At 43.2% G+C, this 72089-nt stretch overlaps 1 protein-coding gene across 2 annotated transcripts; it reads right to left on the bottom strand.

The window, feature by feature from the left end:
- Positions 1-2678: 2678 nt before the first annotated feature.
- CD93 (CD93 molecule) lies at positions 2679-37102 on the bottom strand. Of its 2 annotated transcripts, none has more exons than XM_015086626.3 (2): positions 34826-37102; positions 2679-7787 (listed from the first exon to the last, which is right to left on the bottom strand). In XM_015086626.3, the coding sequence occupies exons 1-2, from the start codon at positions 36745-36747 to the stop codon at positions 7742-7744; spliced, it is 1968 nt and encodes a 655-aa protein (XP_014942112.2). In that variant the 5' UTR covers positions 36748-37102; the 3' UTR covers positions 2679-7741. The 2 variants fall into 2 exon arrangements, with proteins under 2 accessions (XP_014942112.2, XP_014942113.2); XM_015086627.3 differs by lacking the exon at positions 2679-7787 and adding an exon at positions 29908-34576 and having other exon boundaries at positions 34826-37100.
- Positions 37103-72089: the final 34987 nt, after the last annotated feature.

Genomic DNA, 72089 nt, shown 5'->3' on the forward strand with positions numbered 1-72089 from the left:
CACTCCCAGAATGAGAGGGATGAGGTACATGACACTCCCAGCATGAAAGGGATGAGGGTCCTTCCCTACACTGCCGACATTCAAAAGAGCTCGGACAAGCAGTGCCTCCTGAGAGCTGGGTGGGGGAGGAGCACAGCTTGGAGACTGAGGTCTGTAGCTTCCCGGAATGGGCGCCTCTACTCCTCTGGGAAGAAGAAGAAAAGACCAGCAGATTTGAAGAGTTGGGTTGTCTCCCAGTGAGAGCAGGCAGGTGCTGGCCTGATATCCCACCAGCTGTCTGGGCTGAGCCAGGTGTCTGGACTTACCCCCATGGCCTGCCCCCTGCCTGAGCTGGAGTAGGGCTGCCTCAGGGACAGCCTGCCCTGGGAGTGGGGCCTTCACATCTGGGCAGATCCCTTTGGCCTTTCCCAACCACCAGGTCCCAGCTGAAAGATCTCAGGAAGTGGGAGCAACCATCCGGATGCATGAGGCTAGAGAAGAGACAGGACCAGTTACACCCTTTGCTCAAACTTCACTAAGATTTTCAAGTCTGCCAGCCCTCGCCAGAGTTGAGGGGCATGCAAGGATAGGGCCCTGCCGCTCAGCATGCTGGCTCACTTCTTGGATGAGTTCTAGCTGATTCATTCACCATGGCCATCTCTAGTGGGGAGCCCTATTCAGGTCTCCTTGAGCCATCACTTTGAGGCTTTTATGCATGCTTTAAACTTCTGTCCTTCCTCTCTGTACCTCCTGTGCAAAGGGATGGACCACTGCCTATGTCTCCATGGGGATGACACACTCAGTTCCCTCTCCTTGGCTGACCCCTGGCCCTGCCACCCTCACTGAGGACTTACTAGCCCAGGCCCATTTCACTGTTTCATTGGAACAGCTCTCTTTAAGAATACCCATTATCTTCTAAATACTGAAGCCAAAAACTTATTTTCCCTCTTCATTTTTTCTTGATGTCTCTATGTTGTTTGCACTCTTGAGCCCTGGCTGTTTTCAAGTCTCCCCCTCCCACGACTTCTAAGAAACCTGCGCTCCTGCTTCTTCTCTCCTCTGCTTGCCAGAAGAGTGGCTCCTTTGCCTTTCCTGCCCCAGGAGGTTCACCAGTCCTCACAGTTCTGCCCATGGCCTTCACCTATCTCTGTACAACCCACCCTTTTGTCAAATTCAATGGTTCTTGTGGATGCTGAAGGTCTCAGGAAGAGGAGTTCCTGCTGACTGTCAGAGAAATGCCTCATCCTGTATCATCTCCAATCTATGGCTCCTGTCTTTTTATCTACCAGGAATGTTCTCACCTTTGTTTCTTTTCCATCTACTGGGATCTGACCCTTCTGTTAAGGCACAGGTGACATGCTGCCCCCATCACAATTGTTTCTGAGTAACCAAACCAGAACTGATCTCTCTTTGAAGTTCATAGGACTTTCTATTGGCAATTTACCACTTATCACATCTTCCCTGTTTTACAAGTAATCATGTGTTTTTAATCATGCTGTTTGCTAGATTTTTAATCTACTTTCTTGAGAGTGGAACATAGCTTTTACACATCTTTGTATCCTCATCCACCTACAGCATGTTTTGTTTGCAGACAGTGTTCAGGAGTTTTTTGAGCACCTGTTATAGATATTTCTCTGTGCCCTGCCTCCAGTGTGACTTTCTCATGTTAACCTGCAAATGCAAAGGTGGGGGACTTCAGAGCCTCAGGGTAAGGAGTGTGGGCTGTGCGGCCACCATGGCTGGATTTGAGTCCCAGCTCCATCATTTATAAGTTGTGTCATATTTAGCAAGTAGCCCAGCCTCTCTGTGCCTCAGTTTCTTCAACTGTGGGATGAGGAATCCTAATAGTCACCCCTTCAAAGTGTTATTCTGAGGACTGAATGAGTTACGCATGTAAAGCAGTCAGAATGGCTGAACCATGGTAAATTCTCAACAAATTTTAGCTAGAAAAAGGATATACTCGGGTTTCTATAATTTGAATTCAGCACTGATTGTGTTCGACACCCTGCATGGCTCCTGACCATAGCAGAGACTCACTAAATGTCTACTGGGTAAAATGCAATTCAGCTGAGCATTTTTACCAATAATAACAATAAGCAATTGTGAAAATAAAATCAAGGACAAAAATAAGTTCACAGACCAGGAGGAATAAGGAAGGAATTGAAGAGAGCCCGTGCCCCAGTGTACCAAGAGGGCTCTTAGTAAGCCTCAGGCTTACTCCCCATCTGGCTGGAGGCATCCATTATCAATAACTCATTTTACAGATGTGGAAACTGAAGGTCAGGGAGAATAGGTGACTTCCCAAGGCCACACAGCTAGTCAGTGGTGAAAGTAAGATTCTCTAACTCAGTTTAGGATGAAAGAATTAGAATGTGCAGTACATCAGAGCCCTGATTTTGTCACTTACCCATTGTTGGAATTTAAGTTATTTAAATCTCTGGTTTTCTCTCCCCAAACTGGAGGTATAATATCTAATTTACAAGGTTGTCATGGAAATTAGAAAATTTATTAACAGGGGGTGTTACCTTCCTTGTAACATAGCAGCTATTCAACAAATACAGCTGTTACTACCGGTGAATGTTGTTAGAACAGAAGTGGAGAGGAGTCCAGATGCAGGAGGGGGTCCAAGGGCAATGTGTTGCCCCAGACATATGCTAGCCAAAGATCTTTTTCAAGTGTGGGAGGCAGCTTTTTTCTTAAAAGACTTGAAAAGAACTTTGTAGTTCCAACATGATCACTTACTGAAAAACCACCTACTAGAGGGCACAATTCCAGGTGCTAAGAACATCAAGACTGTGGAGATACATGACTGACTACTAATTGTTGCTGGTGATGAAAGTTCCAGGACCTTTGGATGGAAAATGATGTTGGAAAAACTTGGGGACAAGGCAGATAAAAGTTGCATACACTATCCAATATGATAGGCACTAATCACCTGTGGTTAGTTAACTTAAAGTCATTACAATTAAAGTTAAAAGTTTATTTCTCAGTGTCACCAGTCCTATGTCAGGTGCACCATAGGCTAGTGACTACCAGATTGGGCATTACAGAGACAGAATATTTGATCATTAGCAAAATTTCTTTTAGATGGTGCTGCTGTATACAGTCAGATAATGTCACCTGAATGTACCAGCCATTGCTGGAAGCACATTAGTGTCCTTTTCTTAGGTTCAAAGGATGCTGTTTCACAATTGTTTTCAAGGTAATGGTGGTCAAAACTGCAATCAGAATCTATAAGGGGAACATTAATAGAAGTATTAAGGGGTGCCTGATTGGTTCAGTCAGCTCAAGTCATGATCTCACAGTTCATAGGTTGGAGCCCTGGTCAGGATCTGTGATGACAGCTCAGAACCTGGGGCCTGCTGCGGATTCTGTGTCTCCTTCTCTCTCTGCCTCTCCCTCACTAGCTCTGTCTCTGTCTCTCTGTCTCCCTCTCTCTCTCAAAAATGAATAAAATTTAAAAATGGGGCACCTGGGTGTCTCAGTCAGTTGCGCATCTGACTTCAGCTCAGGTCATGATCTCATGGCTTGTGGGTTCGAGCCCCACATTGGACTCTGTGCTGACAGTTCAGAGCCCGGAGCCCACTTCAGATTCTGTGTCCCTGCCCCTCCCCAGAGAGTGCCCTCTCTCTCTCTCTCTCTCTCACTCTCTCTCTCTCAAAATAAAAACATTACTTTTTTTTTAAAAGAGGAGTGCTAAAATTATATAACCATCATTAGTACTTGACTAATAGATACATCAATCTTATTTTTAACCTTGATGTTAATTATAATAAGTTAGAAATTAGGAAGAAAGAAATTACAAAGGTAAAAACATAATATTTATAAGCCATAACAATACTACAATGCAGCCATAAAAATTAAGACTCTGTGGCTAAGCAGCAATATATGGGTCTAAGCTTGGAAAATAAATGTCTGATAAGCAAATGTTATTCAATAGACAATATCATGTCAGTATGGCAGAGCAAATATTTTACTAAATTTTGACTCTTACCCAAGCTTTCTTCAAGAAGCAAGGTAAAAATGGGCAATCTTTTCTTGGCTCATTTTTTTGTTAGTAAAATTATGTTTCATCTACAAAAAACCCACAGCAGACATCATACTTAATCATCAAATACTAAAAACTTTCCTCCGAAGATCAGAAACAGAAAAAGATGTCAGCTCTTGCCACTGCTATCAAGTGTCCTGCAGATTCTCACCAGAGCAGTTAAGGCTGGAAATGAAATAAAAGGCATCCAGATCAGAAAAAAAAAAAGGAATAACATTATATACATTCATTAATGACATTCTCTTGTTTGTACATAGAAAGTCCTAAGGAAAATATTTAAAAACTATAAGCACTAATAAATGGGTTTAGCAGTTGCAGGATACAGTATCAACACACAAAAATCAATTGTATTACTATATAGTAACAAGGCACAAACTGAAAACAAAATCAAGAAATCAATTCCATTTACAATAGCATCAAAAAGAATAAAATACTTAAGAATAAATTTAACAAAAGAAGTGTAAAATGTATACTGTTGGTCCTTGAACAATGCAGGGGTTAGGGCTGTCACTCCCCCATTTCCATGCAGCCAAAACTTTGCATCTAACTTTTGTCTCCCCAAAGGCTTAACTGGTAATTAACTACTGTTGAAAATAAGCCTTACTGATAACAGTTGATTAACTCATGTTTTGTATGTTACCCGTATTATATAGTGTGTTCTTACAATAAAGTAAGCTGGAGAAAAACAATTATTAACAAAATCATAAGGAAAATACATTCACAGTCCTGCACTAAACTCCCATATAGGTGGACCTATATAGCTCAAACCTGAATTGTTGAGGGGTCAATGCTGCTCCAAAAACCACACAATGTTAAAATAAAAAATGTTAAGTTCTAAATAGATGAAAAGTCATCCTTTATTTATGAATCAGATTTACACTTGTGTTTTCTTCTAAGAGTTTTCTAGTTTAGCTCTTACGTTTAGATCTCTTATCCACTTTGAGTTAATTTTTGTATGTGAGATGATACACAGAATTACAAAGAGTACCAATCATATTGAAATATAGTTAGAAGAATATAAAAAAGAAACAAATACATGAAATTAAATACACATACTTCTTTATGGATTTTAAAATCACAAGACCTTTATGGTGTATCACATAAATATCATAATCTCAAAGTGGCGATCAGTGCAAACAAGATGTTGAGAGTTCTAGAATAATAACCATGGTGTGGTGTGAAGTATCTGTGATTTCAGTGCTGATAACTTTTTCTCCCCCAAGAATGGAAGTATACGCTAAGTTTCAGGTAGAGATTAGTGAAAATAAGGACGCAATATTTTTTATTAAATTTATGGAACCCCTGAATTAAGAACAACTGAGGTAAAAAAAAAATGCAGAACTATCTTGGTTAGTCAAATAGAAATTTCCAGAACTATGTTTCGTCAAGGTGTATGTATGCCATTTTAGACTCTCCCTTTATTTTTTTATGTAATATTTATTCACAGCAGATTATGTTTTTATTGAAAACACAATACATATTTGAAAGGAATGCTCTGTCCTTGAAGATACTCTTCACAAGGGAGCCAAGAAATCCAAAAGCGTTATTTGAAAAACGTCAAATATGCTTTGACGTCTGGCAAACATTTCCTGTGGGATACGTTCTTGGCTCAGCTACATGCAGGATGAGAGGCTTAAAAGTGAAGCATGTGTGGAAAACATACCTTACTTATAAAATTAAGAAAAGAGAACTTATATATTTTTAATGCTATGTAACAAAGTTATATTTTAATATGTACTTTAAATGTGTTAAATGTAAGAAATCCAGCAACAAAAACATTCATCTGTCATAAAACTAACTACACATAATCTTTTTCGAAAATTGGAAACCTGAATATTTTGTTAGCATACAAAGAACAGTTAATGAATTATAACAGATATATCCATTGGATGGGAAGCTATGGAAATAGATGATCTGATTTAGAAAAAAAACTACACATAATATATAGTTTATATGTGTATATATTAATAAAGTTATCTGTGTTGAAGCATAACAAATGATTTTCACTTTCCTCTATATTTTTTACAACAAACATGTTCTTCATAAATAATGGGTTCCAATTCTTTTTTTTTCTTAATGTTTATTCTTGAGAGAGGGAGACTACAAGCAAGAAAGGGACAGAGAGAAAGGGAGATACAGAATCTGAAGCAGGCTTCAGGCTCTGAACTGTCAGCACAGAGCCTGATGCGGGGTTCGAACTCATGAACCATGAGATCATGACTGGAGCCAAAGTCGGATGCTTAACTGACTGAGCCACCCAGGCACCCCTCCAATTCTTTATAAAGAAGGCAAAATTACTTTTTGGCAATTGAAAGCTAGTGGCTTTGAAAGTAATTTGTTAATAATATGCCACCTAAGTTTTGAAGTCTTATGCAAAATAGAATGTATTTTGAGTCACTCTTAGCTCACTGCTTTTGAAGCATTTAATGAAAGTGTCTTTAGCAGCATCACAGGAGAGTTGCCCTTGTGGACTTAGGAAAAACTTAGATTTTTGCATCCCAGATCTCAGCACACATGCTTCCCCAAACAATGATTTCACAAGTGAACAGATTTCTATCACAGAGATTCAACCAGGCTATGTAGTAGAGCCCTATCCTAATGCACCCACAACATAACTACCAATTTACTATTTAGTTGCTACATCTTGTGGTTTCTTGCTTTGAGTTGTGGCAGGCAAGGCAATCAGAGCACCAGTTAAGACCCAGGTATGGGAAGAATTTTGTGCAGGGCAAACTTCCTCTGTAAAAGGCCAGGTAGTAAATGTGTCAGGCTTTGCTGGCCCTTTTGTCTCTGTTGTAACTACTCAACACTGGCATTGTAGCATAAGCATAGCACTGTCCAATATAATCAATATGCTATTTACTGCTATGCAATAAATCTTCCTAAAATTTAGTCATGGGAACAATCAAAATTTGACCCCCTCCCATTATCTAGTCAGATTGTTATTGAATAATACAGACCTGAATTCTTTTAGTAACTCCTAGATGCTAGTTAGATAGCTTATTTCCATCAATATCTGGTCAGTCAGGGTTGCAGACTAGCTACTACACACCTTTGGTGGCTGCAGTCCTGCAGGATGGTTTGACAACTTTGGGTGATTTGACTCGGAACATCTTGAACTTGGGAACACAGGCCCTCTGAGGAGTAAAGGAGTCACAGTCCACAGTCCACTGTAAGGAGGCAGCTTTACTCTGGGCTCAAGGTGGCCAACATTTGAGTCTGTTACTCAGAAATTCCACTTCCACCCACAGGCCTGCACGTATTTGAGGCTTCCTCAAGCTTTTGAGGGAGAGGAAAGGGAGTAGATCCCCACTGAGGGAGCTTCAGGTCCTGCTCACCTGCATCCAGAGCCAGCCCACCCATGGGGAGATGGGGAAGCATTCAGTCCACACCCAAGTCCCTGTGAATACTTTCCAGAGTGAGAATAATTCTGAAGCCAGATTCCAGAGAAGCACTGGCAAAGACTCCTCATCAGGGTTTCTTCTTCTTCGGAAGGGGTTTCTGGGACATTTAGTAAGACCCAGCTTTCCAGAGTCCCTCAAAGGGCTCTCCAGAACATGAGGAACCCTTCCTTGTCTTATTCCACAGGAGAATGATTTTCCTTGGAACTGGTTGTTGCTTTTATGGTCACTTCTGGTGACCAGCTGGCTACTGAAGAACCTTGGATCCAATAGATGCAAGGGAAAGTTCTGGCAGCATTATTCATGGTGCAAATTAAAAACTCCAGCTGGTTCTACAGCAAGCAGATAAATGCACACAGCTGAAAATAAAGTAAATGAAGAACTTGAAATATGCCACAGAAACATTCTATAATTCTCTATTTTCTCACAATGTGTGCACTTTCTGTTCTTTTGCCTGTAGTTCTGAGTTTGGACATCATTTTCATATTTTATCTTGTAATCTAAAAGTTCTTATTTTGTTGGGAATAAAGAAATCTCTGAATCTGGGGGAAAATAATAATTGAAAAAAAATATTTGACTTCCTAATTCTGAGAAAGTGGCCCAGCATCTTTCCAAGCAATTGAAAACATCATTCAATATAGATATTCTCCCGGGCTCATTAGAATTGACAAAGATGTGGACACCCTACCCCCAGAATATTTGGGCATTGCTGCCTCCAACAGAGCGGAAGATAGCTTGGGTTGGAAACAGGGTGGCCCTGCTGTGATGCAGGCTGAGGAAGAGGAGGGAGACAGCAGACTCCTGCAGGCTTGTCCCTCAACATGTGATCCCCAGACCAGCATTCTCACCTGGAAGTTTGTTAGAGCAATGTGTCTGACTCCTCCCCATGGCTTCTGAATCAGAATCTGCCTTTGACAAGATCCTGGGTGGTTGGTACACACAAGTCCCCCAGCATGGTTGTGCCTGAGGAGGAACCAGCAGGGCAACTGAATGGCCTCATTGAGATGAGAAGCTCCTTGCCCTGCCCTCCATTAGAGTTTCAATGATCCTCTCTAAGTGTGTGGAAAGGTGCTCCTAAAACCATTAACATCAGAATTATGTCTTCTCGCTGTAAACACCATTCATCATCATGGGACTTGTCAGCAAAGCAGATTCTGGGCCCAGCCCAGTCCTCCTGAATCGGAAACTCCAGGGGTTGAGCCCAATCATCTGGATTTGAGCATGCATTTCTGCGGATTCTGATGTATACCCATGAGAACCACGGGCTCATGGTGTATGAGATATGAATGAAAGTGGCCTCCAAGGCTCTGAGCACATCCTCACCACCCCACCTCATCTTCTGTGCTTTCCACTCTGGGTCCTGGCTTTGCCAACACATCCATAGACCCTGCAACCACAGTTTTTGGCTCCAAGGCCACATCTAACCCAAATCTTATTGTAATTAAATAGTGGAGATAAACTTTTAAGCCAATCAAGTTGGAATTAGAATTTAGCCACAAAGAAGAAGGTACAGCAGGCATCACTATCATGAGGCTGAAAGTCATGCTTTGGGATAAAAGCAGAAAGATTGAAGAAATCCAAGATGCTAAAAGCATTAAGAACTCATAGCCCCACTCATGAACAATCAACCTCTGGAATTCTTGTTAGGGGAGATAAATCAACCTTCTTCTGATTCCACCACTATAATTGGATTTCTGTTACATGCAACCAGTCACATGCCTAGTTGGTACAAATTTGAATAAATTAAAGTATAGCTTCCCGGATTGCCATTTATCTGATCTAATTTCCTTAAATTTCAAGGCCTGACCCTTATTTTTAGTCAAATACATCATTTAATAGTATCTTCTATATGTTCATTAGGTCATATCCCTTAAACCAGGGGTCAACAAAGAAGGATAGATATTCAATATTTTAGGTGTTGCTGGTCATTTGGTCTCTGCCATCATAGATGAAAGCAGCCATAGGCAATATGTAAATGAATGAAAGTGCTGTGTCCCAATAAAACTTTATTTGTAGACCTTGAATTTTTTTACAATGTTCTCATGTCATGAAATATTTTTCTTCTTTTGATTTTTGCCTAACTATTAAAACATGTAAAAACCATTTTTAGCTCATAGGCCTTATGAAAACAGGCAGCAGGCCAGATTGGGCCTACAGGTCATAGTTTGCTGATCCCTGCCTTAAACACATTAAAAAAGAAAAATCCCAGATGACATAGACCTTGCTTATAAGAGTTTTCTCTAGTTCAAAGAAGATATGCAGATAGAAAGGTAAAAACCCAACAACTGAAGTAGCACTTATTCAAATGTAAGGGGCCGTGGCAGAGAGGGGACCCCAGCTCTAAATTTTGCCCCATTATGGATGTATTTATTACTGTTGTACAAATCTGGTGGGTGAAAAAGAGGTTACAGAGTCAGAAGGAAAAAAGGAGAAAGGAGAAGCCAGAGTGTTTAAGAAGTTGGAGTTGGGGAAGGATGAAGTAAAATGACTGGAGGCTTTGAACTGCAAAGAGAGAGAAATACTGTTCCAGTTCTTTCAGTTCAAGGCCACAAAGCTTCCCCATGGCTCCCAGACAGAGTTGGCCTTGCCTTGACTGATCCCCATCAGGTACTTGGTACTTGAGTCATGTAGTTTCCAGTAAGTTGTGAGCCTAGGCTTAACATCGCCCTCCATGTTCTGAACTCACCACATCCAAGGCAGAAATAAGCCCTTTCCATCTTTGGTTACTTAATTAGCTCAATCTGGTTTGCTGCACAGGTGCTTCTGTCCCATGAATTAGTTCATACAAGGTTGGCAAATGGGAGCCAAGGTCACTGTCCTGCAGACATATACTAGTTCAGACACTGCTTATCATGCACTTTTAGAAATCACTTTTTGGTGACTGTCACTACTATATTACAGAACAAAGCTACATTTAAAAAAACTTGGAAATACCTATAATTTAGTTATAATCTTAGTATGCAAGGGAATATGTTAGTTTCCTATTGCTACAGTAGCCAACTACCATGAATTAGTAGTTTAAAACAATACACATTTGTTATCCTAACAGTTCCTTCTGGATGTAAGAAGTTCAAAATCAAGGTATGGTAAGGCCATGTTCCTTCTGGAGATTCTAGGGGAGAACATTCCAGCTTTTGGAGGTTGTCTGCATTTCCTGTCCCATGGTCCACTCAGTCTTCAAAGCCAACAGCTTAGTACCTGCCAATCTCTCTTCAACCTTTGCTTTGGTTGTTGTATCTCTTTCTTTGACTTTTCTATCTCCCTCTTCCATATTTTAAGGAATTTGTGATTACAATTGGGCCCACCAGACTGAGGCTGTAGATCCAAAGATAATAAAGGGTTAATAATAAAACCAAGGAAAAAAATCATTTTGTTGAAATGACATAATAACCCTAACATTTCTGATTTTGACATAGGTCAAATACGTCAAAGATATTATCTGGACCATGTTTCATGAAATCTTCAGGGGCTTATAAATGACATGAGTTAAAAACACCATTCATCTTTTTGACCCTAACTTTATTTCTTAAAAGTATCATTTCAAAAAAAAATTCATTTCTGAATTTCATTCAATTTTTTAAATTTCACACTTAAAATTACAAAATAGTATGCTGATTCCTGGGGCAGATGAATGAGAAGTACAATGTCATAAATCCTCAAAGAGGATTTCTTGGCCAGGTGCAATTGTGGCACCTCACTTACCACAGCAGAGTGTCAGAAATCCACATCCACACATCTTTTGTCTGTCATCTAAATTAGATGTAGCTGGATTTAGCAGCAAATCTGTGTCTCTCAAATTGGTTGGCAAGGCCACCAAACCTGAGTTTAAAAGGTTCAATTTACTTATAATACCACATATTCTTTTTTTTTCTTAATTTAATGATAAGCAGGAGAATTTGAAGTAGGAGAAGAAAGACAAATGGAAATAAAAAGGTTCTCTGAGCTGTTCTCTTCACAGATTTGGTTTGCCCTATGCCTCTCCAGAAGCCAGAGCTGGATTCAAGATCTAAAGCTTCGATGTCTACTCACTCAATGACATCAGTGTGGGTGGTCTGACCCCACATAGTTGTCTGTGGCTTCCACAGTGACCAGCACATTCTTTATTGCTCACTTTCAATTCCCTTCTCTCAGCAATTAATTTTACTTTTAAGATAGTCACCTCCCCTAGCCAAACCATTGAAAGATGGAAATACCATCTTGTCTTCTAAGAAGGCACATACCTTAAACCACTGGAAAACCTGAAACATAGTAAAAGGCTATGTCAGTTTTTCCTCCAGTTTCAGAGTTGGTACAGAGCAATGCTGTTGAACTTGAGCAATGTTTATGGCAAAAATAAGTGATCACAAGCAGGAAAGCACTGCAAAGAATAACAGTCCTTCATTTATGGAGAGATTTTATTTGCTTTAGCAATCTAATAGACGGAAAGAAAATTTCTGTTAACAGGAATGCCACCCAGCAGGGTGCCTGGTAATAAAAATGTCACCATCAACTATGTTGTAAGAAAATGTTTTTTTTTCTATATTTTGCCACTGACATTTTCTAACCCTTTAAAAGGAAGTGCAGTATACCCTTATCCACAGGATGAGTTTGTCTCTGATGTGTCAAGACTCTGGCAAGACAGTCTTGTGAAATGCAGCATCAAATTAGAAACAGTCCAGGTGTTCCTCAGTAGTTAAAAGGATACATGGATACGTGAATTGTGGTATGTCCATTCAATGGAATTCTATTGAGCAATTAGGAGGAATAAACACACAACAGCAAGGATGAATCTAAAAAGCATTGTACTGAATGAAAACAGATTTACAAACAAGAGTAAGCTCTGATTCCATTTTTCACAAAGTTTTCTAAAAAACTAATCAATGGTGGGGAAAAAAATTTAGAGTAGCAGTTGCCTCTAGTGAGAGCCTGGGGCTGGGTGTGTGGTCACAATTGACCGAGAAGCAGGGTGAGGAAACTTTCTGGGGTGATGGTCATGTTCCTTACTTTGATAAGGATGTGAGTTATGAAGGTATCCATATTTGTCAAAAGTCACAGAATGGTATGCCTAAAATGTATACATTTAATTGTATGTAAATTTTACTTCATAAGAAAAACATAACCATAAATAATTATTGGACTCTAGTTAATGGCATGTGCTAAAGTGTTTAGGATGAAGTGTACTGATGTCTGCAATTTACTTTGAAATGCACCCAAAATAAGATTTACCAATGGGTGTATAGATGGGTAGGCATGTGATAAAATAATTACAGTGCAATATAGTGGTAGAATCTGGGTGGGTGTATAGATGCTCACTTACATGTTTGAACATTTTCATAACAAAATGTCAGAAAAATGGCATTGCTAGGGGAGTATACCCTCTTTCCATTAAACATTTTTCACTAACTTGAGGGAGACTCACTTTGCTCCATTGACAAATGACAATCTTGAATATGCAATAAGCATTTACTTTAGGCACTAGGTGGATGTCCATCTGTGTGACACCTGTAATAGCAACCACAGCGGCTGTTCTGTGACTTCATCCTTCTCTAAGTCAGGGAATAGTTTAAGGACAGCCACAGGAAGAGCCTTGTAAAGGCCCCAGTTCATCCACCCAGCAGAACAACACCCATACTGTCATCCTTCTGGGGAGTTGCAGCAGCTCTGAGGTTCCTTCTAATCAGCTCTTATGTGCTCTTCCAAGGCTGTTTCACTCTTCCCCTTCATGAGCCTTCCTTCCATGTAAACTCTTTCTTTAGTATTCCTAAGGAACTTCCTGGAAGCTTTCCCCTCCCATCTTCCATCTCTATACCCTAGCCACTTCCCTCCACTCAGCTCCTGAGCGGTCTGACCCACATTGCCCTGGGCGGCTGTGCCAGCTGCTCCTCATTGTAGCTGTCTTCAATCTCCCACTTTGCATGTCTGTGCCTTTCTTACTCCTTATCAGCACCATGCCCAAGCCACCACTGCTTCACCCTTTTTATTTCCACCACCTGCCATTTCCCTTATCTCATCCATCAAATATATTTATTTTATTCCTCAGTTAATGTTTGTAAGCATGTAAATATACATACATACACATACTTGTGTACACACATGTGCATGCACACACACATAGGTAGTAATCACATATTTATTTTGTTTACTTATCTTCTATCTGCTCCATAGGGTGGGCATCATGTCCATGTGATTTACTTATGCTTAGATGTAGAGCATGATGGCCATCACACATTTTAGGCTTAGAATAGATATCACTTGTTTGAATGAATAATTACTTCTGTTCATCTCAGCCTGTTCTGGCCCTTATGTATTCAAATACTTGAGCTTAAAAGCCTCGCTCAAGCTCCAACATTTAAAAAATAATAAGTCTATTATTTTTATTGCTCTTTTTGGTACATCTGCTTCTCAACTGATTTGTAGGCTCTCTGCAGGCTACAACTAAATCTAATATCCCTATTACAATATTTTATGTATAGTAGGAAGTCTTAACCATCTATCAAGTGATTATTTTCTGTCTAGGAGAAGATATTTTGTCTTTGTTTTTTTATTGAAGAATAGCTGACACACTAAATTACATTAGTTTTAGGTGTATAAAATAGTGATTTGACAATTCTATATGTCACGCTATGCTCACCACAGTGTAGCTACCCCTGTCACCACATAGTGCTATTAAGTACCTTCAATGTACCACTGAGTACATTCCCTGTGCTATACATTTCATCTCTGTGACTTTTTCATTCTATAACTGGAAGCTTGTATCTCCCACCTCCTTCACCCATTTCGCCCATCCAACCAACCAACTCCCTCCCTGCTGGAAACCATCATACAGTTCTCTGTATTTATGGGTCTGTTTCTGCTTTTTATTTGTTTACTTCTTTGTTTTGTTTTTTAGATTTCACATATAAATGAAATCACATAGAATTTATCTGACTTATTTCATTTAGCATAATACCCTCTAGGTCCATTGTGTTGTTAAAAATGGTAAGATCTCATTATTTTTTTATGGCTGAATAAAATTCCATCTGTAAATATCACATCTTCTTTATCCATTCATTTATCAGCAGACACTTGAGTTACTTCCATATCTTGATTATTATTAATAATGCTGCAATAAACATGAGGGTACCTATATCTTTTTGAATTCGTGTTTTCATTCTCTTTGGGTAAATACCAAGTAGTAGAATTATTGGATCATATGGTGATTCTATTTTTAATTTTTAAAGGAACTGCCATACCGTTTCCCACAGTGGCTGCACTAGTTTGCCTTCCCAACAACAGTGCATGAGGGTTAGCTTGCAACTGGTTTTACTAGTCAATGCCTCATGCCACTGAAAAACCTTCTCTGATTTTTTTCAGAAATTAAATACATGATGGTTTTAGTAAACTTCAGAATATAGTGCCCACAGGAGCCACAAACATGCAGGGAGGATTTAAAGAAGTACAGAATCTAGAGCTCTGAGGACTTCTGTTTTATCGAACTCTTAGAATATTTCTGGATCCTCTCACGGCCCTCCCCCAACACTCCTTCATTTCAGTGCAAGCAAATGAGCAGATTAAACAAGCAAATTCTGGAGGTGAGCTGCCTGGTGTCTTCATCGTGGGCAGGGGCAGGGACAGAGCCAGACCTAGGCCTTAGTGAAGTCTGGTGCAGACCCTCTCCAGTCCCTTTCTAGAGCTGACTCTTGGAGCAAGGCCCCTCTCTGTGCCACAGGTTCCTCCTCTGTGCAGTGAGGATGAAAGCCACCTTCAGCAATGTGTCTCAGAACCTGTCTAGGAGAAGATTCTTAATGGCTTTCTCAGCTACATTATACAGTGTTTATAAACTTCTTACCCTTCCATCCTTTGGCACCCACTTACCAATAGTCCAAGTCCTAGGACCCTTCTGGAGATGAGAAGGGCTGCTGAGGTCTTGGATACCAATGGTTACTGGGAGACTCTCACAGGGATCCAGGTGGCAGAAGGAGATGGTGATGGCAAGGCCAAAGCTGAGGAAGGGGATGTGCAAGGAAGAGACAGCATGGGAAGTCCCATTCAACCAGAAAGACAGATAGGCACATTGGCAGAGGGAGACCGGTGAGCTTATTGAGCTCTCGGCACCTGAGTTTGATGCAAGGTTCCATTTCATTTAGCAACTGGCATGAATTTAAAGATCCATTGATTGGTATGTTTCAATCTGTACTTGTTTTGCAGCCAATGTTCTGAGATGTGCGCATGTCTGCACACACACACACACACACACACACCACATGTACCCTCCCCCATTCTTACCTCCACCAGGCCCTTTCCACACAGTTTGGTATCTACTCTGTCCTAAACTAGCTCTTAATAGATTTCAATCAGAGTAAAATAAAACTCCCTGCTTTCCTTTTTATTGATCCAGGGTAAACAAAGTTCTTCTCTTTGAATGATACAATTTATACTGTGCCTAGTAAAATAACCAGAATTGTGTTTCCTTGTAATAGTCTTTCATCAACATCTAGGGAGTGACATGGCTTTAAGAGCAAAGTTATGGGGAATCAGATAGGCTTCAGTTTAAATCTTGGTTCTGATAGCTGTGACAATGGACAAATTGCTTAAATGTCATCAAGCTTTAATTTCTCTACCTATAAATCGAGCATAATTCATAGTGTCTAGTGCATAATGAAGACATTTAGCACAATACCAAGCACATAGGATGGGCCCAAATAATCATTACTACTATTCGCTCTGTTTTCATGATAGCTAGGACCTCTGAGTCTCGGTTTCCCTTCCCGTTCAAAGTAAAGATAAAAACCACATCCTAGGGTTAGATGACACAATACAGGTGACACAATCAAGGTTACTCTGAACTCCTGGGTCTGCCTCATGGACATCCAGGATGGGCAGTGGAACCAGGCAGATGTATGGGAAAGTGTCAGACATTTGTTACAGAGAAAATAGATGTTGCTGCTTATGCTGCTGTCAGCAATTATACTGCTATTAAATTCCTATCCAGACCTTGTTGGCAGGGAATTGCTATGAAGATCCATGGTCCTCAAATCTTAAAGCTTACAAGGATGTATGATCATCTTCAATAATCTATACATCAAGGTCATACAAAACTCCTGGGCAAATCTTCAGTTTTAATCCAAAATTATTGTGTCAAACTTCATTTATTTAGATGGGATATAGGAGGATGTGTTTGTCTTGTTGGGAGAGAAAAAGTGAGTCTGAAAATGTGAAAAAAATTGAATTAGAGAATGTTTTAAATGGCAGTGTGGCAGACACTTTATGACACCCCCCTTTCCCGATCCACAAGCCCTACACTTTAATGTCCCTTCCAGTGCTTGGGCTAGAGAAGGTCATGTTGTCCAATTCTAGCCAACTGAGCATAAAAACACGTGGTGAGTGACTTGGAGGGTTCTTCAAAAATGACAAGCTTAGGATCTGGTTTTGGTAGAACAAAACAAAACACTAGTAATAATACTTCTGGACAAAATATGAAAAATAGCCATTTGAAGGCACTGGGGCATTACCAAAACCAGGCAGAAACTGCAGGGGTTTAACCCTTTGAAGGAGGAAATTACTTTGGATGATATCCATGTTATTCATACTTTCCCTGAACATACCCCCAATTCACAGAACGTGGGGTAACTAAAACACTTGTAGGCAGTCTTGTGTTATTGGTTGGAAGTGTCAAAAGATGGATTTCAGGGTTTACACAGCTGGATATTAAGATGGTAATCTTGGAAAACAGGAAGCCACAGGGAAGAGTCCCAGATCATCTAAATATAAGCTCCACTTAAAGCTTTGACTAACCCCATGAAATACATGCAGGAAGGAGAATCCAAGAAGCCCAGTGGAAATTAACAGACAGATGAATGAAAAGGCTGAGCATATATGTCTTCCACTGACCACCACAGGGGAGGCAGAGTTTAAAGTTTAAGTATCACCAAGTTAGGAGGGCTTGGTAAACACCTGGGCTTTTCACTGAAATCCCCCAAAAAGCCATACTTTAGAAGTAAAGATTATATCCCAGAACTAAGGAATTTACTCTAGGATTAAGGGGAGAAAACACAAAATATACATACCCTAATAAAGCATAAAACCAAGTCTTCACAAGTTCTGTGTAATCAACCAAGAATTTAACAGCCTGGTAGAATAAAAGTCAAATTCACAGAACAGAGGGAAATTATACAAACGAGAGCCTCCAAGGTATGTCAAAGTCTGCCATAAAATTTAAAATACTAGATGTAAAAAGAAACAGGAAAAAATGACTCATAATTTTAAAAAAAGAGAGAGAGAAAGCTATCAACAAAACAGGTGTTAAAATGAATCAAAAAGTGTAATTAACAGATAAAAACTATAAAGAAACTATTATAAGCATATTCAAAGAGTTAAGGAAAAGATAATCATATTGAGTAAACAATAAATCTCAGCAAATAAATGAAAGATAAAAAAGGAAATTCTAGTACTGAAAATTACAATATCTGAAATGAAAACTTTACATTATGATATAGGAAATAGTAAGGAGATAAGTCAGTAAACTTATGAATTTGAATATAACTCAGTAGAAATCAATCAGTATGAAGAATAGAAAGATACATAGATTCAGAAAGAATAAATAAAGCTTCAGTAATAAGAAATTGGAGTCTTAGATGCAGAGAAGACAGAGAAAGAATGTAACAATAAAGTATTTGATGACATATTTCCCAAATTTCCCAAATTTTGTTAACATTTTAGTTCCAAGAATTTTAGTGAGCCCCAAGCAGGCAAGCACAGAGAAAACCATAATTATGTCTCTTATGGCCAAATTGATGAAAAGGAACAATAGGGGGAATATCTTGAAAGTAGCTAGAGAAAAACAAACTGATCTCTTATCAGAAATAATGAAAACCAGAAGACAATGAGACAATATCATTAAAGTAGTTAAACAAACAATAAAGCTACTGTCAACACAAAATATTATGCCCAGATAAAATATTCTTCAAGGATGGAGAAGAAGTAAATACATTTTCAAATAAAAGAAAACTAAGATAATCCAGTGCTGGCAGATGTGCACTGTAATAGCGCTAAAGAAAGCTCTCAGGTGACAGGAAATGACACCTCATGAAAATTGGGATGACATCCAAAATGGTAAATATGTGAATAATTATAAAAGATAACATTTACTCAACTCCCTCAAAAACAACTGACAATTTAAAGCAAAGACTATGACATTGTATTGTAGGATTTATAAGTTCTGTAGATATAAAACACATGACCAAAAAAATACAAAAGACAGGCATAATAGAATTATACTGTTTTAAGTCCTTGTTATTTCATACAAGGTGGTACAGTATTAATTCTAAACAGACTGTGATTAGATATAATTTCTAAAGCAACAATAAAATAATAATATTCAGGAATATCTGTAAATACCCACGGGAAGTCCATCTACAGGCTGAAATTTTCAAGCTTGACTGTAGGTAATTGCAAAGACTTTAGCTAATGGGTGTCATGGGCGAAGCTGCCCTCCCACAGTGGACTTGAGGCATGGCCAGTGCACTGCAGTCTCTGAATGGGGGTGCAGTCAGGACTCAAGACCCCCTGGATGGAGCTGCTCCCTACATATTTGCATTCCTAGCCCTGGATGCCTTCATTCCTAGGTCTGTTTATCTGAGGCCTGGACAGAGGTCTTTTTCCTGTACCTTGGCTGAGGTCTCCTTATGGGCAGGGCTGGGAGCCAAGGAGAATCTTGAAGACTTTTCCCCACTCTGACTCAGTCCACTCCTAGCCTTCCCCTTCTCTGACTCTACCTCCTCATAACCCATAAAACTTCTGGAGCCTTTTGTTCAGGGCTTCCTCCACAGTGAGACCACTCCCATGCTTGTGTTGATTTAGCTGACCCCTTACCCATGCAACTCCATGGGAGAAAATGGAACAGGGGTTCAGCACTTTCTCCCGTTTTAGATACTTGCATATACTGTCTTAGTAAGTGATTAAAGGATTCATTGCTTACTTAGTTTTTTTAATTTTTTTAAATGTTTATTTATTTTGAGAGAGAGAGAGAAAGCTCAGGAAGGAGAGGGGCACAGAGAGAGAAAGAGAGAGAATACCAAGCAGGTTCCACGCTGCCAGCACAGAGCCCCATGTAGTGCTTGAAACCACAAGCAATGAGACCATTACTTGAGCCAAAATCAAGAGTTGACACTTAACCAACTGAACCATCCAGGCACCCCTCTTTCATTTTGCCTTATTGTTGTTTTAATCAGCTACTCCTACACCTGACAGATTCTCTCTCTCTCTTTCCAGCTCAGCTGAACTCCTGACACCCAACAGAAAAATAAAAATGCACTAGTAAAATATACTGAAAATTTAAAACTTCTCTTAATGGATGGAAAGACAAGCCACAGCCTGGGAAATATCATCAAAACAAATATCTGAAAAAGAAATGTTACCCAAAATATACAGAAAACTTTTAAAACTCAACAAGACTACAAATAATCCATTTTTTTAAATGGGCAAAAGACCTGAACTTCATCAGAGAAGATACACAGACAGCAAGTAAGTGTCTGAAAAGATGTTCCACATCATGTCATCAAGGAAATGCAAACTAAAACAACAATAAGATACCACTACACACCTATTAGATTAGCCAAAATCCAGAGCACTAACAATACCATGTGCTGGCAAGGATGTGGAGCAACAGGAGATCTCATTCATTGCTAGTGGAAAGGCAAGATGAAACAGTTTCTTTGAAAAGCAGTTGGGCTGTTTCTTATAAAACTAAACATACTCTTATCATCTGACCCAGTAAGCACACTCCTAGGTTTTTTACCCACCAAATGGTTTGAAAACTTATGTCCACACAAACACCTGCACACAAAAGTTTATGTTTTATTGATAATGTAAAACTTGGAAACAACCAGTATGTCCTAAGGTGAACAGATAAACTGTAGTACATACTGACAATGGAGTATTATTCTATATTAAAAAGAAATGAGCTATCAATCCATGAAAGACATGGAGGAACTTTAAATACTAAGCCATAGTATAGCCATATTGCTAAGCCAATCTTAAAAATCTATGTACTATATGATTATAGCTATATGACTTTCTAGGAAAAGTCAAACTGTTGAGACAGTAAAAGATCAATTTTTGCCAGGGCTTCAGAGGGGAGGAAAGAGGGAGAGGTGAACAGGTGGAGCACAGGGTTTTTTTAGGGCAGTGAATACTCTGCATGACACTGTAATGATGAATACATGTCATCACACATTTTTCAAAGCCCATAGAATATGCAACAGAAAAAGTGAATCCTAATGTTAACTGTGGACTCTGGGTAATAATAATGTGTCAATATTGGCATATCAAGTGTACCAAATGTCCCACATCAATGCAGAATCTTACTAACAGGGAAAGTGTTGGGTTAAGTGTTGAAAGATTATACGGGAACTCTTTATATTTTCAGCTCAATTCTTCCATAACCCTAAAACTGCTCAAAAAAATGTCTAGTAATTAAAAAAAAAGAATACTTGATTAACCCAAAATAAAACAAGAAAAGAAAAAAAAAAACAGGCAAGAGAGGCAGAAAACAAACAACAAAATGATAGGCCTAAACCTAGTAAACTGATTCGATCAATATGATTTTCTTGAAGCAAAAGTAATGCATTGTGATAGAAAGGAGGGTGTTTGTCTCTGGGGTAAGAAACGACTGGAGGGAGCTTGGGATGTGTGCCAGGTAATGGCATGTTCTGTGTCTTGATTGGAGAGATGGTGATAGGGTGTATGCATTCATCAAAACTCATCAGATTGTATAGTCTGGATTGGTACCTTTCTCTGCAGGTAGATCTTACTTCAAAATTTAAAACAAGAAAAGAAAAAGGACTGCCTTGGTGGGCCATGCCATAAACATGAATATGAAAGCCACAGGTTGGTGATGAAGGACCAAAAATATTGGAAGACCCAGAGAGCAGGGGCCCTAGAGTCCCCATCTCTGAACTCTTTATCAAGTGAGAGAAATAAGCATAATGTCAGCCCGGCTTTATTATGTGCAGTCAAATTCACTGCTAAATATTGTGAGTTTGCTTCACATACAAGTGGAACCAGAATAAAATACCCAGAACAGATATTGATTCATTTCCATTCATGTAAGAATTATTTGTAATTCATATCTGTTTTACAAAATAGCATATAAGCATTGAGATAAGTGTCTTAAAAGGTGAATTTTTAGTTAAGCTAAAGAGCTTAGCTGAAAATCTCTCATCAAACTCATTTCCCCAATGAACATTTATTTATTTATTTATTTATGGTTTGTTTTCTTGTTTGTTCAACTAACTCATGAGTTGATTCTAGACCTTCTGACTCCAAATTTTGAAATAACAAGGCCCAAATGAACTATTTTTTTCTGTGCTCAAAAAGGATAAATGCCTCATGGTGAAGACCATTCATCATGTATCTAAAGTTAACAAACAACACTTAATTTCAGCCACAGACCATTAAGCATCAAATCTAGTCTCTGTGAGCATTAAAGAAGTCATTCTGGGCATCTGGTCTCCTCTGTGCAATGCAAAAAAGTATCTTAATGAAAGGCCATGACTTTCCGGCTGACACTGGTTTCACTTCCAACTTGGCATCTGCAGTAACCAAGAGCTTTTCTAAAGTTGTTTTTACTTATGAATTTTAATAACATAAAAGTTGTTTCCGTAGTAAAAAGCCGCTTCCCTAAAAGTACTCGGCTTAAAGCCAAAGGGTAGGGTTTGACTGGCCATCTCAAAGAAGGAAATGTGTAGTTAGATGATTTACAGAAGTGCAGAAGGGGGGTGGTGATAAAAGAAATAACCCAATAATGTGAATTTTAAAACTCCATATTCCTTATACGGGAGAGGAAAGTGGGTGTGGAGCAGACAAGATATTTTCTTCATGGTATTATTGAATGTTTTGATGGAGGTCAGCAAAATGAAGGGGATTAATATTTCTTGTGCTACCTTGGAGAGAGGTAGAGAGAAGATTGGTCACAGAAGAGGTACCTCCCAATCATTAAAGCTGAGTGCAAGATATAGACAAGTAACCAGCATTGGAGACAATTCATACAGTTCAAGGCTAACTTCAGAGTCATTCATTTTTTATTACCTCTGCAATAATGAAGCCCAACTCAATCATGGTTCCCTGTTCCATAAAAAATACAGATCACAACTTATAAACTTTTATTTTTATCTATAACATCACTAACCAAGAGTTTAAAGTCAACTTAATGATGGTTTCCAGAGGGGAGGAGCTGGGGAGATGGATGAAATAGGCGAAGGCGATTAAGAGTACACTTTTCATGATGAGCTCTGACTAATGTCTCGAATTGCTGGATCATTATATTGTGCACCTGAAACTAATATAACGCTGTATGTTAACTATATTGGAGTTAAAAAACTTAAGAAATATAAAAAATAAAATAAACTTAATGAGGTGTAATTTACATACAATAAAATGTACCCATTTTATAGGTATGGTTTGATGAGTTTTGATAAATACAAACACTCATGTAACCACCACCCAATCAAAACAGAATTTTTTTTCCCGTGAAGTACCCTCAAGGTCCTTTGTGATCAGTTCTCATTCCACTCTCATATAACCACTGATCTGCTTTCTAGCATGATAGAATAGTGTTACCCAGTCTAGAATTTCATAGACATGGAATCATGTGAGTTATAGTCTCATGTGTCTGGTTTACTCTGCAAAACATAATACTTTTGAAATTTACCCATGTCATTGTTGTGTATAACAAAAGTCTTCCTCCTCTTATCCTTCTCCTCCACCTCTTCCTCCTTCCCTTCCTTCCTCCTCCTTCTCCTCCTCTTTCTTCCTCTTCCTTTTCGTCTTCTTCAGAATATTTCACTGTATGGTAAAAAGCTCAATCTTTATCCATTCACCTGCTGATGAATTTTTAGGTAGTTTGCAGGTTGAGCCTCCATAAATAAACCTCCTGTGAGTATCTGTGGCCAAGAGTTTGTATAGATGATGGTTCCATTTCCCTTGAGTAAATATCTAAGAGGAGACTGCTACATCATGCATGTATATTCAGGTTTTTAAGAAACTAGTCTATAGTTTTGAAAAGATTGCTGCATTCCCATGGGCTTACATGACAGCCTCAGTGGAGAAGTAGGCTTTGAGGGCAAGGCACAACTACAGGGTGATTCGCACATGCTTTGTTCCCTCCTCCTCCTCTGCCATACACAAACACATCATTTTGATCCAGATAGAAGATGGATGACCACTCTGGGGATCAGTGAAGGTGTGGTCATGGGATCTGCCCTCAGATCATGGTGAGTTGCAGGTGGCACAATCTCTCTGGGGATGGCAGGCAGCTTTGTAGAGATTCCAGTCCCAGTACTTGTGTGTGTGTCAGTGTGTGTCTGTGTGTGTCTCTGTATATGTGTGTCAGGGGAATGCACAAGCTTAAGTATGTTCATTTGGACATAAAATATTATTAAAACTACCCACAATTGCTTCATGCTCCACCTTTCTTATCTTGAATAGGTTGAGAGGACAACCAGTCTAGCTTGTTGCTGGTTGACACTTTTTCAATTATAGCTCCCATTCATGTTAATTGAAGGCAGTGAAACCTAGTGATCAAGACTGACACCACCAGCTTCCATCCCTACTTCATCAGCTGGCATCTGTGTGACCATGGGCAGGTTTCTCACTTCCCTATCTAAAGTGAGAATAGTAATAGGGCCTGTTTCTCAATCAATAAATACTATTTTCACATCCAGTAAGTAGTAAAAGTTAAATGAATGGTTTCCCCTATGTGGTTTTAATAACATGTCACATGAAATAATATATCCAGTTGGTCTTTAATTTAAAGAATATTTATGACTCAACTATGTGTGAAGCACTGTGTGAGGCACAATAAGGATGCAGTCCCTTCCCTCTAGCACCTTATAATCTTTTAGGAGGCCATAGCCACTGAGCCAGCACTTGAGAATTAAGTGATTGAGGACATTAGATAGAACAATCCAGAAAGAGAACCCCTTTCTTAGAGTCCTGATTCCCCCTGAGAAAATAAGTCTATGACTTGTGGAAGAAGGAAGGGGTGTCTCAGCTGGATGTAAGGGACAGGTGAGGATGCTGCCAGTGCTTAACCTGTAGCCCTTAGGCTTTTCACTGAGTGCGGGTCAAGTCCCATCTGCCTGTGCCCCATCCCTGTACCTGATGGCTTCCTCAGCCCTTCTACCCATATGTTTGGTAATCTGGAAGTGCCATCAATTACTCACCACCACCCCTGAGGGCAGCCCCCTCCCCATTACAGACAGGAATCAGTGTATGAATACCCTGGTTCCCTTGTCCTGCAGGTGGAATGACCCCTCTGGGTTTAATACATTTCCTAGAACTTCCATGGTTACATGACTCTACCAATGTTCCTCATACTTCTAAGGAAAGTACTTGCTTTGGAATCCTTGTATCTAGCTCTGCTTTTGGGAGTTGGAGTGAAAGGAGCCTGGAGGCCAGATGGACATTAAGGTGACAGTCCAGGGGAACTGTAGTGAAGGCTTGAGTATGGGCAGCATCCTGAGACAGACAGGGTCAGGCTGAGCAGACTGTGAAGGGGCAGTTGATGGTCTCTGGCTGCTGGTAGGGGAGAGAGAGGTCACAGATGTCAAAGATGCAAACAGGACCACCCAGGGGTGGCATTGGCTCACCCTGCCTGTTATACTGCTCCAATGCCCTGCTTTCTCACCATTCAACACTTATTGAGCACCACTGTATGCAAGGCCCTGGTCTAGATGCCTGGGGTATATCAAAGACCACTGGCCTTCTGGAGCTTGCATATATATAAATATGGATGATAAATAATGCATCGTAATTATGAAAGGAAATTATAAGCTATGTTAGAAGGCATCCAGTGCATTGAAAAAAAGCAGGGCTGAGCAAGCATCCCTGGGAGGCTGGAGAGAAGGAGCATAACCCACTGAGACAGAACAGAAAGGTGGAAAGTATGAAAGAAAAGTCAGGAGACACAGAAAAGAGAACCACCTACAAATTGTTTCCAGAATAAGAGAGTCAAGAGAAAAGACAAGAGGCATGCTCACAATAGTAAGAGAAGAAAATTGCCCTAAACTGAATAAAGCAGAGGTTCTCCAGGAAACAGCAGCAGCTTCACCTGGAAACCTGTTAGAAATGTAAATTCTCGGGCTTCATCCCCAACGTGCTGACTCAGAAACTCTGGGCTGAGGCCAGCTCTGTGGGCTTCAGCACCCCTTGTGGGATTCAGCACCCCTTCAGCACCCCAACACACACATGTTCAAGTTCACAAAGTGCCAGAATAAAGCACCCTCCCGAGATGGGAATGTTCTAGCACAGGCAGGATGAGAAGAAGGACCACATCTGTACACCTGACGTGAAACCTCAGAACACAGAAGGAAGTGAGAAAATAATAAAAGCATTCAGCAGTAGAATAGAAAAGAAAACAAATTGCTTGTGAAGGAAAATAATCATATGACATCAGCCTTCACACCAGGAACAGCCTGCGAGAATGCAAGGGCTCCGTATCTACAGCGTTCCTGAGGATGATAGTTTACAGGCAGTCCCCAACTTACCATCACTCCACCTAGGTTTTAGGCTTTATGACAGTGTGAAAGCAATACATATTCGGTAGAAACCATACTTTGAATTTTACATTTTGATCTTTTCCCAGGCTAGTGATATGAATTACAATCCTCTCTCATGATGCGGGGCAGGGGTAGCTCCCACTCAGCCACACCATCACCAGGGTCAACAAATGGTCCACTGACAACCATTCTGCTTTTCACTTTTAGTGCAGTATTCCATAAATTATATGTGATAGTCAATACTTTATTATAACATAAGCCTTGGGTTAGTTGATTTTGCTCAACTGTAGGCTAATGTAAGTATTCCAAACATGTTTAAGGTAGGCTAGGCTAAGGCATGATGTTGGGGGGCGGCAGGAGGTCAGGCATATTAAATGCACTTTTAACTTACAATATCTTCAACTTACAATGGCTTTACTGGCATGAAACCCATTGTAAATCAAGGAAAATCTGTATATTACAGAAATCATTATCCAGGTAAGCCATCATTCAGTCGGGAAAAGAAGTATTTCCAGTAGCACAAGGTTGCAGCAAATCTAGTCTTCAATTGCCCCCTCAGTAAAAGACAAAAAAACAACCAACCAGAACACTTGGTATTTAGCTCCACTCCTGTGAAATTCAAGAGCACTTGGAATTAGGGGAGGGGGAGTGGAGAAGGAGATCATGTACAATTCGTAGCATCTAAATAGGTGTTGATCATAAAAATGTATAGAAATCAAACAGTAAAATTCAGATGCAGTGAAGGTGGGTGATAGTGTTGGAGGTTAGTGTAGTTTGAGAAGAAGAGAGAAGAAATCACAGATTGCTACGATTGCTACGTATTCTTGTCATTTCTTTTTTCAGGGAGAAGGATATAGCTATTAATTAACATTAGATATCAATGGAGAAATACAGGTTTAAGTATATGAGGCAAAAATTAAGATGAGTCATTTGAAGAATACAATCAGTCCTTACAAATTTCCATACTATTAAGGTAGAAAATAGACAAAGAAATGTCAATCAAGCCAATAATTGATTAAAAAGAGAGAAAGAGAGAAAGAGAATAGAAGCACCAAAAACACATTAAAAATAGAATAAACAAAATAAGCTGCTGCAAATTTACTAGTAATCTCAGTAACTGTGAATAGGTTAAATCTCCCATTAAAAGACAAAGATTTTTGATTGGATAAAATGAGGGGAAAATCCAGCTTTGTTTTTACAAGAGACAAAGGAGACACAAAGAAGCTGAACATTTGTTTTTAATTTTTTAAAAATGAAAAAGTATTCAACAAATGTAACCAATTAATCAGGTATATCAGTTGTGATAGACAAAATATAATTGATATGAACTTGTTAAGAAAGGTATACTTCATATTGGTAAAGCATCTGGCAATACATATCAATCACTTAACCACACAGTTTTAAGTAGAAAGCAAAACTGGTAGAAAGGTCAGCAAAGTCACACCACCATGAGAGAAGATGACAGGGACAAAGTCAATGGAAGAGCCTGATGTGGTCAACATGCAGAACCTGCATGCAGTGCCCACACTGTGACCAGAGAAGGCAGGCCAGGATGCCCAGAGGTCATCTGCTTGGGGTGCCCATGCTGTGACCAGAGGAGGCAGGCTGGTACGTCCAGGGGTCATCAGCTTGGGGTGCCCACACTGTGACCAGAGAAGGCAGACCAGGATGCCCAAGTCATCTGCTTGGGAGGGCAGATGATTGCTTTGACAAGAAAGTGAAACACTTGATTTGTGACATAATGTTTTTGGGAAAGGAAGACCCTGGTGAAACAGGGTAAAAGGCACAATTATTTGCTCTACCTCACAAATTTTATTATTTTCATTTGTTATTTGAACATAGAAGGATTTCTACAGCACACAAGTCATCAATCAGCTTAACATTATGATATGAATTATGTGGACAGGCATAAAACGTGAAGTGGGAGAGATAAGCAGTGCTTCGCAGGAAGAGCTGGCAGGATCATGATACAAAGGGCATTGGTCTTCAGCCAAACTCGGCGAAACAGAGCTATGCCTTCTGTGAGTGTGGTCAAGGAAGTTACAGATGGCAGTGAGGACAAATGGCCCCCAAATATCTCAAACTGAAGTGGAGATGTGTGAATGGTGACCCAATGATCTTGCTGAGTCATCCTTTACCTTGCTATTCTCTCTTTCCCTCTCTCTCTCTCCCTCCCATCTCTCTGCTCTCTCCTTTTTTAAAATCTCTGTTTCTTCTATTCCTTCCTTCCCTTCTTGCATTCCTTCCTTTCTTTCTCCTTCATTCCTTCCCTCCATTCCTCCCTCCTTTCTTCCCTCTCCTTCTATCTGTCTCTCTCTCTCTCCTTCCTTCCTTCCTTCCTTCCTTCCTTCCTTCCTTCCTTTCTTCTTTCCTTCCTTCCTTCCTTCTTTCTTTCTAACCATGCAGTTGAATTCTATGGACCAGTTTCAACCAGAAGAGAAGATCGACATCCAAGTCAATGGTGACAGATTTCAAATAAAAACCCCAAAACTAGAATTTGGGGTTGGGCAGCAGCTCAAGGTGCTGCAGTTGTGGGGACCCAGAGGCTCAGGTGAGGACATGTATGTGCAGCCCCGTGAAGAGCATCCTGTCAATTCAGGCTCCCTGGGAGTGGTTGCTGGCCTCATGGGTTATCCTGGCTCTTTCATTTCTTTGCTCTCCTTTGCTCACTTTTCACCACTTACCTGTCCATCATTTCCTCCACAAAGGATGGCCTGGGGGTATAAGGAAGCTGTGAAGGGCTAATGGAGACTTAGAGTATGTGGGTTTATTTCCTGTGCTCTGTCCCCTCTTACTGAATAAATTTAAAAGTAGGTTGAGAACTTGATATGTTCATCCATCCATGTTAAACTCCCTGGCATGTGCATGATACATATGTGAGTCTTGTATTTTAATCTACATGTCATCTGTTACAAATGGACTTTGTTGTGCAATAAATATAACTCTGTATAAATTGAATTTCCTTGTAAATGATTCATATTTGAAATATTTATCTAATATTTGTTATTTTAGTTAGCAGATAGCAAAAGTCACCAAGAGACGTTAAATTTGGCATTTTTGTTCATGGGCTTTTCCTAAATTAGGAAACACCGGCCTCGGGTTTTTCTGTATGAAAGAGAAGAATGTTGAAATTGTGGTGTGTGTGTGTGTGTGTGTGTGTGTGAGTGTGTGTGTGTGTGTGTGTGTGTGTGTTGGGGAGCAGCGATAGTTGTTTATGTTAAGATATAATTTCCAAATGTATTTTGTCACTCACTGGACTGCTAACAGGATCAGCTTTCTTTAACTCTAAGAAACGAATGGTCATCACATGTGTCCTGTCCATCTGCAGGACAGCAGGATCCTATCCAAGCCCTGTTCTTACCCAGCACCATCCAAGAGGCAGGCAGACTCAGATCTGAACACCTGCTGCCCTGGCATCCAGCCACAGTGAGATTCGTGCAGCCAAGCTGGAGGGGATCAGGTTTGCCTGTCCAATGAGTTAAACAAACTGAAAAGGCTTTGCTGACAAAGTGGTGACAAATGCTCCTATGCTAATTAGGGAATGGTGTGCTCACATCACACCAGTTGTACATGTTTAATCCTGCACCAGGTGTCCCCTGTGCAGTTAAAATGATGTGGGGAATTAAACAGGCAGAGAGGCATGGGGCAGTAGACTCCAGGTCAGAAGAAAATATCTGGAAGCATGGAGTCCGGCCTGGCTGGGTTCAGCAGCTAGGACCCAGGACACACTGTGGCCCCATCCCTCTGAATGTCCCTGTTCCTGTGGATAGGGCCTTGCCCCAACCTAGCTGCTTTGGGGTCAGTATCACAACCAGTAGGTAAAGATGCAGAAGTGGAACAGCCAAAGTACATTTTTTTAGCAGCTCTTTGAGAAGGGAAGCGGATATGCTTAATGGCCATGAATGTAAGTCCTTCAGTGTATCTTGAGTTGTTATGAAATAGATTGAAACAAGGTGACAACAACTGCAGTCCAGAGTTTATTAGGTTAGGCATGTGACATAAAACACAAAGGACGGCAGGCTTGCTGCTTGTCGAGGCGGACTCGATATGGCCCTTGGTTTCTCAGAGTTCCGAGGCCCTGTGCATCAGCCAAGCCTACCCTCCCCCCGCCTGGGAAACAGTCGGGCCCAGGACAGAAAGACGCCCTGCACAGAAATCCCACGATGGCAGAATTAGTGGAACAAATTTCAAATACACAGATTTAAAAATACTAAATTCTTATCTAGCATTTGTGAAGGGATGACTGACATTTACAGTCCCATTGAGTGTCATAGAACAAGGCCTTGCAAACAGCCTAATTCAAGCTTCAGTCAAATGTGCACCAAGAACCCAGTCCAGAAGAATGGTGGGCAAGATTTGTGGAAAGGAAATGCTTGCCCCCTTGCAGATAAAGAGGAACAATGTGAGGAAGATATTCTAGAGTTTTTTCCTAGAGGAGATGCGCATGATCCCCAAGAACAGGTCAAAACACAATTCACTTTTTAAAAAAGCACTTCAGCGTGTATTAGTTTTGGGAATCTGGAACAGAATATGGTATTTGATTACAGAATATGTGGAGAATTCTGATTATCGGCTTTTTTGTTTGTTTGTTTTGGTTGACAAATGCCACAAACCACATGGCTATAAGCAGTAGGTTTTGCAGCCAGACAGGGACAGATGTTTTCAAGGATCATATCTCGGATTCCCATGCTAATCTATTGTTTAAGGTGATGGAAACATGGGGGGACATTACACCATTTTGCAGCTGCTAGAAAGCCATGCTTTCCTGTTTTCCTGATTTAGACAATGGAGAAGCTAAGGAGAAAAATAATAGGAAAAGGCTGTCCTATATTTGCTTTTAAAAATGCATTACTTTGAATGTAGTACATTTTTGGGAATCAAAACTCCTCTGTTCTCGGTTTTCACAGAAACGTTTATGGGAAAGAGGGTTGGAATAAAATCAGCTAATGATCACATCTATATTTTCCAAAGGTAACGTTCAGTGATAAAAGTGCAGGTGCCACCAGAATGAATTCAAACAGGGGCTCCTGACTGAAACATAAGAATAGTAACACACATGTGTGTGTTTCAGGGACAGAGATTCATTTCCAACCTAATTCTTCCTGTACTGTGCACATACAATGCTCACATACATGTTTAACTTTTTATTCCACCTTTTTGTCTAATCATGGACAGGATGTTAGCCTGCATCCCTCCTGTTCTTAAGGCAGAACCCACTTAAGTCACCCACTTGATGCTGAAGGGAAAACATGATGTGGATGTGTGGTGCCAGATGCCACAATTATGATGATCAGGCATGTGGGTGAACCAAAGGGACACCTGCAAGGCCATCTTTTGCCTCAAGGTCACGATGTTGAGCAGGGGTGGGTGCATCCTACAAAAGACCTCACTGGGTCCAACTCTTTCAAAGGCATTTTCAGATAATTGCCCCACCTTTGGTTTTTACACTCCTCAGATTCTGGAGCGAGGCTTGTCCAGCATCACATGTTCAAATGAACAAGAAAAAAGAGCAGTGATTATCTCTAAGTTCGGGAATGAACATAGTGGGCTGCATGTTTTAGGAGTCATTCTCCCTTTCAATTATCTTCCTTGGGAGATGGAGAGAGGGGAGAGAGTGAGTTTCTTCCTAATATAAATTGTCCAAGAACATCCTAGAATTATCGAACTATGGGAAATTCTATTTGGGCAAAAGTATCCATTGTCTTTAAGCCTGTTGCCAAATGGACCTGTCACCCTTTCCCCATCACCCTGGCCGTTCTGCTGCTCTGCAGGTCAGGGACAGAACAGCCCTCAGTCTGCCCCAGCCCAGCCCAGGCACACAGTTGGAGGAGTCTGTGCACAGCAGAGTCTACCTCTCCCATGCTCCAACCCCTCCATTTCCCAGGCTGTGTCATGGCCGAACCACCCAGGGAGCTTCTGTATATATAAATGGACAGTTTGCCAACAACTAGTTTGTCAATGGCCACGTGGCCAGTGGTTCATCCACTGCTGGGTCCCCATCTCCCCAAACAGTAGTTCACATCCCTCATACAAAATGGCAGCAGTATCAAAGGGGAGAACAGTATTTGTTTGAGGCCAGTGGTTTTCATCAGATAAGGTCATCCAATTCAGGGATCTTGGCCACTGGTTGGAGCTTCCGGGAGAGAAGGTAGGGCTCATCTGCTCACGAATGGACTGATTCTGCTAGAGGGGATTTGGGGAATTATTTATCGGTCCATTTCTCCCCTTGTGTGTTTCACAGTGGGTATCTGCGGTCTGCCTGCCATCAGGAATAGGGCTTCACATTCCCACGCACAGAGGGATTTGAACACAAAAGTCAAAAATGGGGCTGGGCAGTAGAAGAAGTCAGACTCCGTAAAAATGAGAGAGCATGTTTGGGGACCTCAGCCAGTACAAGGTCCCACAGGCCCTCAGAGGGACTTAGGGGAAGCCTAAATAGGAATGTCTTCTTTCCCCTAGTGATAAGGGTAGAACTGTAAAAGCCTGGAGGCAAAGCTGTTGAATTTGCAGTTAGTTCAAGTAAGTGCACATATTGTCAGCAATGCCTCTGGCCAGCTCTGAATAGTGGTGTGGTTGGTTCCCACACAACAGACAGCCAAGGGTCCTGGGGCCAGTGGATATAAGCCTTCGTCTCCTGAGTGTTACACACCAGTATTTCAACTGAAACCTAAATAATATTAGATGTCTTTAAAAAGCAAAGTTCCAAACACCTTGCTAAGTCCTCCAAAACCTTCATCTTTCAGTATACTCACTCCTTCAGTTACTCTTTTTCCTAAAAAAAAAAAAATCTAAACTATAGAATTTACATTTCAATATTGGCAAAAGGATATTTACTTAACTCTGAGGGCCAGCCATTCACCTGGCAGCTATTCCTGCCCCAGGTGTCCACCTCTGGAACAGATGTGTTTCTAAGGCAAAGCCAGAAACAACAGGGCACCCTGGTTTTGAGAGGCAGACTTGGGAATCCCCGGAAGGAAACACATTCCTAATCTGTTCTGCGTGGTGACAGCAACAAGCCTGCAGGTGACCTGAGTCCTCCGTGTGCTACTCAAGCGGTTGTGGGCAGAGAGGAGAGCGCTTGTTGGGATGAGCGCTGGGTGTTGTATGGAAACCAATTTGACAATAAATTATATTAAAAAAAATTAAAACTCCTCTAATATAAAGTAAAAAAAAAAAAAAAAAAAAAAAAAAAAAAAAGCTCTGATCATCAGTGAATCCCACGGCTACTTTCCAGTGACCCAGGCAGAACCACATGAGAAGGTAGTGCTCTCCACCACTACCTCAGGAGGGGAAATCTTCACAAGCAAGCATTTAAAAAGGAGGATATAAATTAAAATTGCTTCAAGCAGTTTTTATGGTTGCAAAAGATTTGAATTATTCTTTTTCTCTCTCCTTCTCTTCTCCCCCGCTTTTTTAAGAACAAGAGAAAAATATGACAAATGTTCTTTAAGCAGCACAGGGTCAGCGTCCCTCCTGTCTGGTCCCTGACCTGGTTGCAAGCTATAGCCACAAATCAGGAATCATGCCCTCAGGAAGCAATACCAACTGTGAGCTGTGTTAAAATGCTTTATGATGCCAGCTTTCAAAGCTCAGCATCTCATCTCCCTCATACAGTGTTAACAGTCAGAATGAGAGACTTCTAGGGGCTTCATCCATCTACAATCAGAGCATTTAAATCCAGAGCACAATGCAGGGAAGGCAGGTGGCATAGGAGAGACGACTCTGACTTTTCTCCTTGTGCGTGTTCACCTCATCAATAGTGTGTGTTAACACAAGTGCATTTAGATGGATTGATTCAAGTATTTGTGAAACAAACCTCAGGCCTCTCTCTCCAGCTCTTTGGATTACTGGCTTTCAAAACACTTTCAACTCACTTCATCCTTCTCCCACACTTTCCAGACTTCACTTGCAAAGAAACCCAAAACTATTAGCAATGTTAAGAACTAGGAAATGCAATTTGTAAACTTCCAGCAACCTTGCTACTTGAGCAGTCCAGGGTACTATGGTCATTCTGGAGGATTTCAACAAGGTCAAGCTTATCAGGGCTTGTGATGGGAAAATACATGAATGCAAATGTAAAGAAATGTTTCCAGTCCTCAATATGTTCCTTTTGACAAAAAAAGAAAAGAAAAACTTTTTACATCATTAAACAATGATTTAGTCTCTGTTATACCAAGAGGAACAAATCATTTCAACACTAATTAGCATTAGCAGACAGCCTTTTCTCCTCAGATGTTCAAGCGAGCAGGGAAGCAGTTTAGAAGGAGCCCCATTAGCACCTGATTTGTAACTCCCTCATCTAGAATCAGTGGGAAATGTGAAATTGGTCACATTTGAATTTGCAAAGGGAAAGTGAGTAAGAATTGTTAACATCCACAAAATTCCCGAAATCACATCCCAACCCATTGCTTCTACTTCAGGATTACCACGCACAAGTAGAAAATACCTGTATATTCCAAGGTGCTAGGCTTTTAAGAATGTTTACAACTGTTTGCTAAGATTCCAGTCCAGTCTTTGGGAAGGATGTGGGTCGCCCCTTCCGATGGGGTGTGGAAAGCTCTGAGGATGGTGATGGCCGACTGGCAGTGTCCCTGGGGTGCCTCACCTTTCAGCAGTCCGTCCCTGGCGTTGGACTATGAGAAACAATGATGACAGTATTGGAAGCCGCTTTGACCTGCCTTGCACATCTAGACCCTGGGAGAAACCCGCGTGGTCCACGCACCAGGCAAGGAAAGAGCCTCAGTGAGTGCCTCTGGGCCAAAGTGTTTAGACAGCGCCTGCCCCTTGTGCTCCGCCTGCTTTGTATGGTGGTCCTTGCCCTCCCACCTCCCTGCACCTGCCCACCCTCCTGCCCCCTGTAGGTGATCTGAGGCCTCCTTTACCTGTACTGATTCTCCAAGGCCCTGTTCTCAGCCCGCTCTGGAGCCCAGGAGTAGCTGTCAGCAGCGTTCTGGGGCTTTTTCTCCTTCTCCTCCTCCCTCTTTGCTTTCCGCTTGCGATAGACCAGAAGTCCAAGAGCCAGAGCCAGTAACAGTAAGATGGCTATCACTGTGCCCAGGATATAGAACAAAAGCAGCTTTTGCCCATCGGTGCCGTTGTCACTTTGTTTGGACATGGAATCCTCATCCATATTCTCCCCACGATCTGTGGTAGCCTTGGGGTGATGGGTGCTGGGCTCCATCCATTCGCCAGGGGGCCCACTGTGAGCCAGCATGTCAGGCACAGTCAGGGTGGTGGGGGCCTCAGATGGGAGGGAGGGACTCTTCATGGTGGATGCCTCCTTGGAGGTGCCCTCAGAGTCCCTGGTGGGCCTGGATATTGTGGAAGAATACACAAGATTCCCCTCTCTATCTCCCATATCCTCTCCCTGGGGAGGCCCAGTCTGTGGTGCCAGAGACGTGAACCCTGTGGTACACGAGACCCCATCCGGGCCCAGCTCCCAGCCCGGCAGGCAGCTGCAGCGGAAGGACCCCTGCGTATTGAGGCACAAGCCCTCACAAAGGCCATGCTCCAGGCCCTCACACTCGTCCACATCCAGGCACTGGGTGCCATCCTCCTTAGCCAGGACATAGCCCTTCTTGCAGGAGCAGTAGAACGAGCCATCTGTGTTAGTGCAGCCCTGGGCGCAGGGCGAGTGGCCAGGGGCACACTCGTCCACATCCTGACAGGCCTCCTCCCCAGGGCCACGGGGCTCGTAGCCCACCCAGCACTCACAGTGGAAGCCCCCGGGGGTGTTGACACACTCTTGTGGGCAGGGGGAGTCCAGGCACTCGTCCACATCCACACAGTCCTGCTGATTTGAGTCCAGCTGGTAGCCTTGGGGGCAGAGGCACGTGTAGTTCTTCCTGTGAGGTCCCAGGACACAGGTGGCTGCCCCTTTGCAGGGATTGGAGCTGCAAGGGTTCCGGGAGGCACAGGTCACCAGGTCGTCCAGCAGCCGGAATCCCGGCCGACAGCCACAGCGGAAGGAGCCATCACCACCCTCGAAACAGTCTTGCTGGCAGCCCCCGTTGTTGAAGCTGCAGCCGTACTTGGGGCTAACACAGAGGGGGCCTGAGCTGCCCCAGTCGAACACATCTGAGGCCTTCTCCTTACACAGGAAGTAATGCTCCCGACCCTCGTCCCCATCCCCACAGGCCACGTTAGCCACAGAGGCAAAGGGCACAGTGTCCAGGGAGGAGCTGGTGGCCTGGAACGGGGTCCTGTATTCCACCCGGCCTGGGCCCCCCAGAGCCAGAGGCTGGCACATGCCTTTGAAACTGAACTTGCACACAAAGCCCTCGATGTTGCTTCCAGGAGAGTTTGGGCTCCCACAGGGGCCCTCAGACCATTTGGGGAGGTGGCTGGCATGAGACGGCAGAGACAGATAGAGCAGCAGGGATACACAGCGCCTAGAGATGCAGGAGCTCCTGACCTCCCTGTTCCAGTTGGTGTAAAGTGTGTCTTCCCCGCCGCCCACCCAGCTGAAGCCTTTCAGCGGCAAGCTGGAGTCTAAGCACTTTCCCTTTTCGCGCTGGAGCCCGATCCAGAACTTGCCCATCCGAGCTTCTAGGGCCTCCTCCAACTCCAAGAGCTGGGCCAGGGCTCGCTGGATGTGCCAAGCCTCCTCTTCACTCTTCACGGTGGCCAGGTTGCCCCCATTCTTGCTGCAGTGACTCTGGGCCTCGGCCGCACTCAGCTTGCCCCAGTGGGCTGTGTAGCAGGCATTCCCCGCGCACACCACAGCTTCCCTGGGAGCTCCAGCCCCCGCCCAGGGCTGGCCCAGGAGCAGCAGCGGCAACAGCAGGCCGGCAGAGGTGGCCATTATGGCTCCGTGTCCCCTTCAGCGGGAGGCTGGCAGCCCTGCAGTGACAGCAGTTGAGCTGAGAGAACTGAGGGCTCCGACGCAGACGTTCTGGCACAGGGAAGAACACAAAGACCGAGGGCTTTTCACATCCCCCTGACCCAAGGCGCATCCTGTACTGTTGTACTTCTTATTTCTCACCGGATACTGGGGCTTCCTGCAGTGAATAGTTTTCTGACTCCTGTTGCCTTCATCACGGTTTTGTTGTTCGTAAAAGAGGTCAGGCGGCTGTGTTGGGTCCCTGGCTAATCGCTGGGGAAATGCAGAGGCGTGGGGGCAGACCGTTGCAGCTGGGAGACACCCTTCTGTTTTATTTGGGCTCCCTTGTCTTCCCCATCTGCAGGAGGAACTTAAATGGCATGCTACAGAGTGAGTGGAGACTTTTGGGGACTAAGAACTTGAAAAAGCTCACTTAGTAACCCATAATAAAATTCCACTTTGGTTTGCAAACAGCCAGAAGAGAAAAAAAAATTCTCAGACTTGAGACATGAGGCCACGGATGGTTATAATTTTCAGCCTTTTTTAGAAGCAAACTGGATTTTTCTTCTGCCTATCTCATGTTCCCTTTGGCTTTGGAAGTCTTTTTTCTTTTATCCCCCCCATCATGAACTTTAAATAGATGGGCAGTTTTTAAATAGGAACCGGGCCGTGGGAATCACAGAGTGTCTAACACAATGCCAAGCTCCTAAAGAACATTAAAATAAATAGGGTGAAATTTGGCAGTTTTCAGGGTTTTGTGGTGCATATATTGTGTTGTGAGGTGGCAGTGTCACAAAAAGGTATCAGAAAGAAAAAAAGAAAATGCTTCTGGCCTCATGGCCCTGGACTGGCACTCCTGTCTCCCTGCTCAGAGTTACCAGGAAGGGCCAGAGTTCTGAGAATCCTGGTCACGGCAGGCCCCTTCCGCTCAGCAGCTCATCAAAGGCCCTTGAAGAAAACAAAGGGTGTTCCTCCTGCAGTTCTTCCTGCAGATGTGTTACTCACTGGCGCTGTCTTTGGTTGGGGCACTTCCCCTAGAAGTAGACCCTGACTCAAGGACTGGGGACAAGTCATTCATTTGAGAGGGCAAGTCAGGCAGGGAATGGGGGTACCAACACAGGGTGCCTGAGTGCATAGGTGACACTGGGTCTCCTGCACCGTGGTCTCGGGAACACCTGCATCAGTTTTCTGAGCCAAGGAGAGGGGGCTGTGGCAGCTCTCCTCCAGCCCCTTTCCTCACTGGAGGCAACAAGTTCTTGGCACTCTGGGCTGACAGGAAGAACCTGGCTGACCAGAGGCAACACTGAAGAGAATTGCAGGGAGCTGCCAAGGGGCTTTGCGCATGGCACCAGTGTCTGCTACATCGGCCCTCCACAGAGATCTGAGTTTAGGGTGTTGTGAAGATAATGAACTTGCTGGCTTTCGCCTCCCCAAGGCATGCGACGCCCATCTCAGACTCTTGGAGACTCATCAGAGGTGTTCCTTATGTTCTTATTTTAATAAGATATTTGAGATAGTCCAGAGATTCTCTCCCAGAACCCATAGGATACTCCTGTGTTCTTTGGTGCCATCTATCTACCCACTCACCTATCCATCCATCCATCCATTCACCCATCCATCTAACCACCCACTCATATATCCATCCATCCATCCATCCATCCATCCATCCATCTATACACCCACTCACCTATCCAGCCACCTAGCCAATGTTATTTAAGCCTCCAGCATGCACTGGGCTGGGCACAGGGATTAAAGGAGGGAACTCCTACCTTCATGACCCTTGAAGTCTGTTATATTAGATAGCTATGAACATGTTGAACAGTTGTAGCTATGACACATACACAGGGAGAAGATGAGGGTGTCAGCCAAGGTACTGACTTGGTTGGGAAGTGGGAAGTGGGAAGTGTGACAGTCTCCTCTGATGGAGAATGGCAGTGAAGCTGGAATCAAAAGGAAGAATAGCGAAGAAGGGGAATGATTTCCATCTGGGGTAACAGCACGAACAAAGGCCCTGTGATATGAGGGTTGTACCCTTTACAAGGGAATGAAAGAAGGGCTGTAAGACCAAAGCCTGAAAAATGGAAAGGAGGACCCAGTCAAGGAGAAGCTCTGTGAGTCCAAACAATGAAAATTTGGGGTTTTGTTCTGAAATCCATGGGGAAACACCCAGGGGCCAACTTGTTAAGACCTGCATGTAGAAGATTGGGGAACAGGTTGATGGACCCCAGCAATGTGGGGGAATCACTCAGCAGGCAACTGCCGATTTCCAGGCACAGATGACAGTCACTTGACCTGGGCTGGTTCCCCTGGATTAGGGATAGCAGATTTAGTGATAAGGATCCAGAACACTCTGTTCTTGGCAATGGATGGAGTAGGAATAGAGGACATGGGAGGTACCCAGTAGGACTTCATGGCTCTCTGCTTATGCTACCAAGGGTTGGGGGTTCTAGAAGGCTGTGTCTACTGGAGGCAGAAAAATGGGACCTGGGCCAGAGAACAATTGGAGGGAGGCTGCCTCTTGGGGCTTAGAGTCTCCCTGCCTCCTCAGGACTCTGCATTCACCCCCTTGGGAAGATTGGGAAGTAGCCAGACTACTTACTGTCTGTAGAGCACAGAGCTAGATTCCTCAGCAAACTGTTGTGATCCTGCAGGACTCATCCAACACACTGCTTGGTTGGTGCTTAAGGACGTGGGTTGAATCAGTGACTTAGAACTTATTAACCAGTCAGACCCCCAGATCTTTGTCAGGGTGTTCCTTTGCTGGCAGTTCTTCATCTTTCACATGGGAACTTTCAAATCAACTACTCTTCACTTAGCCAAGTGTTGACATCATAAAGAAGAAAGTGAAGCAAGGCCATGTGCTCAGTTTATCTATTCATTAACCCAGGGAGAATTGTAAAGCATCAACTGTGAGAAAGACCATGTTCAGTGCAGAAAGCTGCCTTCTCTTAGGCTTGTGGATTCTACTTTATTATCTCCAGTAACCTGGTTATCTAAGCCTCACTCTTGATCCCCCTCATCTGCAAATGACATGGGAACAGTGCCTTTGGATATCTTTCTTACTCTAGTGTCAACAACAGTGAACTCATGTAGTTATGTATCATTCCCTCCTCTGGAGCTGGGAAGAAAGCAGACTAGCAAGAGAGCAGGGACGGAGTCCACTGCTGAGCCCTCAATATGTGGCACAAGGAACCAAACCATCTGTCTAAACCACAAGAGTGCATTTGGCCTCATACTGACCCACCGAATGTTGATTGCAGAACAGTTTCTCTGTTATCTCCTCTCCCCCTGTACCTCACATCTTCTGAATTTCCCTCTGATCCTTGATCCTTCAGTCTCTGCCTGCTGAGCTTGGCTGAGTTAACTCTCCTGGCACCCCATGGCCTGATGTTTCTAGCTCCAGGTGTCCTACTGTCCTCTCCCTGCTGTATACTCCACAAGGATGTGTCAGGAGTGTCAGCATGGTGGGGTTGGGAGCACAGTGCTTTTGCCTGTGAGCTCAGCAGAAGAAGGAGATCTTACTTTTACCAGATAGAACTTGGCTAAGTTCACAAAGGATTGAGGATTGTTTGGATACCAACTTGGAGGAAATTCTGAACATCGCATACTGAATTCCTCCATGGATGACAATTTATTACATTTTATTTAAAATGTAGATTTTATCAAATCTCTCTGAAGATTGATAATTAAAAAACAGGAATCAGCAGTTGGAAGACCAGAGAGCTTTCCTTGGCAGATCTTTGAATACAAGCCACTTTACATGTTCTAGAATAAACGTAAACCTAATAGCATGGTGTAAGCACTGAGCCATGACCCCAAACTGTCTACTTTTATTCTGGACTCTTAATGAGTACTCTGCTCTTTCCTTTTAAATTGTCCTAAAATGTACTTCATACAATGTTCGGAATGGATCCATTCCAGTCTCTAATATGGGGATAGTTTAATCTCAATTATTCTGGAGCACAGTGATTGGTTTGTGGGTCATTCAGGCATCTGATGTCTCTTTTTCTTTATTCTCTAAACTAAAAATTGAATGAAGACATGTCCAAAAGATACACTGCATTTTTCCTGACATACACAGCAGGTATCCCCAATATGTTCATTGTCCCCCTTTTGTATCTTCACTCAGGAAATGTATGTCAGCACCTACTATGTGCCAGGCTCTGTTTTCTGCACAGGGAGGAGGAAGGGACATGGGTTTCGGTACTATTTGATTTTGCACCAGACAGGTAAGACAGAGGACAAGAGGACAGTCCTTGGTAGAGAGGGACAGGCTGGCCGGCCACAGGCTCTCAGCAGCAATTCTCTTGCTGAGTGAAGGACACCTTCTAGAGGTGACCCAGGTAAGTGGGGGGCCTGAGGTGGCTGCCAGGGAGCGGTGCACTTCACAGGGTTTGCAGGCAATTTCAAATAGTAAAGTACTAAAACTGATTCAATGATGGTCTTGTTTTTATTGTCTTTTTACTTTTGCCAATTCCCACCAATTCTAAACAAGATCAGTGATAAAATTCTGCTCCCCAAACACACACACACACACACACACACACACACACACACACACCTCTGTTGCTCTACATTCTAAACAATTGTGGTGGTTACTGTTATTTTATTTTTTTAAAGCTTATTTAGTTACTTTGAAAAAGAGAGAGGGGCAGTAGAGTATGAGTTGGGGAGGGGCAGAGATAGAGAGGGAGAGAGACAATTCCAAGCAGGCTCCATGCTGTCATCATGGAGCCCCACACAGGGCTTGAACTCACAAACCACAAGATCATGACCTGAGCCAAAACCAAAAGTCAGACACTTAACCGACTGAGCCTCCCAGAAACCCCTGTTTAATAATATATATGCAAGCTTCAGTGCAGCACCTTGTAATTACATATCTTTTAATAAACATTGTATTTTCTGTGGAAGCTTATTTGGGAAATTCCCAGTGGCAAAGTGGGACTCCACCTCACATGGACCACACCTTCCACAGACCTGTGGAGCAAGTTCACAGTGGCGGGGAATTGTTCAGCCGGCTCAGTCTCCAGCTCCTCTAGCAGATTCCCAGCAAACAGTAACAGCACAGAGTCTGTAGAGAGAAAGACACAGAGCTCAAGCCATTTGTATTCCATCACTGTCTGTGGCCACTTGGGTTATTTGTGATTGAAAGCTTAAACCAGGAGAACAGAGATAGTTAATTGAATCTGAGTATTTTTTTTTTCTTTTCAACTGAAGCTTCACCTTTTAAAATAAATGGTTTAAATTTTTTTTTAATGTTTGCTTATTTTTGAAGAAAGAGAGACAGAGCATGAGTGGGGGAGGGACAGAGAGAGGGAGTCACAGAATCCGAAACAGACTCCAGGCTCCAAGCTGTTAGCACAGAGCCCAATGCGGGGCTTGAACTCACAAACCATGAGATCATCACTTGAGCTGAAGTCGGTTGCTTAACCAACTGAGACACCCAGGTGCCCCTAAAGTACATGATTTTAAAATGAAAAAACAGATAAAGAAAACTCACTAATAGTGATCGTGACATGATCATTTCTGAAAGTTACGGCATTAGACAGAGGAGTGAGCCACTGCACTCACCCACCCAGGGTGTAAGTATGCTCAGGCATCCCAAGGGGCAGCTTGTGGATTTTTTGCATTGAAGGGATAGAACACATCCATCCTTGGTTCAAATCCCACTGGGTCACTTAGTAACTGTGTGACCTTAGGCAAGCTGCTGAACCACTCTGTTATTCATTGTGTAGTAAAACAATCTGTGACCGTTTTCTCAAATGCAATGGGAGACAATGCAGTGTCATTTTCCTAGGTCTTTGTGAGGATTATTAAATGAGCTCATACCTCAAAAGCACTCAGAACAGCGCCTGGCAGGAGGTGAGCTACCATCACACCAGGAGACTGAGGAGCTGAGACAGCCCAGACTCTCCTTTTATAAGAGCTGGAGCCTCAATCTGGCCATTTGCTGGCTTTGGGATTGAACCCAACCTCTTCACGTCCAGAGATGTTGATTTCCTCATCTGAAAAAGGGGAAAATAAGAATCAAGATACCATCATGTTGTGAGCATTAAATTCAAGGAGACAATAGCTGTTAGCACTTCCTGTGGAGGCTGGGGCAGAGCAGATCTTCAGGAGACAAGAGTCACTGTTACTGTGAATGCAAAGAAACAGAGAAGAGGCAGGCTCCACACCTCCGGCCAGTCCCCACTGAAGAAAAAATGAAAGGGACAAAAAGGCCCCATTACATTTGGTGGAGACTTGGAGATTTTCTTTTTCAAAGAATTCCCTGCCTTCAAGTCTTGTTTGGCTCCTTGGCTGGTTAAACATTCTTCCTTAGAGCATTATTGATTTTTCCACATTTTGTAAATAATCTCCTAACGTGATTTATCATGCACAATATTTATAGAAAACTTGACCGGGCTGAATGTTGTTTTTAAGGTTAACTGGTGTTCACCTCCTGACAACTGGCTTTGATAAGAAAAGGCCACTTGTCAGGATTTGGAAAGAGATAAATCACAAAGAGGAATAATGCTTTTCGGCAGGATCTTTTTTCTTTTCATCTCCAGCAACAGCTCTGTGCTTGAAATACAAGGTTGTAAATCATGCTTCCATGGCTAAGCTGGGCAATTTGCAGGATCTCTTTGGCATTTACAATATTCTCAGCGGTTCCAATAAGCTGTCATAACAAGTTAGCCCGATTTAGACAATATAGTTTCATAGAAATACAAATGACCTCTTTGGCCTCACGCGCCAAGTTTTGATTCTCAGTAAATGAGAAGAGTAAGACTGCAGTTGTTTGCAAGGAGGTCTCACAGGTTGAATAGATAGAATTTTACTGCTTTCAGGAAGCTGAGTGGGCAGTCTTGGGGGTTCCTGAGAAGTATAGACTAGATGTAGAGAAGCAGACGTCTCAAGCATCCATCGAGAACAGGCCAGATACCAGGTAGGTCCAGGACATGCTGAGTGGGTGCTAAACCATTTGCAACTGGGAGCCTGGGCTGCAGAGGAGAAGAGTGTCCTGCTCCAGGAGCACACAGAAAAGACAGGCCCCATCTTCCTAGGTCAGGACTGTTGCCTGGCCTCAGTTGGCATCCTCAAACTCACCTCAACTACAAACAGGAATGATAATTCCCACTTTCTGTAGTTGTGATTGCTGGCAAATATGACACTTCCTAGTCATGTGACTTTTGCAAATATCTTTCCTCTCTGGACCTCAGTTTCCTATGTAAATGATGTCACACAGCCGGAAGCATGTGGATTAAATGAGATGACAAAGTAAAGGTTTTGGAAGTCAGTTCTTCACCAACAATTGCCATCATTAGCCCTGTGAATAGAGTCTCACATTCACTACGTGACAATTTTATGATTACGGTTATTTCTGCTCTAGTTGGTTCTGAAACAGCCACCACGAATACCCCAGGGGTAGCACAATGCCCAATAGCCCTGAACGGGACCCAAGGAGGTCCGACTGCCTGCTGTGGGGGCCTGGGAGGATGAATGGGAGAGGAGCCAGCCAGTGCAGACAGACCATGGCCATAGGTGTCTTTAACCCAGGACCCCAGGCAGATGTGTGTAGTGCATGGGGCACTGTGTGTGTATTCAAAGACAGCACCATGACCTGAGATCTCAACATGTGCCCAGCAAATTTTTCCTGCCTGCCGTGGGATTGAATTGTCCAGAAGTTACCACACTGTATTTTCCCTCAGTGGTGCACTGTTATGCCAATCAATCACCCTTGCCACTGGGGTTACAAGTTGCTGTTGGCACCTAGGACCTGCTGACCCCATATGGGTGCTTGGAGGCTGCTTCTCTGCAAGGACACTGATGCTTCAAAGGCCCAGGCCCTGCTGGCCAGGTGGAGACAGAGGAGGCAGCAGGGCCATTCAATTGTAACTGCCGCTCAAACAGCGCCATCAGAAGGCTCATGCGTGGACTCCTGACTTCTGGAGCAGAGCCAGGCTCTCCTGGAAATGAGCGGGGAGCTTGCCTGCTGGCTGTGAAGCATTCAGATCCACAAGTCAAGAACTGCAGCCAGAGTGTACAGGGTTCCCTGAGTGCCCTGAGGGCTCCCTAGAATCTGATCTTCCTGATTGGCCCAGACTATTCCATGGAAATGTAAACTAGACACCCCCCTCTCCTGTCTTCCTGTAGCATGAGAAGTCAGAGTCCCTGGGGTCTAGATAGAGATACACTGTGAATTCTCCTCTGCTGCCTGGTCCAAGCTCTGTGACTTCGGGGGAGTGACTCAGCTCTTCTGTGCCCTTATTTTTCCATCTACAAAAGGCTACTGTGTCACTCTGACCCTTTTCCACACAGTAGGAGGAGGTGAGGGCAGGAGAGGGCAGACCCTGGAGGAGATCAGCCCGCATTCATTGCCTCTGTCACAGCATTTACTGGGCAAATGAAGAAGACTCCTGTTTTCATATCGTAAAAAATGGTGGAGTAATTTAGTTCCATTAAGTTGTTTTGAAAATAAACCAGGTTGCTTTTTTAATATCCTTTTTAAAAAAATAATAAATAGCTGACCTTTTTATGAACTGCTGTGTTTCCCTTAGCATCTTCTTGGGAAGAGGGGTGTAAGGAGAGGAAAGCTGGGCAGTCAGGACAGGGTAGGGATAGAGCTGTCCCACAGCCCCAGTGGCCAGAGTGTCTTCAGCTAACAGGTAGGTGTTGACAGCGAGATATGTGACATGGTGAGAGTGTGGGTGTGGGTGGGTACCCAGGGCACAATGACAAAGAAAAGTCCATATGAGTCAGGCATCCAACCATGACTGGACTGTCCTGGACAAGAAGGCATGACTGACCCCCCAGTACCAGCACCGAATCTTGTTAGAACTGACAAGAGTCAAAGTAGAGATGGTCCATGATACACAGAGGCCCTGTGTCCCAGTTTCTGGAGGTTTCTGCAACTGCAGCTGCCCATAAGGTGGAATTAACTGCCCATGCTTGTGCTCATTTGTCTAATTTTATTCAATGGTGGCTAAGTTTCATCACCCCATTGCTTTTCCCATAAACATTCTGGATTGTGTCTAGTTTCCATCTGAAACTATGAATCACGTGGTCCACACCCTACCTTTCTCCAACACGGCAAGGGAAATATTCCTGTTGGCAGGATGCATTCCGTCTTATTTCCTAAAAGCATCCTGGTTTATGTCATATCCCTTTTCCAGTCCTTTCTAGAAGATAAAAGTTAGAAAGTGGCCTGATCCTCAGTCCTGGGAGAATGTAACAGAGCTCTTGGGCTTCTGCTGTAATATTTGGTGTCTCTCAATCCAGGGGTGTCACCCATGGTCAGTGACAATCAGTAATGGCAAAGCCTCATAACTTCTAGACGTGAGCCTCTTTATCAGTATGAGGAATGCCAGTCCTAGACTAGGTCTAACTCTTGCACATTTTTTATTAGAATCACACAGTGTTCTTAAAAATTTGAGTTAATGATCAATATTTAAGAAGTGTAAGGTTTCACACAAAGATCTGGGTTTCTAGCTTCTTATGACAAATCAGAGTGTGTAGCAACACTGGCCTCAGTCCAACGTGGCCATCAGCAGCCACACCATGCTCATGGGTGCTGCTGTGATGGATCCAGTAGCCCTGGGACCTCAAATCCACTAAATAGCATCTCTGTAGCCCACCTGTCTTCCACCTAAAGCTATGATCATTCTTCAGCTGAAAGTTGCAGGGGGTCTATCCAGAATTCTCTGGGTCCCTCCCTCTATATGAAGTAGGATGTAGGGAATCTTTCTAATCACAACAGCTTATGACTCCTTGATGCCTCTTCAACAGATGCTCCCTCTTAATTTTCCAGAGGGGAACTCAGTTGTGTATCCATTGGCCATAAGCTTCAGGAGATGCTGGGAGATTCCTTTATCCAGCACATGAACCTGGACAAGTCTGAGCCAATGATGACATGTCCATCCCTCTGGCCAACACCTGAGTCTGGGCAGACATGAGACCCAGGCTGACCACGTGGTGTGAGGGAGAGTGCTAGGTGCTTGTCCTCAAACAGGGAAGCGAGCAATAGTCATCCTGTCCTCTTATCCTCTGATGCTGGTGTACAAAGCTGCTGGGGATCAGGAAAAGCAGGCATGCTTGGGACAAGAGAGAACAAGGAACCTGGGACCTCGGAGGCCTCAATGAATTGCTACATTAGCTAAGCCTGAAATCACCCTACCTGAGACTTCTTAAATGAAATTATTAGCATACTTCGTTGTGTGAACAACTTATATGTTGGCTATCACTTGCAGCCAAAAGCATTAATTCCAGACTTTTGAGTCCTAAATACTTTACTTTGTGGGACAAGAGATGACCCAGAAGCTTTTCAAGTTATTCCCAAGTCTGCAGAGCTTTGGTCTGTTTGCCGAATCAAATCCCCCCAAAAAAGTTCGAGGGGTCAAACTATTCCCCCCACCCATATTGGAAGAGAAAAAAAGTCTTCTAGTTGGCTCTTTATGGTGGAAGAGTAGGCATACCTTTCCAGGAGCTGATAGTGAGAGATGTAGCTGCTTATATCTGGAGATATTCCAGATGGAATGCCATGGAACAGCTGGCAAAGTCATGTTTGGAGAGAAGGCTTTTGTCTGTTTGTCCATGCTTCAATAGCCTCCCCTCATCTTGAGGTCTAGTGACATCAGGGAGAGGTAGATGGCACAAAGAGGGCCATGGAACACATGGCTGAGCTGCCCAGAGACCTGGCTTCTACACCTGCCATCACCTCCCTGTTTCACATGGGAATGAAGTGGGTGGCAGAGAGGAAGGCAAGAACCCAGGCTGCTACAGTTTCCAACATTCAGAAGCCGCTTCTGAACTACACCAGAAGCAGGATTAGAGACTGTTTGGGATGAAACATGATGATGTCACATCACACAGAGCAGTGGCAGCTCCCCATGATTCCCTACAAAAAGTAAAGTCAGAATGCCCAGGGTCTGCAGGCACTTCACCTGAGGGATTCAGCAAGTGTGTGTTGTTTCTTTTATCTCTTATGTTGAAAAGGCATAAGTGATTTTGGTGTGTTAGTGATTCATCTCTGTGTCCCTCAAACAAATTATAATTTTAAATGGTGACCAACTTACAAGAGTTAGGTTGTCACATGGTGAAAACAGCTGGTTCCATAGAATTCAGTGAAAGAAATGTGTTTCCATTCAACTCTAATTCAAGTTAGAGGTGGTGGAGGTGCAGAATGACAGTAGATTGCTTTACTAGGACACTGCATCATTCAATAGATCTATGTAGAGTCATAAAGGACATGAGTGACCTGCTCTGAATGAAGTTTACTGTTGATTTCTTCTCCCTGTAACACAGCAAACTGATTCACAAAGACACAGAAGGGCAGTAGACATTTTAGCTCCAGGGGATGCTCTGCTCTGCCTGGAAAGGCTGAGTCAACAAGCGAGGCTGGCTTCACTAGGTCTTTGCACCCGCCTGGAACGCATTACGAGAATGTGCCTGCAGGACAGCGCATCCCTGCCCCGACCAATGTCCTTCTCACCTCCTGCCACTGCCACGCTCCTTATGGTTGTACATGTCACTTCTGCTTTCCTGTCTCTCCTGCTTCTCTCTTTACAGCCTCTTTGATGTCCTGAAGCTGCTCTCACAAAAGTCCCCTCTGGCTTCCGTGGGTGACCATTTGGCTCATGTCAGTCCTCAGTTTCTCAACCTTCTGGCATTCCTTTGATGTCAAGGACATCAGGCAGTCCGCATACCCCCAGGTTTCTTCCCCTGGTGGCTGATCTCCTGGTCCCCTGTCTCCTGATGTCTTGGTCTCCCCTGAATTACCTCACGTATCCAAACATCGCCGTGACTGATCCAACTCCTTACTTCTCACTTGGGCTGCTCCAAATCACCAAAATGAAAGTCATGCTCACTCTTTGCCTGGCCCCATGAAGCATGCAGTTAGTTATACAGGATGTGCATGGAGCATCCTTACCTTCTGTCCCCCCAACCTTTTATGGATAATCTGTCATCAATCCAGAATTGCCCTTCTTCTCTCTGCCCAGTCTCTTCCTGTGCTGCATCTCCATCATCATTCATGGGGACCTCTGTGCAGGACTCCTGGTGGGATGCCTGCTTCAGTTCCAGCCTCTCACACTCACACTGGAAGGTGAAACCACTTTAATATGTAAACGTGGTCTCTTCTTCCCCATCCTCCACCACATACTCCTCAATGAGATGCTGCTGAGGCTTCCCACTGCTTTCAGGAGAAAAACCAAAATCCTAAATGGCCTGGTTAGGTCTGGTACTTTTCCCCTTTCTTTTCCCATCTCTGCTTTCTCCAGTTGTAGCACTAGGGGTTGCCAGCTCCTCCCACAGGGCATCTGCAAGCTATGTACACTGGCCTGATTACACACACATGCCTACACATTTGTACATATATGTACACCAACAAACACCTATCCACACTTACACGCATGCCCCCACATGCTTCCATATACATACATGCATGCGCACCAACTCACACCTATACACCCCTATATACACTTGCAAACTCCTATACATACCCACAAACATGCATGTACACACACACATACACTTACACACATGCCTACACACACTCCTATACATATATCTACACACATCTACACACATACATGCATGCACACCTACACATAGACTCCTATATACACATGTATGTGCACTTAGACACACATACCCACACACTCCTATACACACTTACACATATTCACATACATATACTCTTATACACATGCTTACAAACACATACACATATATCTATACACACGTATATCATGTACTTATACATATATCTATACACACACAAATATGCACTCCTATATACACACTTATACACACAAACACACATTCCTATATGCATACCTACACACACCTACACATATACACGCACTCCTATATATACATAAACACATATTCACACATATCTACACACACACACACACACACACACTCCTATACACACATGCCTACTAACAATACACACATGCCTAGAGACACACATACATATACACACAAATCTATACATATACCTTTCTATACACACACCTACACACACATACATGTACTCCGATACACACATATAGACATGGCCACACACACACAAACTAGTTAACTGGTTAACCCTTTTAACTTCTTTAGGTGTTAGTGAAGCTGTGCCCATCTTCACAGAGTAGATCCAAATTCCATGTTATTTGCTCTCAGAGCAAAGCCTCCCTGCGTTGCACCTCTTCTCCCTAGAACTTCACACATTTGAAACCTCATATAGGCACGTGGGACACAGTGTCCCTCCAGTAACTGTATGGGAGGCGGTGTCTCCCTCCAGTAACTATAAACCTGTCAGAGCTGGAAACCCATCTGTCTTGTCACCGTAGGTCCCTGGTGGCTGCTACAGGAGTAGGAGGTCAGTAACTGTTCAATGACAGTGAGTTGGTTGAATGAAAGAATGAACAATTTGTTGAATGAATGAACCCCCAACGTGAGCATGGAGGGAAGGAGGAGAAGGTCTGGTCAGCTGGGAAATCCAATGGACAATTATGATGTATATTGCCAACTTGTCTGAGGCATTTACATTTCAGAAAGAGGTCTGTTCAAGTTTAAAAGCAATGGAGGAGGGTTTGCTAGGTTGGCCCCTGCCCCCTGCTGCTTGCAGGTCTTCTGTTCCTGTAAGTGAAATAGAATTCATGACTGCCTTACGCTGGCCTTCACCTTTGCTCACCAGACCCCTTCTGCCTGTGTCAAGCTCCGTTTTTCCATCTCCACCATTCTGTCAGCATGGGCACATGCATTCTGGAGGATGCATCAAGGATTCCTGTCCTTCCACATTGTGCTTTCCATTTTTTGTTAACATCAGGGTTCTTAGCTTTCTCAAGCAGGGTTGACACTAAGATATTATTTTCAAGGCCCACCACTCAGTGTTCCTTCTTGACTTTCCTTCTCCTTGTGTGTCTTTTTGTAAAACATTAAATCCCACTGTCCAAAATACACTAGGGAATGCTTTTAAAGGAATAACACCCACACAAAGGTGGTGATTAGAACAAGCACAGAGGAGGGAATGGCAGGAAGAAGGCCATCTGGTCACACCTGTTTTCATTATCCTTTAAAGTGTCTCCATTTTGAGCAAAGTCTCTCAGATGTGAAGCATTCAACTTGAATATTCTTGCCTTATAAAGTAGGAAGGTCAGGGCAGAGACAAAGTGCATCCCTAAGGCTGCCAGGGAATCTGGACCAGGAGGACCAGGGACTGGAAACCACCAAACACCACTTCTCCTGGCTCCTGCAGTGACACTGGGCATGATGCTCATTTTTAGTATCAAGAGAATCATCGTGGGAGTGTGACAAACCACAGTGCCAAGCCCCAGCCTGGACAAAGTAAATCAGACTCACTGTGGGTGAGGCCTGGGCTGGGTGTCCTTGTTCTCTCTCTCTCTCTCTCCTCTCTCCTCTCTCTCTCTCTTTCTCTCTCTCTCTCTCTCTCTCTCTCTCTCTCACACACACACACACACACACACACACACACACACACACACACACACACACACTCACCCAGACCCCCCCCTACACACACACACAGCATTGAGAAACAAAAGGCCTGGAACAGTCCAAATACTCAATATACCCTCACTGAACAGACCTGTCACCTCTCTTTCATAGAATAACATATTGCAGCTCCAGTAGAAACCTCTTTCCTAGCAGCTAGCATTTGCCTGGATATGTGTGTGCACTGTTGTGCACAGGGCCCTTAAGCTGAGCCACAGGACATCTGAGCATCTATGATAACTGGGAGTTCAAAGAGTTTTCTCATACTTTGTCTCATTAATCCTCTTACTCACCAGCAAGGGAGGTTCTCCCAAGAGCACATGCTGAGGTGGGTAATGACAATCCTCTCTAAACTGGAAAGCTGCACCCAAGACCAACTTGGAGGAATGATGGAAGAGCCAGGAATAATGATGGAGGATCCAAGACTAATGAAGGGCATAAGAGTGATGATAGAGCCAGGTGTGATGATGCACCCAGGAATGATAATGGAACCAGGAGTGATTGATGTTAGAACCAGGAATAATTATGAAACCAGGGGCGATGGGAAAGCTATGAAGAACAGAGGGCCCAGAAATGATGATTGAGACTAGAAATGATAATGGGATCAGGGGTAATGCTGGGTCCATAGGTGATGGTGGATCCAGGGGTGATGGAGAAGGCAGAATTCTGACCTACATCTGAGGGTGGAAGAAGGGTGGCAGGCAGGTGAGCATCCATCCGGGTGGTTTATTATCCACTTCAACCTGATGATGCATAGGTCTATGGAGACTATCAGCGAAGGGCATCCATAGCCAGAACACTTCTCCCTGTCTGCGTCCAATCCCTCTGAGACTCTACTGTATTAATTCCATGCTTACACAACAACCTCCACACAGATGTCCATATCAGATTAGTTTGTAGTAGCCCCCATCTAACAGGAGCCCAAAAGTTCTTCCATTAGCTCAGGGTTAAATAAACTGTGGTCCATCAAACACCATGAATACAACTCAGTAACAACAAGGTAAGAACTAGGCACACATGTCAACCTCCAGGTAATAATGCTGAGTGACAAGAGCCAGTCCCAACAATCATACGCTGTATGGTTCCATGTATATAATAACTTTTGAAATGATAAAATTTTAGCAATGAGAGGCAGAATTTTGGTCACTGTTATAAAAGGACAAGGAGGTGTCCTTGTGTGACAGAAATTATCTGTGTCTCGACTGTATCATTGTTGGTATCCCAGGTGTGATAGTGTATTACATAGTTCTGCAAGATGCTACCATTGAGAAAACTGAGTAAAGGGAACATGGCATCTTTCTGTGTTTTTTCTTACAAACTGAATGTTACCACACAATGATCTCAAAATGAAAAGTTAAAAAAAAAAAGGAGAGGGTCTTGGACACATGTTTATTCACACATGCATATAACCTAGGTGGAAATTGCTCCATCACCTGTTAGCTGCAGAAAAGCCAGACCTATTCACGGAGGCCCACCAGCATCTACCTCTGTCTCAACCTCTGTCTCAGGCCAGAGTTAGTCCCAAGGAGTCCCAACGCTTTGTGGTCCTTTGGTAGGACCAAAACTAAGGGCCCTCAGAAGGGAGGATACCAGTCCAATGCATGGGAAGTGTGGGGAGCCATCAAACATGTCTGTGAGGTCCACTGAAGGACCAGTGAGTAACATCGCCTCCACTATTTGGAGAAGATACCTCAACTGTGAGCATAGCAGCCACACCTCTGCAGCTAGTATCTCTAAAATATAAATATAATATGTAATATAATATAAAATGTTAACATAATACCAGGGGTCACCAATGTTTCTCATAAAGGGCCAGATGATGAACATTTTTAGCTTTGCAGGCCATATGGACTCTTACAATTGCTTAGCTCTGTCTTTGTAGCTCAAAAGCAGTTTACAATATGTAAACAAATGGGCACGGCTGTGTTCCAATAAAACTTTATTTATGAAAACAAGCAGTGGGCAGGATTTGGTCCACAGGTCATGGTTTGTTGACCCCCACCATACTCACCTCATATCTATATGACATTTTTGCAGTTCACAGAGCATATCCAGCATCGGTGGGGCCTGGGTAACTCTTAACATGCTCAGGAGTGGACCTTTCTTACAGAAGAGAAACCTGGGACAGCAGAGGGGCAGACATAGGTTGGGGGCCAGGGAAAGGAAAATGAAGGCCATCTTGGACACCCCACACTGAGGGTATGTTCATTCATACTGATTCTGACTCAGGCTGATACTTGGATTGTGGATCAGGACAGGAAGACACCACTGGGGCAAGAAACACAGAACTTCTTACAGCTCTGGGCCTCGCCAGCTGTGGGAGCCCTCACCAGCTCTGCATCCCCTTATGTCTGAGCCATGATGTCTTTAAAAATCCCCAGAGGCCCTTCTCTTACCCCTCACTTCAATCCCACTCATCTCCCTCAGGATTGCTGAGTGGGGGCAGGGGGGGCACACTGAAAGTACCTTCCCTGAATTGCAAGATCCTTTATGTCATGAAAAAGTGAGCTTTCATCTCTAAAACAACAGGATTTTTTGTCTCCATCAGGAGATCCAGTGAAATTGATCATACATAGAGTCATGTCCTGCTGAAAACTCCACTTGTTGATATCCTACCTGATTTTCTGTCCAACCCATGACTATATCTGGATAGAAGGCCCCTGGAGAAACAAAGTGTAGAACTTACAATCCATCTTGGGTATTAAGTTCCTTATCTAAAGCAGACAAAGACCTTGGGAAATGACTCAAATGCCAGGAAGGAAGTTTAAAAAAAAAAGAGCTCATTTAAAGCAAGAACAAAAAATAATGAAAGGCGAGCTAAAATAACAAGGAAAACCTGTGACATCAGCACCATTTTTCCTACTCGAGATGCCAACCCCCACTCAGAGGAGCACTGGGTGAATTTTGCAACAGGCAAGATGCTTCCTGGGAAGGTAGAAGAGGTAACTTCCTTCGTGTACTTTCATCTCTTCTTCTTGAAGCATAACTTACCTATAGGAAAGAGCACATAGCATAACTTGACAGCCTGATGAGTTTTTAGCAGCTGGACTCACTCACCAAACCCACTCCCAGGTCAAGAAAAAAAGCATCCTCATGCCCTGGAACCCCTGGCACCCTCCCAACACTGTCATCCTCAAGGATGATCTCTCTTGACCCTGATAGCATGGATGTGCAGTTTGCTCAGTTCATCTGTGAAATCATGTGGGGGTGTGATCTTTTGCCTCTGGCTTCTTTCTCCCAGAGTCGTTTGTGTCATTCAACCACTTTGCATGTAGTCATGGATGGCACATCTTCATTTCCTTGTTAAGTGTCCCCCCTGGGGAAATATGCCACAAGTTTTAAATCTTTTCAGCTATTGATGAGATGTGGGTGGTTTCCATTTGTTGTACATGACTTAACAGAGGTGAGGGCCCCGCTACTCCAAATCCTCTTTCTGAACAGTCTGAAATGCATCACCGTAGGAACATGCTGGTCAGTACCCCTCTTTCTTACTGTGCTCTCCTTAGCAAGGGCACACTCTCTATGAAGGGGCCCCATGAAGTTACAAGCTCCCTGAGGAGCTCTCTGAGCTCCAGGGGTCCTTCCTTCTAAAAAGGTAGAAGACAAGTAAGTGTAACACCTTTTGGTTCTTTTCTCATTTTGTACTCAACCAGTCCTGCATCCACTTATGCCTGAGCCATATGATGTTTTTAAAACTTCTCAGAGGCCCTCTTCCTGCCCCTCACTTCAATCTCAGTCATGGGCAGCCTGAAGGCCTCGCTAAGCAATGGGATTTGAGATAAAATAGACAGTGTTGCTTTCCAGGAACTCACAGAGAGGTTAAGAAAATCAAGACAGAGCTTGATCAATATAATACGAGAAAATGTGATAAAGTCTGGGGAAGATGGGGAGGAGGAGTGTCAGGAAATTTTCTTAGATCTGAGCTAGGTTTTAAAGGATAATATAGTTTCATCCAGGGAAAAGGCTGTGTCTAGACACCGTCTCAGGACGAGAAACATTATCTACAGATTTGGAAGCAAGGCCCATCTTTGAAGTAAAATGGGGTGGAACCAGGTAAACAAAATTACATTCTTGTCACTCAGGTGCCTGACTAGGGCACTGCCAGTTCGGGTTGTGGGTGAAGAATAGAGTGGGGTCCCAAGCACAGACACCGAATCTCAGTCCCGAGAGTGGGGCTGGCCCTCTGATGTGCCTTGCCCAGCCTCCTGCTCAGGACACAGCTAGCCAGCTGCCCTGTGTCCACCAGGAATCCTTCACCCCTGGAGGCTGTTCCTGCCATTTTCTCTCCTTCCTGGAAGCTTCTCACCTACCCTGGGATCCAAGAAGTCTGTCTTCTCACTAGCAGAAAGGCTAAATCACATGGCAGGAATTCCAGAAGCAGTCCCCAGGTCAGGTCTGTGGAGAGAAACTCCATTTCCTGTGAGTTTTCTTTGACGTGGCTCTGAGTACAGAGTTCTGGAGGGGCCTTCCAGGGGGTCTGCCAGCATGGCTCCAATTTGGTGTGAGGGCCTCCTTCGGCCCCGCCAGCTCACGCTGGGCTCCTTCGGGGCCGCCTTCCATTGCAGCGTGGGTCCTGTTGGCAACTTGTGGCCATATGTTTCCCACAGACTTCCTGAAAAATTACCAAGTTTTAAAAATTGGATATGAACGTATGTATGTCATTTGAAATTCCAGCCGTATTTACAAGAATATAACGAAATTAGTTCCCTTCCTCCTCTAGACCTCCAGGCTTCCTCCAGAGATTCCCAATAGGGAGAGTTCCTAGTACTTCTTTCCATAGTTTTCCCTTCAAATAGAAACATATCCATAGATGTGCAGTCATGTTGTGCACACACTTTGCCACTTAGAAATATGTCTTAGAGATTGTCCCTTATCAGCTCCTATAGCTTTGGCACTTTTTCTCAAGTCTGTGTTCAATAATTTAATCATAGCAAGAAGCCTTTAACCAGACCCTGCAAACTGCTTTTTTTGGGCGGAAAAGTGGAGGGGGGTTATTTTCCAATTAAGATTTTGGTGGTGTTGTGTGTGTGCGTGTGTTTTTACTGAAATATAATACATATCTATAAAGTTAGCCTTTTGTGAGGTGTGTGTGCATGCATGTGCATTTTTTCTCAGTTAGCTATTTGCCTTTTGATTTCATTTATGGTATTTTTTTTTATTTCCAGACAATTTTGATTTTTACCTAATTAAATTTTTTACCTATGTCTTTTATGGCATCTGAATTTATATTTTCTGTGAACAGAGTTTTCTTATCCCACACCTATAAAAGAATGCTTGAATGTTTCCAGTTGTTTCAGTTTTGCTTTTTTTATTTTATTTAATGTTTTTTGTTACATCTGGAGTATAATTTGATTGATGGGGGAAGTTGGAGATTCAACTTAATGTTATTCCAGATAATTATCTACTTTCTTAATTTCAATTAATAAACCAAATCTTTCTGCTCTATTTATTCTGTTTTATTTTATTTTATTTTTAAGTTTATTTATTGATTTTGAGAAGGGAGAGAAAGAGAAAGAGAGAGAGAGAGAGAACAAGCAGGAGAGGGGCAGGGAGAGAGGGAGAGAGAGAGAATCCCAAGTAGGGATGCAGGGCTCAAACTCACAAACTGTGACATCATGACATGAGTCGAAATCAAGAGCTGGATGTTTAACCGACTGAGCCACCCAGAGCCCCATGCTATATGTATTTTATTTTAATTTTTTTAGTGTTTACTTATTTTTGAGAGAGAGCGCAAGTGGGGGAGGAGCAGAAGGAGAGGGAGACACAGAATCAGAAGCAGGCTCCAGTCTCTGAGCTGTCAGCACAGAACCTGACACAGGGCTCAAACTCACAGACCTTAAGGCCATGACCTGAGCCGAAGTGGGATGCTTAACTGACTGAGACACGCAGGTGCCCTTATTTTAAATGCCATTTTATTGTGAATGAAGTTCTGATATTATTCAGGTATACCCTGCAATCGGTTATCTCCACTGGCTTGTGTGTTTATGCATACACCAAACCACCATATCCCTTATACCTCTGTAGTTTGTAAAGCTTACGTCTGAATTTTATGTGCCTGAATCTCCTCTCGATCTGAATCTCCCTGGCTTTTCTCTCACTCTTCTATTTTTATAAGAACTCCCTATAGATTGAAACCAGCTTACCTAGTTGAAACCAAACTATCTTTATATTTTTATTTAGACAACCATAACCACATGGAGCAATTAGAGAAAAACTTCAAGTTGATAACATGGGGTTTTTAAATCCCAAAAGAGAGAATATCTTTCTATGTAGTCATACTGCTAATTTTCTTTTTCTCTTTGGTGTTTTAAGTTGTTGGAACAAGGAACATTTTTTATTCTTTGGTGTTTTAAAATCTTTTTTAAATTGCTAGCATAAATGGAATACTTTTCCCATTTTATTGTCTGACTTGTTTTGGTTTTTATAAAGTCATTGATTTTTGCAAATTAAATTCATAGCCAGACACTTGACTGACCTGCCCATTACTTAAAATAAAATTTCAGTTTTCTTTGTTCTTTCATATCTCATCTGCAAACATGATAAATCACCCCTCTCTTATATTTTTTAATTCGATATTTTTCCTGTGGTTAATTGCCCTAATACTTCAAGAATAAGTTCTATGGTGTAGCATTAGTTGATATCCTTGTTTGAGGCTTTTATGGAAATGTTGCTAGTGTTTTGCCACTAAGTATGCATTTTTATCATTAATTGTTTTATCATGTTGTGGAAGCTAATGTCTATTCCTTTTCAGTTGATTTTTAATATCGGAAATATGTTGAATTTCACCAAATGCCTCATTGACCTCTATGGAAATGATTGTCTTTTCTCCCTTGACTTGGTAGGAGATGCTGGTGGAGCCCCCGCTCCTGAGCCTCCCACTAGAGACCTGAATCCAAGCTGGGTGCACTCATCTGCTCACTCGCTGCTGGGAGAGTGGGCTGCTAAGGGCTCACAGTTGCTGCCTCTGTGAGAATTGCCCTCAGACCGCAGGGGCCCTTTTGCCAGAGATCCCTTGGAAGCGGGGACAGCCCACAGTCTCACAGGACTGGAACTGGTTACAGAAAGCCAGTACCCTGGCCTCCAGCTGGAGCAGAAGATGCTCCAGAGCCCCCTGCAGATCAGACCAAAACTGGAGTCCTGAGAAAACTCCTATTCACCCTGTACCTCCCCACCTGCTCCTGCCCCTTACAGCTTTACCCTGATAGCTCCCCTGATACAGCAGCTGCAGGAGAGTCCCCACCTCAGGCTCGGCCTCCAGGAACTGATTGAGTCAGACATAAAGTTATACAAATAGTAATTGATTTCCTAACTTGTCCTATGTTTGCATTTTGAGGAGGATCCCTACATGGTGGGGTTCTTGTTTCTTAACATATTCCTGGGTTGTATTTGCTAGTATTTCACTTATGATGTTTCCATCAATTATCATAAAAATATTAGTTTATTGTTTGTGTGTGTGTGTGTGTGTTCTCTCAGGATTTGGTATCATATGTGCTGAATAAAAGTAATCATGTGTCATTATCTTTTTATTGACCTAGAAAATTTAAAATGTCATTGGAATTATCCATTATTTAAATTGGAGGATTTCATCACATTTCATAAAGATTATCTGGACCTTGGTGGGGGGATCAGACCTTCAGGAACACTCTCAGTTGTTTCATGGTAAGTTGTCTTTTTAAACATTCTCTCTCTCTCTCTCTCTCTCTCTCTCTCCCCCTCTCTTTTTTGAGGTCAGAAATTGTTTTTCTAGATAAGGAAAAATACAGGTACTGAATATATCTCCAGAATAACATCCATTCTATTTTGTTTTCATGGTTTGAAACAAAATGTACTTTCAAAATTACTTCATTTTCATCTGGTTTGGTGTGTGTGTGTGTGTGTGTGTGTGTGTGTGTGTGTGTGTGTTAGTTCTTCATCTCATTTCTACTTTCGTGCTTTGGGCTTCCCTTTTTATTCCCTTGTTATAAAAATAGTTTTGTTGAGGTTTTTGTTTTTTTGTTTTTTGTTTTTTGTTTTTTTTTGGTGTGTAAAAACTGCAGATAATATCTTAAAATGAAGAACAAAGTAAAGGTCAAAAACGAAAGAAAGAAAAAGTAAATTCTCCCCAAATTCCATCACTCTGAGATGACACTATTAATAATTTGATGGCCTCCCCTTCAAAATATGTTTAGGTATCCATATGTATAGACATATGCAGTCAACATAAGAAGGATAATCCCCATGCTATTTTAATTGTAGCCACCATCTTTTACACAGATTATATTATTTTACGGTGTTGGAGGTCAGAAGTCAAAAATGGAGCTTATGAGGCTAAAATCTAGTAGTGAGCAGAGCTGTGTCTCCTAGAGACTCCTGGGATAACCATCTCCTGGCCCCCTCTGTCTTCCCAGCCAACATTAGAGGGTTTGGTGTTTCTCACGCTACATCATTTTGATCCTCCTACCTCCTTCTCTCACTTACAAGGAACTTTTTTATTACATTGGACCATCCAGGTAATCCAAAATATCTCCCCATCTCAAGATCAGCTGATCAGCAATCCTAGCTCCATCTGCTATCTTAGTCTCTGCTTGCCACGTAGCGTAAGATACTCATGGGTTGTGGGGGTTAAAATGCAGATCTCTTTGGTTTTGTTGATCACAACTCCTAAATATTATTTCCCACATACTACTCCCACACCCCTAGGATTTGGTCCCATGACATTTGCTGAGTTGTATTTGGCAGAAGAACCTTTGGAGAAGTGGACTGGAGAGAGAGACCCCATCAAGAGGAAGTGACCTCCCTGGGTGTGAGCTTTGCACACAAAGAGGCAAACCCTCTCTTTTGGGCTCACATCTCCATCAGCCCCCTCATATTAAGTCATTGCTGTTGACCTCTGAACAGCACAGGGGTTAGGAGGCACTGACACCCTGCATAGTTGAAAAATCCACCTATAACTTTTGACCCTCCAAAACATAACTAATAATAACCTACTGTTGACTGGAAGCCTTACTGATAACATAAACAATTGATTAATACACATTTTATATGTATTATCATATACTATATTTTTATAATAAAGTCATCTAGAGCAAATAAAATGTTATTAAGAAAATCATAAGGTCGAGAAAATATATTTTCAGTACTGTACTGTTTTTATTTAAAAAAAAAAATCCTTTCATGAGTGTGCCCGTGCAGTTCAAATCCATGTTATTCAAAGGTCAACTGTATTGTCCTCACATTCACAATTTAGGAACTGAGGATCAGAGAGGTTCAGGGCCAGCCAATGATAGAATCTGAAATTGGAGCTCACATGCCCCGTGTTCCCTCAGCACACTGGAAATACCCCAGTGATCTAACTCAGGAAGATGTTGCAGGAAAGTGCTCCTCCCCTTGCTCATCAAGCCTCCAGAAGGTCTCTAAATATTACAGAGGGCAGGGAAGTTGTTCCACTTACAGACCAAAAGACTCTCTGAGGGTTAAGGGTGTTTTCTGTTACCAAAAGGGGATTTTCCTCAGCTGGCTGGATCTCTGTTACAACACAATGGAGTAGCAGATGCTGCCAGTGCCCCTTGAGCCCCCAACTTTCCCTCACCTCAGGCCATCCTGACATCCAACTGCATGCACCTGCATCTCTGTGCTCAGGGTAGGCTGGAAGTGCCAAGATATCAAGCAGTGATAACCTCAGCTCGCTTGATCCTCCAGCAGGAAAGTTCTGAGGTGTGTGCACCAGCCCACTCCCAGGTTCCCCAGCAGGTTGACACTCCAGCTCCCATAACCATCACCTGCTGATAACAGCCCTTTCTGCTGCTTCCTTTCTCTGGCAAATGAAGATACTCAAGACCTTTCAGGGACCTGCACATTGGCCCCATGCCTAGGGAAAGATAAGTCAAGGAGATGTGTCTGGCACTGCAACCCTCCACTCCCAGCAGGCGATGGTCCACCAGGGACAAACTCTTTCCAGAACATTACCTCTCTGCACCAATGGAGACTCCACCTCCTACTTTTTTAAAGCTACCAATGTTTGTAGCTTAAATGCCAGACATTGTGCTAAAAATGTCACAGACCTCATTATATCCTTTTAATATGAATAATGAAAGGAGGGATTATTCCCAGAGTTTAGAGACGTGAGAAAAGAAACTCCTAGAACCTGAGCACTGGAAATTGTAGAAAAACCCCAGATCATACAGGAATGATGGCACCCATATCTCGGAGGCACACTGCCTCAATGAAATGTTCTCTTATTATTCACAAGGTTGACTTCCTCAGCCAAGTTCAGTAATGAGCATTCTGGGAGAAGCCTATCCCCTGACTCATTTCTGAGAATTAAGGCTAATAAGGAAAGGTACTACCACACTTATACCTCTATTCCCCTGGCCCCACAAATTAGGGATCAGTACTTTTGCTGTCTGTCTCCCCCAAAATCAAAGAGTCTATAGAAAAAGGCTGCATCCACCCAGCACCTGTGACCCCTGCCTCTAGACCACACTCTGGATACCTCACATGTGCAGTGCTGAATGGGCTTTTTCCTGGTTGTCTTGTGTTCCTGTGGAATAAACAGCCCTTGTTGTGTGCACTCTGACCTCAAAGCATGGCCTCAACTATTTGTGGGATGTTTGTGGGGGGGTCTGCACATGTGGGCAGGCTGGGTGATCATGCATGTGCACACAAAACCCTTTGAAGTGCAGGAAAACTGGGTGGAAGGAGCAGGGAAGTGGCCATGGCCCAAGAGCTCAGAGGAGCTTTGCCCCAGCTGCCATGTTCCATCAGGAATGTGGAGGAGTCCAAGAGCCCTAACTTCAGACTTCCAGGGCTTCCAGGTCATTAGGAAGGTATATTTATCAAGATAGCAAGATAAGTTGTGTTTTATTTCACAGTTTGTTGGTTTGACTCAGGAATTTTAAATATTTAAATCTCTAGTAAACAGGCTTCTCATTGTGCTCTTGCTTCTTGCCCTAACATCTTAGGGGCAGACTGGGACAGGGAACTGTGGGGGTGCCAATAATAGGTACAGAGAGCACAGAGCAGCATCCAGGGCATTCAGAAGCCCCAGTGTCCCACTGGCCAACCTTGGCGCAGGCTGGCTCACCCTGCCCGCCTTGGCAATGCTTATCCACTGGTTCATGTGCCCAGCTCTGCAAGTCGTGTGGCTTGTGAACACCCCCGTGACTTGAAGTCTTTCTGAGACAGCATTTCTTTGTGAGTAAGAAGACTGGTACCCTGCAGGATGAGAAGAAAACTTTCCTGGGCAAATCAGCTGAAGCTGATTTTGATGCCTGGAAATCATAACATATACCATCGCAACACCAAACTAAACAATGAAGCTTTACAGGCTGCTTCCAAAGGAATGACCAGACTGAGTCTGGCAAACCCTTACACCCCGACAGAGGTTCTTGGAGGGAATCAGTCTTCAATTTGGCCCATCTGTTGTGTGATGCTGGCCCTTCTTCATTGGATGGCTTAGTCTGGCTTTGTTGTTCCCTTTTTTATGACTTTGCCAGAAATTTTCTCTGATGGTGGAATTCAGCCTCTAATCTTAGCAGAAAGTAATATGTTTTCATCTGCTTATGGCAGGTCTTTCCTTATGTGTGAGTGAAATCTAGCAGGTGACAGTTGACACATATCTCCCCAATATGTTTCAAGAGTAAACAAGTTTTACTTCACATGAGTTGACTTCCTAAAGGAAAACTTGATTATATAAGCATTCTACCAGGTCAACCTAAGGTCACATCATTTTGATTGAACTGAAGTTTAAAAAATATCAACAAAAAGAATCACATTTATTTCATAGCCTCTTGCCTAACATTTTAGGCATGCTCACACTGGGGATTCTTATGTCACAGGTTCTCAAATATTAGCATGCATCAGAATGACTGGGTGGGTCCTGTGAGAAGCAGATGCCTGGCCTCCACCCCAGACCTACAAGAGCTGACTTTTAGGGGCCAGAGCGGGGATGCCTGCTCTTCTATTTAGTGCGTTAGGTGATTCTGATGGAAGTGGATCATGAACCATGCCAGGGAAATGCACAGAGACAACACCACCCACAGTACTTATGTGACATCCAGAGGGAGGTGGTGGGGGTAAGTTTTGAGGAGAAGAATATGTTTTTGAAGTAAGGTGAAAGGAAGAAGTTTGTGCCAGATAACAAAGATTCATCATTTAAAAAGTATGCATGGAATGAAGCACATCAAGAATGTTTAAGTATCTAAGTTCATAATGATACTAAACACAATCTTAAAACCCAAATTATTAGACATTTCTGGCCAGATGCTACAGTGACCCCATAGACACCTCCCCCTGGAGCCAGGCCTTCAGTCTCCTAACCCAGGGAAATGGGTTCTGCCAACACTCTGCGTGAGCTGGGAGACGGGTCCTACCCCAGCTGAGCCCCTGATGAGACTGCAGCCCTGGCCAACCCTTGACTGCAGCCTGGTGAGACCCTGAGCAGAGAACATGCTGCTCAGACACATTTTGAGTCTGGACCCACAGAAACTAGGAGATAATGAAAGCATGTTGCTATAAGCTGCTAAATTTCTGGTCATTTGTTACCTGGCAGTAGAAACCAATACTTCTACCTTTGGAGAATTCTAGAGAAATACCTCTTTGAAAAAGAAAGGAAAGGAAAGGAAAGGAAAGGAAAGGAAAGGAAAGGAAAGGAAAGGAAAGGAAAGGAAGGAAAGGAAGGGAAGGGAAGGGAAAGAAAGGAAAGGAAAGGAAAGGAAAGGAAAGGAAAGGAAAGGAAAGGAAAGGTGAAGGAAAATAAGAGGACAGAACAAAGCATTTGTTCTGCCTATCCTAGAGGAGTTGTACCTTAGAGCAACACAAAAGTGAATGAAGCCAATTTTTTCTTTATGAAAATATTCCAGCTAATAAATTAGATCATAGTAATATAATTAAAATAATATTTTCCTGTGCCTGCATCAAGTAATGGAAATCATCATCAATGACTGCTAACAGAGCAAAAAGAGAGACAATTGGGCAATTTGTGCCTCCTGAGAGAAGCACTCTACACCTCTCATGATATGGCTTTGCAAATCATCAACGAACCCATTCCTGAAGCTGACCACGCTTCTAGATCTAACCATGAGTATGCAGACAACACACAAGGTAAGATGACACAGTACTAATATTATGGAGATGCAATCAGCAAAATCCAGACTATAGAAAAACCTACAAGACAAATAACTAGCTTCTTTAACTAGTGGGGGGAGAGAAAGAAAGAGAGAGAGAGGGGGGGAGAGAGAGAACATGGGAACCTATAGATTAAAAGAGGCTTAAGAGATGTATCAGCCAATTGTTATTTTGCACTTTATTTAGGTCCTGCTTCAAACAAGTTGTAGACAGCAGTTATAGGAAAATTAAGGTAATAGGGACCCTAATTGGATATTTGATTATGGTTATCCCTTTTAAAGGTATATTATTGCTATTAGATGATATATTTTTGAAAGAGTCTTTATATGTTAGAGATATTTTCTGAAATATTTGCAGGTGAGCTGTTGCCCTGTCTGGGATTTGATGCTGAACAATTGGCTGTGGGAACGGGTGGGATGCAGATGAGACAGGATTGGCCATACATCAAAGGTGGGTGATGGTCATGTGAAGGCCATTGTGTTATTGATTATTATTTCATTATTACCTTCTATATGTGATTGAAAGTGTCCAAAATCAAAAGTTAAAATTTCAACGAAAAAATTGGCAAAAGCACAGCCCTTTAAGACTAGAATTTAAGGGACGAATCGTTTCTTCCCACGAAAACTTTCTCCTACATGTCAACATAGAAAATGAATGGAGAAATCAGATTTGCTTTGAAGAAACAAACTGATGTGACTGACTGCACCGGAACACATCTATTACATGGAATAAGGAGAGGCTGAATAAAGGTTGTAGTGTGGAATTATGTAATGACAGCGAAATATTTCTCTCTCTTCCCAGATTGCTGGGAACTCTTCAGTTTCCTCTTTATTTAACTGTTCTGACTTTGATAATGGCTTGTCAGATAGCAGAAGTCTCTGCAGAATCTCACTTCAGCATGAAGGGCACTTTTGTTGAAATAACAAGGTGTTTGGGAAATGTTATGTTTGCTTTGTTTTAGAAGGGGAGTGCTGATTTAAGTGCTCAATTACTTGTCAGCTCCCAGTGGGCAGGAACTACCAGATGCCTGGATGCCCAAAGAGACAGGCAGCTGGAAGGTGGAGCCAGGACCCAGGGTGGAGGGGGAAGGCAGAGAAAGAATGCAGAATGAGGATTTTTGTGCTGATTTGGCTCCAGAGCCAGCAAGAGATCGAGGCCATCCCAGCCAGCATGTGGCTTGCATCAAGCGTATCCACAGGACATTGTTTTTTAATGTTTATTCATTTATTTTGAGAGAAAGAGAGAGAGAGGGAGAGAGAGAGAGAAAGAGAGCATGAGCAGGGGAGAGGGGCAGAGAGAGAGGAATACAGAGAATGCCAAGCAGGCTCCAAGCTGTCAGCACAGAGCCCCACTTGGGGCTCTAACTCACAAACTGTCATATCATGACCTGAGCCTAAATCAAGAATCAGATGCTCAACCGACAGAACCACCCAGGTGCCCCTATGTGGGACAATTAATTATTGACACCTTGCCCCTCCAGCTTTCTGATCAAAGAATAACTGTTAACTCTGATATTACCCAGGCCTGCTGGGGTACACCCTGGATTCCCTTGAGGTGTGCTGTACCTGGTTGCACCCCTGGGCTCACTCACTTCAGCACCCTTTCACACCCTTTGAAGCCAGGTAAGGCCAACTCAGACAGGCTGAGGCAGCGCCATTGAGGGAAGCCAGGGCTTCAGTTCAGGGCAACTAAAAGACCCATCATGACTACTCTGATCATTTCTTTTTTATGTCTTTTTAGCTTCATAACAACCATGGAAAGGGAACCTTAGGATCATCCCATTAACAGATGGGGAGACTGGGGTATATAGAAACCAAGTGCCTGTACCAAGGTCATGACCGAGGGAGGCTTTGAACTCCAGGTGCTTTGGCTCTTACATCACCTGGGCCATGACTCCCAGAGCAGGAAGCCCAGGAGCATAGGATGGGGAGCCAGAGCTGGGGACAAGCCAAAGGGTCACCACGCTTGTGGAGATGGATCTGTAAGTATCTTGGCCTGACCCTGCCCTCAGAGACACCCAGCAAGTTCTCTGGAGGTAAGAAATTTCAGAGAAACCTCAGAGGAGCTTCTCTGCAGAAAATTGTTAGGAAATGCTTGGCCCCTAAGTGTCCATCACTGTGCTGCATACTATAAGGCACAGCAATGACCTGGGAACATCTTTATGGAAGGGTCCTGGTAAATTATAAGCTACATCCTTTCTGGGGGAAGGAGCCCCCACTTGTAGCATTTTCCTCTGTCCATGATATAAATACTTCTACTGTGGCTGGTTTCCATCTGCCAAAGGACATCACTGAACATGGAGCAGAGAATGTATGCAAGAACACACCATCATAGAGTGTTTCCACCATACCGATACTGAATAACCTCAAGAGCACAGATTGTCTTAAAAATCATCAGGAAGTCATAAGTTTTTAACATTTGTTACCTTTGTTTCAGTATAATTTATTTACTTACATTTATATCATTTATTTTTAATAATGGTTGTATTTAAGAACCACCTTGCCCAATTCCCCCAAAGGTTACAATTTGCTCTCACAAGCAAGTGGGATCTGGGGCAGACTCCAGCTCCCTGTGAATGAGGCACATGGCTCTGCAAATCTAGTTGGGAAGACAAGGGGTGACACAGAGGACCTTTAAGGGCTGAGCCTGTTTGGTGCTGAGCTGCCAGGGTAGACGCATGTTAAGTGTGTAATGATCAATCAAATGTCAGTGAGAGGCGACCTTTAGTTCAGCCCCTGCAGATCAGAGTGGGGAAGTGCAGCTGCCATTGAGCTAATGGGCTCCAGCTCAAGCCTAATATGGAAGTGCAGGGTGTTCTGCTGGTACAAAGAAAGGGATTTCAGGAAACTTGTCAAATTGCTCATTCAATTCAAGGGCCAGGAAATTGTGTGGGCCTTGCCTGTCAGTGATTGTTTATAGCACACACAATACATGTCTTTCAGCTTGTCTGCGGGGGCCAGCTTGACCTTGCGGGGCACCCTAAGTGTTCTGCTTGCAGACCACCTAAGCAATCAAACAGAGGCTGTGGCGCCAGGTGGTGACAGGGCTCCTCAGATACACTGGAAACCACACATGTCCTGTGGCTTTGGAACCTCGACATTCTTTCAGGAGTGAAAGCGGCTGTGTGAGCCAGGGGGCTATGTGGCTCAGTGTGAGTGCTTTGGCCCATGCTGGCCTCTGGGGACCTGTGTGGCCCTAAATCATAGGGCGTTCACTCTGCAAATTTGTCTTCTCATCAGACATCACTTGTTAAGAATCTACTTTCTAAAAGATTACTAGATTCGGAAGCAGAAATGCTGGGTTATCACAAAGCTGGTGGCAATTTTAAAACTTTGGAGAGGCTCACTTTTACTCAGAGTCTGTCTTCAATGATACCCATGTAAGATGTTAGTTAGATCTAACTTCATATGCTATGAGAGTAAGTAGCAAAGTGTGAACAAGTTTTAAACTCTCTTGTAATAACAGGGAAGGAGGGGGTGCCTGGGTGGCTCAGTTGGTTGTGTGTCCAACTTCAGGGCAGGTCATGATCTCACTCACAGTCCATGAGTTCGAGCCCTGTGTCGGGCTCTGTGCTGACAGTTCAGAGCCTGGAGCCTGCTTCAGATTCTGTGTCTCCCTCTTTCTCTGCTCCTCCCCCACTCATTCTCTCTCTCTCTCTCTCTCTGTCTCTCTCTCTCTCTCAAAACTAAATAAACACAAAAAAAAAGAGAGAGAGGGAAGGAGGTGGTGCAGGCCTTCAGTGCACAGAACTGGCTGCAGATGGACAGTCAAAGAAGGCCAAGGGGCTATGGGGGACTGTCATGGTAGTTGGAGTCCAGAATTTAGAGGGACTGTTCCAAATCTCTGGAGAATGGACATCCCCCACCTCTCCTGGATGTTACTAGAATGTGGGCTCCCTGCCCTATAGCCAGTCAGTGAAGTTCCTCATTTTTTTTTAAGTTTATTTATTTATTTTGAGAGAGAGAGCAAGTGAGCAAAGGAGGGGCAGAGAGAGGAATGAGAATCCCAAGCAGGCTGTGAGAGCAGAGCCCGATGTGGGACTCAAAACCATGAACCATGAGATCATGACCTGAGTCGAGATCGAGTCAGATGTTTAACCAATCGAGCCACCCAGACACCCCAAAGCTCCCCGAATTACTATAAATCCACAACTACACACATCTATTAATATTTTGTAGCTCCTGTATATTATCTGTGACTTACATTGTTAAATTCTCTTCCAGGTGTAAAGCCAGGCTTCTGGGGAATTTTGTATAACTCTTTCATTTCTGGGGCATTGTGAAAAAAAATTGGGTCAAAAGAGGGCAAAAAGGAGCTGTGGGCTTTATCACATGACCTTCAGGAATTCCTGCCTGCCAGCCACTCGTGCACCCACTGGAAACCTGCCTCACTAGGATGGACAGTGTCACAGATGCTGGCCACACCAGGCGGTCCCCGGGATCTGTTGGAGGGCAGGTTTGGAAAGGCCAGAACAGGCCCTAGCTGGTCCTCACACTTGAGAGTGTATGACAGAATTGGGCTTTTGTTTGTACACTCTGCAGTTATAATTTTAAAAACACTGCCTTTCCTGTACCCTCACCCCTTAGCATTCCACCCGAGGAACACCCAGCATCTTTTGGAAAACCCAGGAGATGTCAACACCAATGGTGTCACACAGCAGGGAGTATACAGTGACTGTGGTATTTTCTAACTAAAAAACAAGGCAAAAACAAAACTTTACTGAGTCTTCATATTGAATTGACATTAGTGCATAACTGTAATTTATAAACAAATATACATGAATGGGGTGATACAGGTAAAAAAAATGGTCTGGATGGATTTTATTCAGAAATGCTCCAAGAGCATAGGTGCAGACATACATTTAGGTGCATGACTAAAGTCTACCATGAAAATGTCCATGTGAAGCCTTTTGTGAACGATCATTTATTTTCATGCTCCATCTGGAAGGAAACTAGAAGTCATTTGCTCTGACCCCTCATTTCACAAAAGGAAAAAAATCACATCCAAAAAGATTAAGTGACTTGACCAATCTGAAACATTTGGTTAGCGGCAGAAGCCAAACTAGAATCTAAGGCATGTGTATGTGTGCATATGTGTGCATATGCATGCATGTGCATGTGTGAGCAGATATGTGCACATGCTTAAAATCATTTATACTTTTCCACAGATATCACTTTTAAGGCAATCTGTCCTAAGGGAATAATATGAATTATAAATGAGTGTTTTGTGTTTGTTAATATCATGGAACCATTATTTAAATTAAAAAATAAGGTGTTGTATTAATCCAACAATAATATTCTGGTTAAGTAAACTATAATGTAACCACATGATGATGTATCATGCATAAATTAAATTATGTTCACAGAAGTTTATGCACATAGAGGGAAATGTTTATCTTTTAACATTCAAGGTTTAAACCTCTCTGCAGAGGGAACTCAGCATGTTTGAAACTGCACAGAAATCCACCCATCTGCCAGCAGTGACCCCCTCAGGGTGGCAACATATGGATGACATTTTTGTCTCAAATACTTCTCTGTCTTTTCCAACTTCTATAATAAGTATTAGAGTCCATTTTTTTAACTGGAAAGAAAATGAGAATTTATAACTGGAGACTTGCACTGCAGCCTCCTGACCCAGAGCAGTTTGGGGCGATAACTGCCTGCATTCCAGCTTCTTGTCAGCACTGAGGGCGCTCCTGGGGGGCACTGAGGCAGAAAGAGGGCCACCCTCCTGACCTGGACTTCTTGCTTAGAAAGTCCCCAGTGTTTGTTCTGCCTCTAGCACATGCTTGGCATCCAAGGATGGTTCTGGAGTTCAAAGCCCCATTTTTCTGCAGTTGAAAATGTCATTTTCCTGACTTCCTCTGGTGGGGTCTCCCTGCCACACCTCAATGACCACAGTGGCCATGGTCACAGGTCCTTAGGCAAACATCTACCCATGTCTCAGGAGCAAACGGGGCTGCCTGAGACATCTGACCTTCAATTCCTCTTTGTTTATTTCCCTAAAGAATCTTGAGATTTCACAAGTCTCATGAGGCTCACTGTGACCTCTGATGGGCTTTGAAAGCACAGCTCTCTGGAAAAGGGAGGAGGAAACAGGGTTGACTCAGGCAGTCCCCACCCTCCCTTGGCCTCAGGCACTCAGGGGAAACTGAATTTTCTCCCCCAACACACACATGATTTTTCCCTGTAGGACACATGAGTTTGACATATGGTAGAAACCGGCCAGTTCAGACTCCATGGCCACCTGCTGAGTAAAGACTGCAAATTTCCTGAGGTCTGGGTGGGCCATGGGAAGCTGAGTTAAGCCGCAGTCTCTGCTCTTCACATACATTACTTGGAGGAACTTTTGCTCAGGGAAGGCGATGGGCCCGAGTCATTTATTACTCATCACGGTATGTTGCATGGTGGGCTCAGGCCAGTTGCTGAAAGGCAAGCCAGAATGCTCTTCTCTGCTAAACCAATGGCGCTGCCCAAGACACAGGTCTCTGCAGTAATAAACCAGCCTTCACAGCACAGACCATGGGAGGAAAACAGAAAAGGAGTTAATTTAAGTGCCAGGGAGGTTATTTGAGACAACATTGACCCAAGCTACTCTGAAATACTCTGGGAAAATATGTCTGCTGTGTTTTGCGGAAAACATACCCTGGCTAGCAGTGGACAACTCTGGACATACAGTCCTTTATGTGTTCTCCTAGTGTTTCCGGAAACACTGATAAGCTTCCACAATGCACCACAAGCACCACACTGTGCCGGGTGTTTTACCAGGTAATTGGGCTCCAGTTAGATTCCAAGTGGAAGGGGAGGTAGGTATGCAGGGTGTAAGATGGGAAGGTGTGGCAATGGCAGTGCTCGGCAGGTTCAGTGCAGCACAAACCATGAACTCCATGGTGAGAGAGGCCACACGGGTGCTGTTCCAGGAGACTGGGAACTGGGCTGGATTTGAAAGTTAACTTGGAGTGTTCTACTTCACATCCAGGCTGTCAATTCTCAAGGCACCCCACAGAGTAGGAGCAGATACCCATACCTCTTGCAACATATGTTACCGGAACCTTACAAGAGCCTCAGTCACTCTAGAACCTGCATCATGTATGGTCCTGCACTTGACGTATGTTTGTTTCCAGGCACAGGCATGATATGGCCCCCACCACCTCTCTGACCTCATTGTCCACTCCTTCCTAATCCACTGGCTTCCTGGATTTTCTTAAAATACATCAAGCACATGTCACCTCAGGGCCTTTGCACCTGCTATTTCCTCTGCCTAGGATGTTTTTTCTCCAGGTATCCTCATAGCTAATGCCTTCAGCTCCTGCAGGTATTTACACCTGTTGAGAGGGGCCTTCACTCCACACACTTTGGAGAAGAGCCTTGTGACCCTGCACTCCCACTCCCAGCCCCCTGCTGTGTCTTCTTCCATAGTACTTATGATGTCAGGTTGCAAGGTCAGGGGCTTGCCTGGAGTGTTTCTGGCTCAACCTGAGTACCTAGAGCAGTAGCCGGTGCATGCAACACCTGGTAAACACACTAAACAAATAAACATCTAGGTCATCCTGCTCAGTGCTCATCCCCAGCTTTTTCTGATGTCCCGGACACACAGTAGGAGTTTGATAAGTGTTGGCTGATGGACTGCCCACCTTCATCTCACGGTTCTGCAAAAAATATGAATAATTCCAGTTAATGTAGACAGAAAATGATCTCTATTAAATTATTCTTACCAGCTGGTGTCTGGAA

This window comes from Acinonyx jubatus, chromosome A3, assembly GCF_027475565.1.
Source record: "Acinonyx jubatus isolate Ajub_Pintada_27869175 chromosome A3, VMU_Ajub_asm_v1.0, whole genome shotgun sequence".
Classification (NCBI taxonomy): domain Eukaryota; kingdom Metazoa; phylum Chordata; class Mammalia; order Carnivora; family Felidae; genus Acinonyx; species Acinonyx jubatus.

Bases quoted from the DNA above. Each gene is read 5' to 3' on its own strand.
- CD93 (XM_015086626.3), bottom strand. From the start codon at position 36,747: ATGGCCACCTCTGCCGGCCTGCTGTTGCCGCTGCTGCTCCTGGGCCAG. The intron at 7,788-34,825 runs GTAAAGGAGGCC...CTTTATTTTCAG, and splicing joins GCCTTGGAGAATCAGTACAG to CTGTGTGCATTTATCTGCTT.